Raw genomic sequence first — 67620 nt, forward strand, 5'->3', positions numbered from 1 at the left:
AGGATCCCCAACGCCGCTGCGCTCCGCCAACGCCTTCAGCCACCACCACCGGGCGGCAGAGCAGGGGCGGGCGGCCCCACAGACCCGAGGGGTAGCCCCGCCCCGTGGCCGCCAGGAGGCCCCACGGTGGGGGGGGGGCGGAGTTGTCACCGCCCCCACTCCCGGGGGCGGGGGGACGGGGGCAGTCCGTCCCTTCTTAAGCCCGCGGAGCCTCCAGCCACCCCTCACTCGTCTCTCCCGCCAGGCTCCAACCCGCACGATGGCCTCGGCGCTGAGCTATGTCTCCAAGTTCAAGTCCTTCGTGATCTTGTTCGTCACCCCGATCCTGCTGCTGCCACTCATCATTCTGATGCCCGCCAAGGTCAGTTGTGTCTCCGGGGCAGCCCCGAAGAACTCGGGTGCCCCATGCCCAGGACAGCGAGCCCGCGAGTACCGAACTGGAGCGCACGGACCCCCACCCCGGGCAGGGACAGCTCCCTCGGGGGTGCGCATTCAGGTGCCAGATGGGAGGTGTCCTGCGAAGCATCCTGAGGGACGTAGAGACCCTAGCGTGCACAGACGCTGGGGTTCACAGATCCGGGGTGCAGGAACCGTCTGGGCAAGCACAGAGACCCAGAAGTGAGCACAGGTCCCAGCCACACAGAAGCCCCCAGCTGCAGGCTCGGCCCCTGGCCCCAGGATCCCCCAGCCCTACCCTGACTGCATCACTGCCAGGCTCCCACACAGAGCTCCCCAGGCCGGCAGGGCGCTGGTTCTCCCTTTTTGCCTCTCTGGTCTCTGCCCCCAGCTGGTGGAGACTTCGGCTCCAGGTTAGGCAAAGACCTACAGGAGGGGATCCTCACCTACCTGGATCCCGAGGGCCGCCTTTGCCACTCCCGAGACCCTCTATGGGCCGCAGGCTCTTTCTACAGGAGCTGCAGTTTCTCTCCAGTTCTGCACCACCCAGTGTCTCCTCTGAGCCTAAATGGTGTTCCAGGCTGGAAGGCAGGCTCGCCCGCTGTGGCCGGGAGGCGGGACACGTTCCCAGAGCTCACGCCTTGGGTGGCAGGACCCTGGTTTGCAGGGAAGCTGCATCCCATGGCCTGGCCGCCTAGCTGCTCCTGGGAGGGAGGGGAGAATGAATGGCCTTGGCCACAGGGCGGGGGCGGGGCGGGCACCCTGGCCCAGACTCCACCAGGCTGTGCACAGCCAGTTTGGCAGAGGCCCTAGCCCTCTGGAGCCTTTTGTGGCTGCTCCTTCCTCGTTCCCGCTTCAGCCTTTTCACTCTCAGCCCAGACAGGAAACCTCCAGCTCCCCCTTCCTCCCCTGGCAGGTTCGGGGAACAGAGGCGCTCTTCAGGGGTGCCCTGGGGGGCCATCCTAGAGGAGGGGGGGCGGGGATGCCAGGAAGCCCATCTGCGGGAGAGGCGGACTTGCAGCAGCCACGCATCCCAGTGACTTTAGTCACGTCCTCGCGCTGTCTGGGCCTCGGTGTTCGCATCCGTGTAGTGGAGCAAGGTGGCTCTGTTCTCCAGGAGCCCTTGGGTGGGCCGAGCAGAGGACCCGAGTGGGCCGAGGCCGGCAGATGGAGCCGTGGCAGCTCTTCAGTTGCTGAACCAACTGCAGGCAGCCATGTTTCTCTCTAGAGAGAGCCTGGGGGCTGTCGTCGTCCGTGCTGGTAGAAACCAGGTAGGAGAGCTAGGATCTCAGTGCTGTGGGCAGGGAGCAATGTTCCCTGGGATAATTATAGTAGCGTGGTTGACCTTGCTGTACCTGGACAGTGGCTGAGGCCCCACCCTCACCCTGACACACACACACCCTCACACACACACACACACAGCTGGGGTCCCAGCTTGGGCCCACCTGTGCACGAGACTGTCATTAAGCTACCCTGAGAGACACCTACTGCAGTCCAGTGCCTCCCTCGGACTGGTCAGTTGCCTGGGAGCCAGGACCTCTGTCGTCTTGTTTCCTCCCTCTGTGTCCCGGCTTTGGTCACCTCTGGAGAGCCCTCTGCCCCTGCCCTGCAGCGCCACCCCATTGTGCAAGGAGCCCCAGAGGTCCACAGCAGAGGCAGAGCTACCGGGAAGCTGGTGGGACTGTGGCAGCCTGGGCAGCGCTGTCCCCCAGGGGCAGGGCTCCCAGGGTGTGCTGCCCTCTGCCAGTGCCCCGCCCCTCCCCTCCAGGCTGTCCTCCTCTCCCCTCCACCTTGCTGCCTTCCTGACCTTATCTCTGCTCCACTTCCTCTACCCAGTCTGTGGGTCCTTTCTTTTTTTAAAAAAAGTACTTTTAGTAAAATGAATGATAACTGTATTATATCATTTGTTTTATTAAAATTGTCAAAATGCCTTTTATACAAGACTGCAGAGTACAAAATACAAATGAAAATAACATCAAATCTCATAGTATAATATTCTGATGGACATCTCTGCAAAAGCCAATCAATTTCTTGTCTCTCTCTCTCTCCCTCCCTCTCCCTCCCTCTCTTTCCTTCCCTCTCCCTCCCTCTCTTTCCCTCCCTCTCTCCCTATCTCCCTCTCTCCCTCTCCCCCTGCACACAGTATGTTTCACCTATGTTTTCTCATTAGGCAATGTGTCAGGGCATCCCTACTGGTTAATACAACTGTGCACCAGATAATGACATTTTGGGCAATGCCTGTGCACATACTTGACAGTGACATTGCCAGAAGGTCCCCCGGGTGACATCGTGGCCATCTCAGCTAGGTGAGCACGCTCTGGGATGTCTGCACCGTGTGGACACCTCCTGGTGCATTTTGTAGAACATGTGTCCCTTGTTAAGCAGTGCCTAGGTAATGAGCCACGGTTTTATCGGGCTGGGCGTTCATTCAGTCACCTGGGTATCCAGCTGTGCACATGAATTCACAGAGCGCCCTGACTCACTAGGCTCTGTGCTACACACTGACTTGTAAATCCCACCATCTGCCTGTAACTCGGCCCTCACCGCCTTCCAGCCTCTTTCTCAGCGGCAGGGAGATGCGCTGAAGTCAAGCACCAAGAGCAGGCTCCTCTGTGCAGGTGCAATCCCGCTCTGTCCCCACGGTCACCACCCCTCCCCAGACTTTTCCAGCCTTCCCCTCCTGCCCTCCCCACTGCCCTGGGAACATTCTAGGGGAGGGAGGAGCAACCCCAGGCTTCCTCCTAGTAGAGTGGAGGTGAGGTGGTTGAGTTAGCCTGTGTCTCCTCCTCTGCCCTCTTGGCCGTGTTTGGAGCCTTGAGCTTCGGACTGGCAGTGCAAACCCAGGCCACCTCCTGCTTCCAGGTTCAGACCACAGGGGCTGCCGTTTGGTGCAGTGGTCTTGTTGCTGCTTGGGACACCGCATTCCATTGTGGGGGAGCCTGGTCTGCTACCTATCCGGCTTCCTGCCAGTGCACCCTGGGAGGCAGCAGGTGTTGGCTTAAGTACCTGGGTCCCTGCCACCCCATGGGAGACCCAGATGGACTTGTGGGCTCTTGGCTTCAGCATTTGGGGAGTGAATCAGCAGATAGACAATCTCTGTCTCTTTCTCTCTTTGCCTTTCAAATTAAAAAAAATGAAAAAGTAGTAGTTTAGGCAATAAAAAATTACTGAGGATTTTTTTCTCTGTGCCATCCACTAAGAGTAGGCACTATTAAATTCTCAGTGAACAGATGAGGATGTGAAACAAGGAAGCAGAGGGGTCCCGACTGGGGGCAATACCAATGCAGCAGCTTATCAATGACATTGGAGAAATCTGAATGTATCAGTGACACTGTTTAGAGTGGCTGTCACATGATGATAAGAAGCAGAATGGCGATCAGATAGTATTATTGTTTCAAAATTCTCCACAATGCACCCTCTTATCACCTGCCTTGTCACCACCTGTTTCCATGGGACACTCCCAACACCCAGGTCCAGGGCAGCTGGTGACCGAGGCAGGCCAGGATGGCAGGCAGAGGACACGGCCCAGGTCTGTGGGTGTGCAGGCCTGGCTCCTGACCACTCCGTGGTGCTGAGTCCTGTGGCTCTCAGCCGACATCCCCTGCGCCCTCTGATGACTTGCTGCCCTGAGCTGACACTAGGCAGGTGACAGAGTAGAAACGACGCACAGCTGGTGACGTGTGTGGAGGCACCAGCCCAGCCCCGCACAGTTCGGAAGCTCATGCACCCCTTCTCCACAGGAGAGCTGGAGAGTGGAGAATGGAGCCAGATTTTAGGGGAATCACAGATTTTTCAGGAGAACCATACAATGGCCCCGCGACAAAGTCTGTTGTTCAAAACAGACTAATGGGTTGCAAATGCCTCTCTTTGGAATGTTGCCTGGCACTGCCCGAAGAGAAGATGAGGGTGTGGATGGAGATGCATCTTTCTGCCTGGGGTTTGAGTTTAGTTGGATGAAACCTCAGGCAGGGGAGCTGAGGGCATAGGCCTGGACTGCATCAGCCAAGGAGCTGTCCAAGGAGAGTCTTCCTGCACCTGCCGCTCTCGATGGTCCTATAATTTAAAATAAGCACACGAGGAGGCCACATTCTGGGGTGACAGTCACTGGACTCCTCTAGTTCTCTCCCCTCACCCCGCCAGGCACATTGGCACCACCCGCAGACATTTTTGTCTTTACTTGGGCAGAGGCCAGGGAGGTTGGTAAAGGTCCTACAGGGCACAGAACAGTCCCGCCCCAAGGAATCCCCCGCCCCGAAGTGCCAATGCGCCCAGGTTGGGAAACCCTGCCCGAGACAGGAGGGAGGTGTCCTGGTTGCTGGTGGGCAGCTGGGGGAGACATGCTTCTTAGGGTGGCTGCAAGCCAGCCGGGGCTTTAGGAAGTCTGGCTGACCGCTTTACGGCCAGCAGCAGCGGTAGTGTGTGGATGGCCTCTTTTCTAGTGCTGTTGTTGCAGCCGGATTCGGGGCAAGGCAACCGTTCCTCTACCAAGCGCTCACTGAGCGTGTCCAGGGTGTTAAGATTGTGCCAGAGGCTCAGCCTGGGACAAACGAGCAAACCAGTTGCAGGGGAAGACACACGGCCTGAGCAGAGGCAGCGGCAGCGGCTGTGGACGTAGTGGGACGATCTGGACTGGCTTTGTGCGATTCTAGAATCCAGCACCACCTCCTTCCATAAAATAGTCAGTGTCTTCCCATGCGCTGAGCCAGAGAACTCACCTGAAAAGAAAGGGTGAAAGAGAGCAGGAGCGAGAGAGGAAAAGGCAAGGGGTCGTTTCTGAGCTACTTTCCTTGCAAGGTCGGGGCGGGGACAGAGAGCAATAGAAACTTAGAGGATGGCTCCCACCGGGTTACCGTTTGCAAGGATGAAAGCAGAGAACTCGCCAAGCCCCTTGAAATGGGCCTCAGCGTGTGTGGCTCCGTCTGGACATCTAGTCTGGCCGGGCAGGATCCTGCGCCATCCCAATGGCCTCCTATTGTTTCACCTGGGAGAATGACAGAGTGGGGCAGAAGGCTGAGAACAAGGGGGCAGAAGCCCCAGGTCCTGGTGGCTGATCAGTTGGAGGAGGACGGGATGAGGGAGAAGGCAGAGTCTGGCTCAGTAGTCGCCATCCCAGTAAGAGCGCTGGTGGAGCCCGCAGCAGGGAGGGAGCCAGGGGATAGAAGATGAGACCGAGGGCCGGGGTGGCTGACGGATGTGCACAGATGATCTAATCCAGAGCACCTGTGAATAGCGAAGCTAGCGACCTTGGCAATGAGGGGAATGCCAATGAGCGAACCAGCACTGTGTTCTCCATTGTAATGAACAAAAACCGAAACCATGGAAACGCTCAGTGCCGGCCACGATGAGCAGGTTAAACAGGGATATTTCTGGGAGCAGGGGAAGTGGGAGCAGAACCTTTAAGGACGATAGGAATTAGGAACGGGCGCTGGGAATCTGAGGGCGTGCTTCTGGAAGCCTCTCAAGGGGCCGATGTCAAGGAGCAGTGATTGAAGCTGATGCTTGCAACGTCTTGCCAGGAGCTCAACCTGGGGCTGCCCACGGGTGGCAGGGACCCAGCCGCTTGAGCCGTCGGCCCCTGTAGGGCTGCAGCCTTGACAGCAGACCGGGAGCCCGCCTCTCTGTCCTGAGCCAGGAAAGCTGTACTGACTGGGGGCGGGGTCCAGCGTTGCCTCTGGTGACCCATGGCTGCTGCCGCTCTTGGGTGGGGGCCGTGGGGGCGGCCGCCTGCCGAGGCCTCAGGGCTGTCTCTTCAGTTTGTCAGGTGTGCCTACGTCATCATCCTCATGGCCATTTACTGGTGCACGGAAGTCATCCCGCTGGCTGTCACCTCCCTCATGCCTGTCTTGCTCTTCCCACTCCTGCAGATTCTGGACTCCACGCAGGTGCGTAGCCCCAGGGGTCCCAGCCATGCCCTGGGTCCCCGTGGACTCCTTCCCCAAAGCCCTCTCCAAGCGGCCTAGGCCTGTGGGTGAGCAGATAAGTGCTATTGGTGGCTTCTCTCTGGCGTGGAGACTTACTCCTCGAGCCCACACCACTCCTAAGTGGACATCTGGCCTGCTCTGTCTCTGGGGACATGGGTGGCCCTGGGCCCCAGAGGCGTGTGGCCAGGAGGCAACCCTGACAGGGCCTGCATGCTGCCCTCCAGGTGTGTGTCCAGTACATGAAGGATACCAACATGCTCTTCCTGGGTGGCCTCATCGTGGCCGTGGCCGTGGAGCGCTGGAACCTTCACAAGAGGATCGCCCTGCGCATGCTCCTGTGGGCGGGGGCCAAGCCTGCACAGTAATTACACCTCCTTCCTCTTGCCACACGGCTCTGCGGTGGGCCCAGGGCTGGGGAGGAGACCAGGGCTAGCCGTGGGTTTACCTGGGCTTGGCCGGCTGGCCCCTGGGTGGGGCATGGTGAGTAGCAGTGAGAAAAGGTGCCCTAACTCAGCGGGAGGTTGGGGGTGGGGTGAGGTGTGTGTCACTGGTCAGCACAAGTCCCTGCAGGTTTGGAAGGCTTCCTGGGGGAGGCAGCTAGAGGGTCCCCAGGGAGCAAGTTGGACTGGAGGCTGGATCAAGCCGTGCTGAGTAGGGAGTTGTGGGGAGAGCAAGTCAGAGGTGGCTCAATGGCCCAGCTTGGGGGAAGGAGAAAGGTCACCCATCCAAGGGACACCTGCTGCTCCTGCACAGTAGCTTCCTGGACCTCATCTTCCCCAACATCACTGGGGACCCCAGTGACCCTCTCCCTCCTGGAGACCCCCCAACCAGTCAGCACACGGGCCATTCCCAGCCAACCCCTGGGACGGGGCTGGGGCTCATTTATCACCTGCCACCTGAGCACTACACACAAGGGAGGCCACCACCATTGGAAGGATTGGCTGACAGTGCCGGGGGGTGGGGGTGGTCCCCAGTCCCCTCTCCCCCACCAAAGGCAACTGTTGGTTAGCTCTCAGTAATCAGCTCCTGAGATGTGTGAGGCCCTGGGCACCCGTGACGTGGCTGGGGTGCCTGGGGCTCCCGGGAGCGCAGGCCTCTGTCTGTGACTCTCTGAGCTCTGCTGTGGCTTCGCGGCTTGGCTCCCCTCCGGTGACAGGTTTGCAGGGTCCAATCAGAAGCCACTGCATTCTCCAGAATGGCAGGGGCTTAGGGAAAGAGAGCTCAGGGTTCTGTTTCTAGGAGCTCTGAGGGGTCAGCCGGCCTCCGCCAGTGGCTGCCTGCGCTCTCGCCCTCCCATCCACTCCTCTGGACTCGGCTTCTGGGGCTCCTTGGTGCCCTGCAGCATCAAGTGGCAGCTGCGGCCTTCAAGAACCGCTTGCCTTCACACACCATCTCCCCTCCTCTAGCCGGATTCCAGCCTTTGTCGTTATGGGTCTGTAGGTCAGCCTGCATGAACAGTGGCTGGAACCTCGTGGTGCGTGCACCCCCGGGGTCCATGCTGGAGCCTTGTGGATTAGTGAGCCTGAGGCGAGCCTGGGGACCCAGGTCACTTTTGCTCCATTCAGCTGGCTCTCCACCCTGACCCCAAGTGCTTTCTTCCCCTGGCTGGGATGTGGAGGACCACGGGGAGGAATGGGGCCCTGCCTGGTGTGCAGCGAGAGGGCGGCCACAGAGGGGCACGCTCCATATTGAGTTGGCCTCGTCTGGATGCCTGCCCTTCCCTGGCTAGACCGGGAGACCTTTGGCACCTTAGCTGGGCCCAAGGTCTCCTGTGGCCCCAGCAGCCAGCAGAGAAGACATCAGTGGTGTTTGTGGAGAAGGGTAGGAGGGGAGGAAAGAAGGAAGGAGAACAGGAGGGCGGGAGGCGAAGCACTCAAATTGTCCCAGCCCCCGACTGGAATGCCCAGCTTGGGACCGGCCGCAGCCACTCTGCATGCCCTTGGGGAGGGTGGGGCCGGTGGGGGGATTCCCTGGCTTCCCTCCTGCCCACCCCTGCAGGCTGATGCTGGGCTTCATGGGCGTCACGGCCTTCCTGTCCATGTGGATCAGCAACACGGCCACCACGGCCATGATGGTGCCCATCGTGGAGGCCATACTGCAGCAGATGGAGGCCACGAGCACAGCCACGGAGGCCAGCCTGGGGACCCTGGAGCTGGCGGATAAGGGCAAGCCCGGTGAGCTGCCAGGTGAGCCCGTACCAGCACGCTGCCGCCGTGCCCTGCGTGCCGAGTGCTTTGGCCACCTCCTTCTCCTTCCCTGCTTCCCGAGTGCCTCCGTTAGAGCCGCACAGAGCAATGTAGTTAGGAAATGCTGTTTGCATGAGTTTTCAATTCTTGCATAGAAATTAGATTCTTCAGAGGTGCTTAGAACGCTTTGTTTCCTTTAGAACACCTCACAAGGTCCCACCCTCAGTTCCTACCAATCACAGAGATCAGTAACTGTCCATTGGATGATTCATTTGGGCTTTTTTTTTTTTTTTTTGGACAGGCAGAGTGGATAGTGAGAGAGAGAGAGACAGAAAGGTCTTCCTTTACCATTGGTTCACCCTCCAATGGCCGCTGTGGCTGACGCGCTGCGGCCCGCGCACGGCGCTGATCCGAAGCCAGGAGCCAGGTGCTTCTCTTGGTCTCCCATGCAGGTGCAGGGCCCAAGCACTTGGGCCATCCTCCACTGCCTTCCTGGGCCATAGCAGAAAGCTGGCCTGGAAGAGGAGCAACCGGGACAGAATCCGGCGCCCCGACCAGGACTAAAACCCGGTGTGCTGGCACCATAGGCGGAGGATTAGCCTATTGAGCTGCGGTGTCAGCCATTTGGGCATTTTTTAAAAAGTTTTTTTATTCATTGGAAAGGCAGAGTTACAGAGAGTCAGAGACGGGGGGGGGGGTGTGTGTGGGGGTTGGGGGAGAGGTCTTCCATCCACTGGTTTACTTCTTAATTGGCCAAAACGGCTGGAACTGCGCTAATCCAAAGCCAGGAGCTTCTTCCAGGTCTCCCACATGGGTGCATGGGCCCAAGCACTTGGGCCATCTTCTACTGCTTTTCCAGGCCACAACTGAGAGCTGGATCAGAAGTAGAGCAGCAGGGACTTAAACCGGTGCCCATATGGGATGCCGGCACTGTAGGCGGCAGCTTTACCTGCTACTGTTGTACCTGAGCGAGTATAACAAAGGAGCTCCACACATTGATAAAATTTGATGGTCCTTTATTTGCCCGCGGTGGAGAGTGGGCTCATGCCCTAAAGAACTCTCGACCCTGAAGCCTAAAGCAACAGGGTTTATAAAGGCAAAAACCACAAAATCAGGAGGGGAATTCATGGTTGCTAGGAACAGGGGGGAATACATGGTTACCGGGGTCAAGCTGACCTAAAACCTATGCGAAACTAGTATCAATTATAATCTGGACAATACCAGTTACAATCTTATAATCCTGACATTAATCCAGATATTGGTTTTAATTATATGTAGGACATAGACAAACTACATTTTTATCATTAACCCAGGTGCAACCTTTCTACTTTCAAGCTTGAACAATTATGCTAGGGGTTTCTATGCTCTGCCAAGTGTGATGTAGTGGACTGCTATTGTTCTACTGTTTTAGATCATAGTTTCAGACCAGAGTCTCATGGTGGGGGGGGGGGGTGCTTTCCCAGAATGGAGTCTCAAGTGCTCCAAAATGGAGTCCCTACTGTCAAGGTGCTACTTCACTACGCCACAGCATTGGCCCCCATTTGGGCATCTTTTGAGCACCTGCTGAATGCCCTGGCCCCTTGCTACTCCAATACATCATCAAGTGAGTCTTCTCTGACCTCCTTGGGCAAGAAACCCCCTCCACTCTCTGCTCCCGTTGGCCTTGGCATTGGTGTTTGCTCGCTTGCTAAATGCTGAGCTCAGGGAACACAAGACAGCACCTGCTCTGCTCTTTGCCCGTTCCCTACCCACCCGCAGCCCAGGGACGGTCAGCGCCTATGACTCACGGCCTGATGGTTAGACGCTGGGCGAGCTTTGGCAGCCTCAGAGGCGAACCAGGCCCAGTCCTGCCTGCTGTGGACTCTCGGGAGCCCCGGGGAAGCATGATTAGACCCCTCCAACAAATCGTGTGCCTTGGAGGAAACCTTGGGAGAGCTGTCAGTCTGAGCAGCTCAGAAAAGGGAGACACCTTGCTGGGAGGGGAGGGTGTTTGAGGTGGATTCGGACACCCCTGATGGAGAAAGGAGCCCAAGCAGCAGCGAGAGGTGGAGACGAGGGGGCGGTGGCTTCGGTTGCTGGGTTTGGAAGCAGCAGCCTTAGGGAAGGCGTGGGGGCCCCCACTGTGACTCTGGGTGGAGGCTGAGGCGGGGCTGGGGCTGGGGGCGGCCCCCATGGCTAACTCGGCTGACATCAGCGTCTCCCCGCTGCAGGGAACCAAGTGATCTACGAAGGCCGTGCTGTGGGGCAGAAGCAGGACCAGGAGAGGAAGAGCATGTGCAAGGCCATGACCCTGTGTGTGTGCTACGCGGCTAGCATCGGGGGCACAGCCACGCTGACCGGGACCGGCCCCAACGTGGTGCTGGCAGGACAGATGCGCGAGTGAGTCCCTGGCCCTGGGGCTGGGGGCACCTGCCCACGTCTTCCTCCTCTTCAGATGGGTCCTGGGAGCCTGGTGTGTGTGGGGGGAGGACAAGATGTGCCCCACTCAACCTCTGTGTCCCAGAATCCCTGCACCCACTCGAGGCATGTCCAAGGCTGCTCTGTCCTGGGACCACACCCACCTTTCTTCCCTGGGCACAGGGGTCTGGCTGTGAGCGGAGCTGTGGGCTGAACTCCGCACTGAAGCCACAGTGGGCGGGGGGGGGGGGGGGGCAGTGTAGTCTGCGGTGCCTTGTTTAGAACCTGCAGCAAACGGTGCCTCCCGTGGTCCCTGTCCATGGTTGTCAGTGGCCAGTGATGTTGGAGGCTGCTCACTCAGTGCCTGGTGCCTCGCTCTCTGTGGCCATGTGTCCCTCTGTGAGCCCCAGGTGGACCATAGAGAGAGCTGGGAATCTCTCAGCTTGACCAGTGTCTGTGGCCCCCTCAAAGTAAGAGGAACCTGGGCCCTGCCCATGGGGTCCTCGGGTTTGCTCAGGGATGTGTGAAGTGAGCTGTGCACAACAGGTGCCAGCAGCAGGAACACAGGGGGTGCACCATCGGTGGAGACCCGAGCTGTGGTCAGGGGTGCCAGCGGCGGCTGGTCCAGGAGCTGGGGGGTGGACAGGATGGGCCCAGAGCCTGGCTGGGCAGACTTGAGGATCAACAACCAGGTTTCCACCCTGAGAGTGTTTTCTGTAATGATATCCTTGAGGCTCTCCCCCAGCTCCTCTGGGGGAGGCAGCCTGTCCGGGCTGGCTCTAGGTCGCTTTGACAGCCTCGAATCAAAGGGTGTGGCCCTGAGGTTGGAAGGCGGGAGCAGAGCCTGGGGAGGAAGTGACTCTTCCAGCAGCCTCTTCCGGTCCCATCCAGGGAAGACTTAGAGGTAGAGTGAGGGTTCTGAGACATCCCTGGCCCCCCAAAGACCCGGGCAGAAGGATGGGGTGGGCTGTCTCTCCTCAGCCTCTTGTTGTGCAGGGTGATGGGTGTGGGCAGCTGGCCCACTGGGGAGGACATGGGCACCCAGTCAGCGGCCCCTGCGGCCCAGCCTCCGCCCACAAGGCTCGGTGTGGGCATCGAGGGGTGCCGGTTTGTCCTTTCAGACTGTTTCCTGACAGTAAGGACCTCGTGAACTTTGCGTCGTGGTTTGGGTTCGCTTTCCCCAACATGCTGATCATGCTGCTGTTCGCCTGGCTTTGGCTCCAGTGTATCTACATGAAGTTCAAGTAAGTGCCAGCGAGTCTGCAGGCGGCTTGGGGTGTGGTGAGCCCGCAACTCCCATCGCCCCCCACCCCACCCCCATGCCAGGCTACTCCCTGGGCCTTTGCACGCATGGTTCCTGCTTCCTGGAATGCCCTTTCCTGCCTTCCCAGCTCCAACAGGTGGCAGCGGCAGGAACAGTGTCTTCCAGGCCAGTTCCAGGCCAGTTCCCGCACTGCGCCTGCCGGGCCCTCCCCACTTCCGTTGCATCCTGGAGGAATTCCTCGCTGACCCCTCCGAGCTGCCCCTGGCCATGCCATAGTTCCCTCCCTTGGGTCCTGCATTCATGCTCCAGCGCTGCCCCCGCCCCCTGACCATGAGCCGCTCCGGGGCCTCTCTGACCCCTGTTCCCACCTAGAGAGGACAGGGGCACTGTCCAAGTGGGTTAAAGAGGAGCAGTTTCTCTGCCAAGTCAACACCGTAGGGTCCATGAGGCCAGGTCCCAGCTAACCTCCTGCTAGAGTCCAGATCAATTCAAACCCGGCCCTTTGCCAAATCCCTGCAGCGTGCCCAGCACCGGGTCCCGGGAAGTTCACCTTCCGATTCCCAGCACTCTGGCAGGTTCCCCAGAGTCACCTGTGACAGCAGCCGGACTTTGCACAGAAGCCATGACGTGTGACTGACTTGAAAAGGACACAAATATGTCTCTGTCGCAAGGGTTGTTGTGTGCCCGAGATAGAAAGGACTCAGCCGCGAGCTGATCCCAGGTGCTCTGTGTCTCCGTCTGCGGTAAAAACAGGAGGACAAGGCACTTCGAGAAGTTGGCAGAAAGTGGAATTGAAAGGGGACTTTATTTTGGTGCCAAATATCTTTGAAATCCATGCATACCACAGGATCTTCGAGAAGTTCATGGAAAACACACACGGTTTAAAAACTACGCGTGGATCAGCGAGAGCAGCAGTGGCTTCCTGGGACATTCGCCTAGGTTTTATCCTGGAGGAGGAGTTCTGCTGGAAACTGCTGCCGAAACATTGCTGTTCATGCTCACAACAGCCAAGATTATGGCCGTGATGGCCGTAGGCATCACTCACCCCCGCCCACCCCGAGTCCAGGCCCCACGGGGAAGGGGGGGTTCACGTTGCTTGTGTGCACAGCACGCCTCTGACAGCGGCTCCCTTGGCCCTGCTCCTTGAACCTGTGCCAGCACCAACGTCCTGTCTGTTGGCTGCCGGCCGTCCAGCAGGCCTATCGGGAGATAGCCCCCTGCACCTGCTACAGGTGGGCATCCGTGTCTCCTCACGGAGCAATAGAAGTCACCATGGCCAGCACTGGCTGGGTGATGGTTACGCTAGTCTAAGCAGGCTGCATAAGTGAACTGAATTAATCCTCACAATAACTCCTGAGGTGTAGGTACTTTGTTTCACCCCAGTCCACAGGGAAAAAAAACAAAAACAAAAAAAAAACATGCCGCTGAGACCTGCATAGGTTAATTGGCCCACACAGGGTTATTTAGCAGGAAAGTAGTGCGGCTGCCATCGGAGCCCAGGTATCTTGGCACTGCATCCCATCTTGGGAAGGCCACAGGTTGCTGCTCTGGACTGCTTCAAAGCCTGGGTGTGCCTAGGTGTCAGGAGCACTCACTGTGGCCTGGGGCTTCCCGAAATCCCTAAGGCCCACTGAGCAAGAAGAAGGCGCCGGCCTGGCCCCAGGACCGCAGGGGCATCGTCAGCCTCCTGTCTGCAGCACGGCGGACACCAGGCCCCTAGGAACTCACGCCCTTTGCCCAGGCTGAATGGCCTCCATCAGCTGTGTGCGCCTGGCGGGGCGCCTGGAGAGCGAGTGCTGCACTGGGGCTTATGCAGCCTGCGTGTGGAGGGAGGCAGTGCAGGGCTTCCCTCCCATCCCAGACACACCGTTCTAGCTGGACGTGCAGCGTGTTTCAGTGCTAGGTCTGGAAGGCAGAGGACAGCTTTGTACGCTCACTTTGAATGCTGGGAACAGGGCTGTGGCCTGGGCCTCATCCTGCCACACACCGGGGCCTGGGAGTCGCCCCCTGCCTCCATCACCTGCTGGACCATCTCATCCGAGGCCAGGAACACGTCTTTTAGCCTCCGCGTCCAGCCCCTCGTGCTGTCATTGGAGTTCCTCTTCTGGATGATCGTGGAGTCCTGCTGAGTATGCCACCAGCCACGGAAGCTCCAGGGCCCCCAGGACCCCCAAGAACCACAGAAGACATCACTCCTGGCTTGTACTCGGCAGTCCCAGCCAGCCTCACCCCTGTTCTTCCAACCCCGCCATCACAAGGGGACTTGAGGATCCCTTCCCGCTCCTTGGCTGTGTGTCATTGTCAGTCCAAGTTCACCAGGGTGGGTCCCGGTGAAGGCCACTCTGTTGCTGAAAGACACTGGGGCACACACAGGCCACCTGGACCCATTCACCTGCCCCACATGGCAGCCCAGCGGTTGTCAGAGGAAGTGACCCCAGAGATGAGCGTGAGCCGGCTTAGTGCGAGAAGGCAGGAGGGCTTGGCTGTACACTAGACAGGGGAGGGGCACTGAATGACTGCACATTCGATGCGCCCCTGGAGTCAGCAGCCACTGTGGAGCTGGGGACGTGTGGCCAGCACCAGACAGGAGCTTGGGCTCGTTGTTGCCTGTCCCCTCCCCTGCCGGACAACTCCTGGAAACCTGAAGTCCCTGGCCCAGGCTCCAGGGCAACAGGTGACAGTAATCAGTGCTTGGAAGATCCAGTGAGGGCAGAGAGACATCCTTTGTGCCCCCAGAGTCATCCACACACCCCATCATCTGGGGGATATCACCGGAGGGGGGCCCTCGGGGCACATGGCCTTGCCCTTGGCCCAGCAGGGAGACCCACCCAACTGTGAAGACCCGAGACCCCCTCAGTGCCTCCTCCTTTCCTGGCCCCTGAGCATCCCAAGAGGCTGTGTCTGGATACCTCCCCATGCCCTGGGCCAGGCCTAGCCATAGGCAAGGCAGAACATGCCAGCACAGGCTTTAGGATTCAGCAGCTATCCCATCAACCCCTGCTTCCCGTCGTCTTGTGTTAGAGACCCCTGCAGACTGACGGCGGCAGGAACATGTGAATGGAATCTCAGGTCTGCTTCCCCAGCTGTGGTCCTTGTTACCCCCTTCCCACAGCTGAGTTACTCTCCTCCCCTCCTCTAAGGAGCCCCCTCCTTCCTGCCCCCATGCCCACGCTGTTCTGGGGGGCGGTTTGTAGGACACCCTGGTGGGCCCTGCTGCCCCAGCTGTGCTTACTGCTAATCCCAAGATCTCCTGGATCCCTAATCCTAAATCTCAGGAACACAGGATCCGTCCAGCCCCTGCCTAGCCCAGTCTTCTGCCCAGCACCAGCTAAGGCAGCTCCAGGCCGTGAGGGGAAGGGGGAGGCTCATAGAGTGCATGGGAAGCCCTGGTCTCACCTCAGGCAGGCTCTAGGAGTTCTCCTGGCCTTCCCCCAGGTGACCCTGGAGCTACCAGTCTGCAGGTGACGATGGCCTTGATCCCGCCTGCTTGCTTCTGCATCCTGTCCTCCTGCCCCTCCCCTGTCCCATTCAGCCTCCCAGCCTCCTGGCTGGGCTCTCTTTCCTGCCGTCACTGGCCCGAGGACCCGACAGAGACCAGCCACTCATCTCACCGGCACGTCTCGGGCTTCCCCTGGGAGCAACCCCGGGTCCCAGGGCGTGCACTGGGCTCACAGAGCTGCACCCCTCAGCAGGCTTCTCCACACTGGCCCAGGGAGGCGGGGAGGCAGGAGACAGAGGGGAGGAAGGGACTTGCTGCAGGTCCTGCCGCAGGCGGGAGGCAGTGCCCTGTGCTGTGTGCAGACGCCACTGAAGCCCGTCCCACCAGCGCCAGAGCCCAGCAGCCTGGCCTGCCCTTCTCTCACCTGTGCATTTTCTAGTTTCAGAGACTCCTGGGGCTGCGGGCTGGAGAGGAGGAGCAACGAGAAGGCGGCCTATGAGGTGCTGCAGGCGGAGTACAGGAAGCTGGGCCCCTTCTCCTTCGCCGAGGTCAACGTGCTCCTCTGCTTCCTCCTGCTCGTTGTCCTGTGGTTCTCCCGCGACCCCGGCTTCATGCCCGGCTGGCTGTCGCTTGCCTGGGTGGAAGGGGAGACCAAGTAAGTGGTTCCTTCCGCACAGCCCCCAGCCCCTGGCTTAGGAGGCTGCCCAAGAGGGGTGGGCGGGGCTTGGTGCCCAGGCTTGGCCCCTCTGTCCTGGAGCTGGGTGTCAGAGGTGCTCTGCTGGCCTCGTGGTCCACTTTCTTCCTGACAGGACCCCAGATGTGTCCTCACAGCAGCCCCGTAGGCCAAGGGGAAAACGCTGGGGCAGGCAGGTGGCCAAAACCATGAGCAAACCGTGTTGGGCTAGGAGGAGGGATCCCGGAGCCTGGTTTCCAAAACTCTGTCATCTTCCCTTTCTTATATTCCTTGTTAAAAATACTTATTTTATGTTTTTTTTAAAGATTTTATTTATTTGAAAGACAGAGTTACAGAGAGGCAGAGGCAAAGAGAGAGAGAGGTCTTCCATCTGCTGGTTCACTCCCCAAATGGCTGCAACAGCCAGAGCTAGGCCGATCTGAAGCCAGGAGCCAGGAGCAGCTTCTGGGTCTCCCACGCAGGTACAGGGGCCCAAAGACTTGGGCCATCTTCTGCTACTTTCCCAGGCCATAGCAGAGAGCTGGATCGGAAGTGGAGCAGCCAGGACTAGAACCGGTGCCCATATGGAATACCAGCACTGAAGGCAGCGGCTTAGTGCACTATCCTACAGCACCGGCCCCAAAAATATTTATGTGAAACACAGTTACAGAGAGAGGGAGAGATCTTTCATCCACTGGTTCACTCCCCAAACGGCCACAACAGCCAGGACTGGGCCAGGCCCAAGCCAGGACACTGGAACTCCATCCAGGTCTGCCACGTGGATGGCAGGGACTCAAGTACTTGGGCCATCTTCCACTACTTTCCCAAGAGCATTAGCAGGGAGCTGGATCAGAAGTGGAGCAGCCATTCATCAAAGCAGTGCCCATATGGGATGCCAGCACTGCAGGCAGTGGCTAAACTTTTTGCTCCACAGTGTTGGCCTCTTTATCTTTCTTCAGATCTGGGCAAGTCCCTCACAAGACACAGATCTAAGGGTCCAAAGCTTCTTAGATAGATTCGTCAAAAAGAGCATCTATGTAGTTTCTCTCCTGACTTTGAAGTTGTACGTCCTGGAAAAGGCAGGAGCAGGTTTGGGTGTTGTGGCACAGCAGGTCCCCTGTAACACTGGCAGCCCGTATGAGTGCCAGTTCCAGTCCTAGTTACCCCACTTCCAGTCCAGTTCCCTGCCCATGTGCCTGGGGAGGCAGCAGGTGGCCCAAGGGCTTAGATCCCTGCCACTCATGTGGGAGACCCAGATGGAAGGCTAGGCTCCTGGCTTTAGCCTAGCCCAGCCTCAGCTGTTGCAGCCATTTGGAGAGTGAACCAGTGGGTGGAGGACCTCTCTCTCTCTCTCTCTCTCTTTCCTCCTCTCCCTCTCCCTCTCCCTCTCTCTCTGTCATTCTGCTTTTTAAATCAATCATTTGAAAAACCCAAAAAGTCAGGAGCAGTGGTGGAGAGAGGGCTGCTGTCGCTGGCTGTTTGCTGTTAAAGGTCTGCTTGGGCCACACCAGAGTCCTTGTGGTCACCCCAGTGAGCCCAGAATCCCAGAAAACCTGGTTGAAAGGTGGTCACCATGGAACAGTGCAGGTTCAGAGACGGAGGCGGGCTGCCCGGAGTCACCCAAGGCGGTGGCCAAGCACGTGGGCGCCTTGGTTTCCAGCCAGAGCTCTGCCTCCCACACTGTCCTGCTCTAGGCTCGGGGGGCTCCAGTTTTCCCGGGTCTGCACTAGAGGCGTTCAGAGAGAACTACCCAGGGCAGGTGACCACAGCAGCTGAGCCGGGGTAAACTGCCTGCTCTTCCCCTCCCAGGTACGCCTCTGACGCCACCGTGGCCATCTTTGTGGCCCTCCTGCTGTTCGTTGTGCCTTCACAGAAGCCCAAGTTCAACTTCTGCAGCCAGACTGAGGAAGGTAAGGGCTCCCGTTCTGGCCGCCCGGTTGCTGGGGTTGGGGCCCTGGCAGAGCAGAGGTCTCCTTGGGCCCAGGAAGGAGGAAATCCCACGGCCTTGGAGAGGACTGGCTGCCTTGCAAAACCCTGGGGAGCAGTGATTTTCCAGGCGACAGCCGTACTGCTTAGTGCAAATCTCCTCTCTTTCCTTCTTCAACTCTCGAAATCTTGTTCCTGTTATAACAGCAGCAGGAAGTGTTTCTGATTCCCCATAATGCCGCCGGTGCTTCTGTGTTCTCCCTCTTCCTCCCTCCCTCTGCTAATGTGCACGTGTATACGGCTGTGATCAACACACACCCACAGGTGGAATCCTGTTTCTTAGGTTTTGGTGTTTGCTTGGAATTACACTGTAAACACTTCCCAGTATCCCCAGTCTTCAGATTTCTTTCCTCTAAAAATGGCGTTATATTACAAGAAAGGACTGTTGAATTTTCATTACTAGAAGTTTACATTTTTTATAAAGATTTATTTTATTTATTCGAGAGGCAGAGTTACAGATAGAGAGAGGGACAGACAGAGAAAGGTCTTCCATCCACTGGTTCACTCCCCGAATGGCTGCAACAGGCAGAGCTGGGCCAATCTGAAGCCAGGAGCCAGGAGCTTATTCTGGGTCTCCCACATGGGTGGCAGGGGCCCAAGGACTTGGGCCATTTTCCCCTGCTTTTCCCAGGCCATTAGCAGGGAGCTTGTTCAGAAGTGGAGCAGCCAGGTCTCGAACCAGGGCCTATGCGGGATGCTGGCACTGCAGGCGGAAGCTTAGCCTACTGCACCACGGCGCTGGCCCCAGTTCACGCTTTCTCACGCAGAACTTTCTTTTGAGATACTTTGGCTTCAGGATAGATTTCTAGGAATCATGGTGCTGGGTAAAAGAATACAAATACTTAATGACTCTTTGTGTGGCCAAATGGCTTTTCCAAAAGGTTGTCTGGGTTCCTTGTGCTGTCAGCAGTGTGTGCGGTGGGTTAACAGTCACTGCACACGGTGGCTGGTTTACAAGCAGTAGCTGCTTCACCATGGTCCCCGTGGGTTTTATGGTCCCTTGATGCCCCCTCGCTTGTTCTCTACCACTGCCTTTGGCTGTGCACGTGAGTGGGAGTGTTTATTTTTTTCTTCTCAGAAAGGAAAACTCCATTTTATCCACCTGCGTTGCTGAACTGGAAGGTGGCCCAGGAGAAAGTGCCCTGGGGGATCGTGCTGCTGCTGGGGGGTGGCTTTGCCGTGGCCAAAGGATGCGAGGTAACCTGCTGAGCCCTGGCTGCCTGCGACCCTCCCTGCACCCCGGCCCTGTGTGTCTGCGTCTGTCTCCCCGACTTCGCGCAGTCTTTGAGCCCCAGGACCGACTCGTGCCCTGGAAGGGGGAGAGGACTCTGAGGGATTACAGATATGAGCGCTGGGTGGCCCTGCTCTGCTGTCAGGCTCCCTCTGGGCTTGGTCACAGGATCTCTGCTGTGATTTATCCACGGCGGTCTCTGTTCTCAAGTCCTCATGAATATTTTCACTGTTTTCTTTGGTTTCTTCCACTTGTAGAACTCTTCTTTGACATGGTTTCAAAATGCCTTTTCCCCTTCCCCCCTCCAGCTAACTGTGTAATGGCACAAGATTAGAGGAAGAGATTTTGGGTGAAAATATTCCCAAATGTAACCTTCTCTACTTTCCTTCTTTCCCCTCGGGAAAGCCAGAGGGAGGGATGACCTAGTTTAGTGCTTCTGGCCTTCATCTATCATCCATCCCTCATCCACCCTTCCATCCACCAATCCAGCCAACCATCCATCCATCCCTCATCCATCCATTCATCTATCCATTATTCATCCATCATCCATCTATCATCTGCCCATCATCCACCCACCCATCTACCAATACAGCCATCCATCCATCCATCACCCATCATCCATCTATCCACCTAACCATCCACCCATCCTTCCATCCACCAATCCAGCCAACCATCCATCCATCTGTCCATTTTCCATCTGTCTATCTACCCATCCATCTGAAAAACTGTTGTCTATCCAGGATTAGAATGTAATAATTTTTCCATCTCCTTGTTGCTGTTTCCTCAATATCTAAGACAGAGCCTGGTGTGTGGTGGGTGCGTGAATACCTTTTGGATTAACAAAGCCATCCATGTAGTCACCGTCTTTCAACCCTTCCATCCCTCCTTCCACTTACTCATCTCTCCATCTATCATTTATCCATTCATCAAACGTTCCCATTATGTCTCTAGTGTTAGTCTCTGAGGCACAGAGAGTACAGAGGAGATTGAGGTACGGTCCCTGTTCTTGAGGACTTCACAGCCTAGGAAGGGGGCATTTTGGGAAGAAGTGACCCATGAGCACTAGGAGAGCAGGTGAGCCTAGCAGAAGCCATTTCTCTGAGGGCCTTGGCTTCAGGGTAGGGGATGTGACCTCAGTTCTGAAGGCAGTGGAGAGCCACTGAAGGGCCGAGGTCAGCACTGAGGTGGTCAGACCTGCACTGGAGACAAATCACTCTGGTGTCTGGAGGGGAGGCCTCGCCAGGCAGGGCTTGGAGGAGAACAAGTAGACACCGGTCGCCTGCCCCTACGCAGCCACAGACCTTGGGACTGCGTGGCCCATCTCTCCTTGATGTTCCTTCCCCGTCCGACCCCCAAGGCACCGTTTTCTCCAGCTTTGCCCCTGACCTTGACTGTTCCTGCTCAGCTCCTGCTGGCTTTTCCTCTGTTCTCCCTGAAGTGTGAGAGTTCTTTAAAGGTCTGCCCTTGGCCTCTCATTCCCTTCCCTGGGCCAGCTCTTCTCGGCCCAGAGTCCCAGATCTGAGGCCCCAGCACTGTGGAGCGCTGGGTGGAGATGGCTGTGAGATTTTTGGGGGTGACTGGGTACAAGGGGTGAAGGAGACAGACTCCCCAGGAGGACTCCCAGCTGTCTGGGTTGGACAGCAGGTGATGGTGAGTCTACTCCCTAGACCGGGGAGCCATGAGGGAGAGGCAGGTTGGAGGCTAAAGAGGGATTCAGGTTGGGGTATGTGGAGTCTGACTTGCTCACGGGACATCTGGGCAGAAGTTTCTAGAAGGCAACCTGTGGTTAAATCCAGGGAGTGAGCCAGCTGGACTGGAAATACGGACTTAGGAGGCGGGAGAGTGGAGATAGGGGCTGGATGAGAGCATCTGTGAAGAGGAGGAAGGGGCCCCGGGTGACTGCCCTTCCTGTGCGTCCCAGGTCTCGGGGCTGTCCGAGTGGATGGGGAAGCAGATGGAGCCCCTGCACACTGTGCCCCCCGCGGCCATCACCTTGATCCTGTCCTTGCTCGTCGCTGTGTTCACGGAGTGCACGAGCAATGTGGCGACCACCACCTTGTTTCTGCCCATCTTTGCCTCCATGGTAAGCGACCCTGCTGCTGGGGTGAGGGTTTGGGGACCGTTTCACAGGAAGGTGTCAGTCTGTGACTCCATCCTGGGTGTTCAGAGAGGTGGTGGGATCAGAGACCAGACCCTAACTGAACCTCGGAGCGCTGGGTCTGGCCTCGGCTCCCACGTGGACCCGCGTGTCCTGAGGGAGCCTGGTCCTGTGGCCCGCACTGCTTTGCCGGCTCTTCTTTGTATCCTCCCCCGTGCTGACCAAAGCATCAGACTTGGACTGGGGGCTCCACATTTGTTTTATAAATCGGATTGTTTTTGAAGCTGGGGACTTGCACCAGGAGGAGGGTCTGGGCCGTGGTCAGTGAGTGTGCTATACAAGTGAGTGGGGGGGCAGCAGAGCAGGGAGACACCACTGGCCGGGGCCCACCTGGGAGAGGCCTTGGGAAAAGCCAGGCTTGGGGATGGGTGGGAGACAAGAGGCCATTCAGAAGGTGGAGCAGCCTGGGTCAAGGAGATGGAAGCCTTGCTGAGGCCAGAGAGGTCACTGCGGTGGGGGCCCGTGTGTCTGGCTCTGTGGACGAGCACGTGTCTGGGTGGGGAAGGGGAAGCCAGCAGAGCTTACAGGAGCGTCGTCCGCCGCACAGGGTGCCGGGAGAAGCTGGGGGTCGGGAGGCTGAGCTCCCTGACTGTGTCACCTCACTGCTTTCCTCCCAGGAGCGGGTGACAGGAGGGCTGTGCAAAGCCCCCGTGGGCTGCTGGGCGAGCGTGGGTGAGGCCGTTGTTATTCTGGAGCTGGGAGAGGCTTACAAAGAACCTTGAACATGGAGTTGAAGTTGGTGAATTTCCATTCGGCTCCCTGGGCGTCCACGTGTATAAAAAGCAAACCTAAGTGGTTTTTCCTTCCATTCCAAGCAAAGATGAAAGCGTTAAAAATAGCAGGGCAGCCCAGACAGGTGCCAAGGAGGACAGAGAGGAGGGGGAGGGGTGCCTCGGTGCCGGACAGCCGTGGTGACGCGTCCTCTCCCCTAACAGAGGCCCTGGCTTGGTGATCGCCAGCCCCAGTCCTGGGCACCCAGGGCCCCCGTGAGACAAATGTAGGCCTGAGCCCGAGGGGGTGGCCAGGCTCTTGGAAAACCAGCGTCCCTGAAGCCAGCAGCCCCGAGGGAGAGTCCCCAGACCTGCCTCCAAGGCACCTGTGCGAAAGGGAAAGGCGGTGGTCATCCAGCTGGGTCGCCAGCCGTGTGGACTGCACACAGTGTGTGGTACCCAAAGCTAGGGGAACTGAGATGGGAGGGGAGCCAGGAAAGAGCCTGGCGCCCAGAGGGGGACTTTGGTGAAGCCTTGCCAGGACTCTGTTTACCAAGGAGCCATAGCCCTCGACCTGTTCCCACCCCGGGACCTGGGACTCAGTGGTGTCCCATCTCAGGAAAATGGTCAGAGGAGCCTGCAAGTGTATCTCACTGTGCTTCCAGAAGGTCCTGGAGCATCACAACTGTTGACTTAGCATGGACAGTGTCTCCTGTATTGTGGAGGTGGTTGAGGGCGCATGCAAGGGTCGCTGGGCTATGTGCAGATGCTGCACTGTTTCATGTAGGAGACTTGAGCACCTGCACAGTTTGCTATCCACCTGAGTCCCTGCACCAGTTCCCTGTAGGGTACCAAGGGACAGCTGCCCCTGGCCAAAAATGTGTGGCCATACAAAAACATTAGAAAGACTGCAAGCCTCTGGCCTCCTTCTTAGAACTTCTGTTATTTTTTTTAGGTATCTTTCTGAATATACATTCTTTTGAAACAAATACATCCATCCTACAGTCCTCTGACATTCCTTAATTAAAAATATATAAGCACAAGTCTTGGAGATCTTTCTGTATTGGTGCATAAAACCTACAGGATTCCTCACAGCCACATACTTGTCCGTGGTTTTTTTACACATGGTCAACCACCCTGCTATTCATGGCCATTGTCTCGCTTTCCCGTGTTTTGCTGTGAGCTTGTTGCAGGGAGCATCTCAGCGTGTGTGTCTGCTCCCCTACGTGCATGTAAATCTGCACGATAAAGATGAATCTGATAGATACCACACGTTTTTCACTCATCGACAAATATTTAATGAATGCCTGCTCTGTGCCAGGTGCTGTTAGATGTGGCTCCATTTTAAAATGTAGAATTATAAAAGATATCGCACACACAAAATGATCCCAAACAGGCATAAAAATGAATGCATCTGTAAATGCGTGTGTAGGTAAGTGGGCGTGGTCCCCGCCTCCTGGGCTCTCTGTGTGTGGCACAGCAAGGGTCAGTGCTGTTGGAGCTTCCAGTGTGGTCTCTGGCACACGGTAGGGGCCAGAGTGAATGGAGGGGGTCTGCTGCCTAGGGAGCATGGCCTCTGACCTCAGCCTTGACCTCAGGTCAAGGGGCTGGTCAGACGGAGGCAGAGGAGGGACTCAGCTGGCGCGTCAGGGCCTGCGTCTCCCCACGTGGCCCCACGAGTCACCGCCCTGTGTGTGTTTCCCCAGTCTCGTTCCATCGGCCTCAACCCGCTCTACGTCATGCTCCCCTGCACTCTGAGCGCCTCCTTCGCCTTCATGCTGCCCGTGGCCACCCCACCCAACGCCATCGTGTTTGCTTACGGACACCTCAAGGTTTCTGACATGGTAACCGAGCCGCGATGCCACGATCGGGGGTGCCCTGTGTCCGGAGGGGGCGGGCGTTTCCACAGGGTGTCCTACGCTGTGGGAGTGAGATGGAGCGCGCAGACCCGTGCTCATCATTGGCGTTGATAGTGCAGCTCTCGTTCCTTCTGGAATCGATCTGCAGCATGCTGGACTGTTGTGTGTCAGAGCGAGGTCGTGGCATGTCCCCTCGGACAAGCCCTGCACCATGGGAGCCCTCACAGAGCACTCGCCAGGGGTGGGGGCAGGGACCGGCATGGCCAAGGATAGACTGCACAGGCAAGCAGGAACCCATGAGGCTTAGACTGGGGGCAGTGCTGACAGTCAGACCTGGAGGGATGCCTCAAGAGGTAGAAGCCGCGAGAGGAGAGACTGTGGCGGGGGAGTGGATGATGCCTTGGCGACAAATGCAGGCAGAGGAAGAACTCTTGATGCCGGTTTGGTTTGATGGCCTCTGTGGGATGGGGGAGGGGCACGCGTGTGCGCCAGGAGCTCAGGAAGCAGTCGGGTGTTGGTTACCCCAGAGCCCCTGCTCGGTATCTGTGTGACTCCAAGGGGGATTTTCACAAGCAGAGGGTGAGTCCCTGATACTGCGGGCTGCACAGCTGACCGCAGTCCCAGAAACGAACGTGCAGGGAGGTCTTGAGCGTTAGGAGGACTCGCAGCCCCGGCGCTGCCACTGTTTCCCTGTGCTCCCCTCAGCCCTGGCCCCACGTCACCTCCCTGGGGTCACTTTTCTGCTGCACCAATGGGCGTTGAGAACCCCTGCATCCCGCCTCCTTCCCTCCTTGGAGCATCCGGGATACTTAGTGGTCTTGTTGCCTTATCTGGGGATGGGGGCGTGGGGCGGAACGCAGAGCTTGGGCCCAGGACCGGGAAGCCCAGCAAAGCACCGACTCCCATGCCCAGGAGGGTGCTGACTCTGCCCCTGTTTTTCTCATTCCAGGTGAAAACAGGACTGATGATGAACATAATTGGAGTCTTGTGTGTGTTTTTGGCGGTCAACACCTGGGGACGGGTCCTGTTTGATTTGGACCGGTTCCCTGACTGGGCTAATGTGACCCACGTGGAGACTTAGGGAGAGGGGCGGGACCACAGCCACGGCCACGCCCTCCAAGGACTAGCGAACCTTCCGGCATGCCTTGCACAGACTTTTGGGGTTCCCACCCCAAAGTGACCCAATGATGTCCACACCCCACCAAGACCCCGCCAGCGGGCCGCCTCTTCCTCCAGGCCTGGGTTCAGAGCCAGGGATGAGTGGCTGGAGAGCAGGTTTGGAGAGATTGGAGCCCCTCACAAGGCCAGGGGCCCCATCTTCTCCAGGCCCTGCCACCGTCTCTAGAACAGGCAGGCAGCAGAGGGACCGGGACACGGGCTCCTGTGCCCCCTCAGCCTTGAGCAGCCACCACACTGGCCCACACTGGGCTCCGGTTTCTACTCGCTTAGTCCCAGGCGGTGTGAACAGGGAGCCGATGCCCAGGTTGGGGGCTGAGAAAATCCACGGGTGCCTGCGCCTCCCCTGCTCACCTTGGGCTGCCTCAGGTCACCTCCGTCGCCGTGCCGGAGACAACCCAGCCAGGGACAGGCTGCGAGAGTGGGGGTCTGCCCTTCCTGGAGACTCGGAGAACCCTGTCTGGTGCCACCAACAAAAGGATGAGGAATCTGTACGTGAGGCTTGTCTTCCCGCAGCCCGAGGCTGGCCCACTGCTCCCTGCCTAACCTCACTGTATCTCGCTTGACCATTTGGATCCTTGCCCAGCTCCCCAGCCTCCTTCAACTCCTAGGTCCCCTCGTTGGGAGGGCAGCATTGCCTGAAAACCCTGGCTGGGGGTCCCCGGGGTCCCGCTGCTCTCCCAGGCAGGTCGCTGTGGCTCTTCTGGGAGGTGCTTTTCTACCACCCCTCCGGAGCCGGCCTCACACTCCGAGGATGGGCAGGGATGGCCTTTTGGAGGCCGTGGGGGGTCTCGGTGCCCCCTCACCTGCACGCAGAGTAGACACAGCTGTTGGTGCATCTGTCTTAGAGTTTGAGCTCCACTCAGCAAAGCCTGCCCTCTGTTGCCTGGCGGTGGCAATGGAGCTTGGCCGAAATGAACAGACAGCCCTGCCTGGGAGCGAACCCCCCCAAAGTGGCTGGGGGAACAGCCTCAGGGCGGAACGCAGAAGACCTGGGAGACAAGTGACCTCCTGCCCCTCGAGCCCATTATCGCTCCTCTGGGAGCAAGGCGGTGACGTGTCCGGCAGGTCCACAGCTGGAATTTTCAGGGCAGGAGAACACCCGGGAACCTGAGCTAACCCCAAGTGTGGACCTGGTTCCTGACCACACCGCTGAGGTCTCCCTCTCGTTAAACATTCTGTCTCCCATGGAAAATTCCGCTGTGCAGACTCGTCTCTAGTTTTCTGCCGTGTGGGGGTGGGGGTGGGGCGAGGTAGGTGAAGGAATGCTTTGGTGCTTTGGTCTGTGTCCTGGGTCCCAGGCCTTCCTGGTTATCTCACTGGATTGTTGCACTTGATTGTTGCAACCTAGTGGGCTAGGCAGGGGTTACTGTTGCCCTTTGTCTTACAAGAACGCGAGGCTCAGGGAGGCCGGACCATATGCCTAACTCACAGTGAAGGTTCCAGCAGAGCTCTTCCGACCCCCTGCCTACTGTGCCTTCCTCTGGCCTTCCAGGGCTTGTAGGAACCGGGAAAGGCCAAGGACAAGGCCACTGCTAAGCCCTGTCTGCTTGGTGAAGGTCTCCATCCACAGGTGCCTCCATAGCTCTGCTCTGCGATGGGCTCAAGACAGTGTTGAATTAGATGGCAGAGGTCCCAGCTCTCAGAAACAAAGTATTTGGGAGAAGGTTCTGGAAATGGATGCCCGCTCACCCCCACCAAGGCAACCCCATGGCTTCCTGGTTACCTATCCTCTGTCTCTGCTCCCCACACCGCTGCTATTGGTTGGTCTGTCCCGCCACGCTGAGGGTTCTGACCACCCACTGGGCTTAGAGGCAGCAGTGTGGCTGACCCAGAACACAGCATAAGTATGACCGATAAAGGAAGAATTGACCGGTGCGATCAATGAGACACACACTTGCAGATAGCAGGCAAGGTCAGTGAAGGTCAACCAAGGTAGGCGTTGAAGGATCAGGAGGATGGGCAGGGTGACGGGGAGGGTTTGGCGGGACAGGTGGAATTCCAGCTTGGGGGAGGAGGGCAGAACTCCCAGCCCAAGGTGCTGAGCAAAGGCTGTTCTGAACAACTTCTCTGGCACTTGGCTGGAGTCGGCGCCGTTTATGGCGTTTGCCAATTCAGAACGTCTTTGCAGATACAGAACTCCCAGCAGACGGTGGCTCCAAGCATAAAGCTGTTGCATGTTTACTTAAGAGAAGTCTGGAGGTAGATGGTCTGGCAGCTCTGGCTGCCAAGGACTTGGGCTCCACGTTCTGCTCTCATCTGGAGGGGACCACACGGTGCCCCTCAGGCTCCATGTGCTCCTTGGAGGCAGGCAGAGGTCAGGGCGCATCTCTGTCTTATCACACAGTAAGAGCTCATTCGGAAGCCCCAGACTTCTCTTTGTGTCTTATCGGCCAGAGGCGGGTCACGTCCCCACCCCTAGACCCATCATTGACAGAGGGGAGTTGGACTGCCTTAAGACCTTGAAGGCTCATTCATCTCTTCGGTTAGGGAATTGGCCCAAGTTTCCTGAATGCAAGAGATTTCTATGACTACAGACTCTAGGGTTCTGGCAGGGAAAAGCACGGGAGTTGTGGGGTAGGGGATGAGCAGGTCTGGGATGGTCTCTCCGGGGGATCCCAGAGACTCCCTTTTCCGATTTCAGAACGTGTTTCCAGGTGGGAAGAGAGCAGGTGGTTGTCCAGTCAGGAGCTTTAGCAGTGCCTCCTGGGGTCTCTGTCCTGGGAGGCTAGAGTCGGGCCTAGGAGCAAACTCAGCCCTGCCCTCTGGGCTCAGTTCCATCACGCAGGGCCTGGACTAGAGGGTGTCTTAGGGTCTCCCCCAGAGTCACGGAGCCCCTTCCCCTCCGCGTGGGCCAGGTGCAGCCCTCCATCCCCACCCCCTGTGCTGTCTCAGCTCAGAGCCTGTTCTTGGGGCCTGTTCCCTGCTCCCAGCTGGGGCTTAGCCACTTGCTGAAGTCCATCCAAGCCTCTGGCCCACCTGTGATTGGCCTCTTACACTTGGCAAAGAGGTTCCACCCTGCCCCTGAGTTCTCGCTGTCTCCATCAGACATTTGGGCTGGAGGATGGCCGAACACAGAATTCTGATGAGGACTGCTCTCAGGTTTTCTACCTTGGACTTGTGACTCCAAGAACCCTGTGCATTCCTAAGGTCAAATTGCTGGGCAGCGTTGCCCTCAGATCCCTGAATCAAGAGCTCCTGGGGGCAAGGCCACAGGTCTCCCGAGCTGAGAGCTTCCTTGGGGAAGGCCCTGGACCTCCCTCTCTGGCAGAGCCAGTGAGCTGGACGTCCACCTGGGGCAGGTGCAGTCTTTTTCCCTCCTCCCCATCTCTTAGAGCCCAACAACAGGCTTTTGTCTGGACTCCAACCGGCGTATCAGCTCACTTGCATAGAGTCCAGTCCTGGAGTTGAGTAAGATCCTCGATGGCATGTTCTTGTTTATGAAAGTAAGGACCAAGTATTGGACCATCTGGCTAAAGACTACATCTGGCTCTCCTCGTCAGCTCAGATTCCTTCTTCTAGGTACTCCCATGACCTCTTAAAAGCCTTGTCTCCCAACCTACCAGGGAAACATTTTATTTATTTACACTCAAAAAAATAAATGTTTTACTCAGATAACTCCTCCAGGCCACCGAGTGAGCTTTGACATTATTCAACCAGCAGCTTGTTTTGGGGGGCTGAAGTCTTTGCAATTGGATATTCAGTTTATTTTCCCTGGTGTCCTGAGCCAGGACTCGGGTACTCAATTTTGTGCCCCAGGAACATGCTCCCGGCTTCTTTCCTGATCTGCTTGTCCACATGCCCGCTTCCACTGGCAAGAGCCAAGGCCTCCTGCTGTGGCAGTGCCATCCCTGCCTCCAGCTCTCAAGATTGGAGAAATGGGAAAACCCAACCCCATGACACCCTGCTGCCCAGTGGAGAAACCTTTACTAGGTTTTAAAGTCATCCAATACGAAAACAAAGAAGTTCCAACAGTGCACAGAGGCACTGAAATGCCCTCCCGCAGCTTCCTCGAGTCCTCCAGTTTCCTCCACAGCCTATAAATGTCACGCACACAGATTCTGTGCTGGCTGTGTGGGTCTGTCCCCTTGGCTGCACATGGAACACACCAACCACAGTCTCTGTCCCTGTCTCTGCCTCCACCCTGCTGCACAGTTTATTTGGAGGTCAATCTATTTCAAGGTGTGTTAAGTTTGGCTGGTTTTTTTGGTCCATTCAGTAGTTAATTTGAGGTCAAAGTCAGCCTCTTGCACAGATCTCGAGTGTACAATCCGATGATTTCGAAGACTGCATGAGTGATGCCCCAGTTCTGTCTCTGTCCCCAGGACAGTGCGTCCTGTCTCCTCTGGTAAGCTGCACCTCTTATTGGCAGCCACGACCTGTTGTCACCCTCGGTTGCTTTTTGTCTGTTGAACCTCACATAATTGGAATTTGTGTCCGATTCATGTTGCCTATGAGAAAACGTGTGAAAGCCGTTCCTGCCATGCCTTCATTCCTTGTATTGTTGCTAAGTAGCGCTCATAATTTATGTTTTCCTGTTGGTGGACATTGGGGCTGCTCCGGTTAGGGGCGCTTTTAAATAAAACTGTTGTAAACCCCTGTGTAAGTCTGTCTGTGGACATGTTTTCGAGTCTCTTGGGTGTGTGTGTTTTCAAGCTTGCATTGGTGCGCCCTGAGCAGGCACTGCAGAACAGAGAGGTCCCCAGTGTGAGGCTAACGCCGCCCGGCGCGTGTCTGTGCATACCTCTTTGTGCACCGTGTGGGGAGCTCAGTTCCCTAGCCAGACTTGCTAGTCAAGGTCGTGCGTTTAAATCTGGGTCCCTTTCCCGAAGGCGGGGCCCAGGGGCATCCTCAGGCACTGGAGTGAGACTTGGCTTTGGCCCACACTCAGCGGCTCTGGGAAGAATCACGTGTTCACGCGTGGCTCAGCCGACAGTGGGAAGTGCCATCTCATCACTTTCACGTGCGTTTCTTTAAATTGTGAGCGATTGTATCAGATTTTTGGGTTACTGCAGTGGAAGACAAGGCTGCTTATTTCAGCTCAGGGGTTTGGAGGTTCACAGCGCAAGACCGGGCAGACTCTGATGAGGGCGTTCTGGCCCCAGAGCTCTCTCTTTGTAAAGATTTCATCATAAACCGCTTCCCAAAGGTCTTGCCTATGAACACCATTATTAGATTTAGTTTCGCCCTCTTAGAACCATGAAATTGTGACTTTGGGGTTCAAACGCCTGTGTGCTGGGGAGCCAAATCATGTCCAAGCTACAGTGGTAGTGTCGCACATTTTTCCTATGTGTTGCTAATCCACCTGTCTGTCTGTTTTTGTGAACTCCCTATCTTTTGCCTAATTTTCCAAGAGCTTTTTGAAAAGACCTTTGCTGGGAGCTGGCATGTGGTGCAGTGGGTTAAGCCATCATCCCGTATCTTAGCACTAGGGAGGACCCCTTTGGTGGGGTGGTTTGAGTCCCAGAAACTCTGCTTCCAACCAGCTCCCTGCTTACGAGCCCAGGAAAGGGGAGAAAGATGGCCCAAGTGCTTGGGCACCTGCCACCCACATGGGAGACCCGAATGGAGTTCGGTCTGTCCCTGCCTTAGGCAGTGTGGTCATTTAGGAAGTGAACCAGTGAATGGAATCTCTCTCTCTCTCACCCTCTCTCTGTCTCTCTCTCTCCACCCCACTGTCACTCTGCCTTTCAAATAAATAAATCTTTTAACAACTTTTTTAAAAGGTCTTTTCTTATTAGTTTGTAAAAACTCTTTATATATTAAGAAAATACCCATTTATATATATGATATATCTGTCACAGGATTATATATAAAAATATATCCATTATAATAAAATAAATGTATTTGTATAACACGTGGTAAGAACCGGGGAGGCTACTCTTTCTTCATTGTCATTCTCCACCCCAGCTGTTCTCATGGATTTTTCCATAAGAATTTCTGAATCAGCTTCTCCGGTTCCAGCTGGCATTCACCCCTCTGGCTACATCTCCTGCTTCTCTGCCCCTCACTCCCCGCAGGGGTTCTTGACCTCAGCGTGATTGACATCTTTCCACCGAATAATCCTCTGTTGTAAGGGGCTCCTCTCTGTGCTGCGGGACACCAAGCTGCCTCCTGGCTCCCACTCACTCCACGCCAAGAGCAGCCTTCCCCTGCCTCCCTCCCCAGGCACCGCTGAACGTCCCGTGGATGGCAGAACTGCCCACCGTTGAGATCCAGCGCCGCCGTCTGGCCAAGCCACACAGGCCTCCTTGCTGTCTAGGTATGCGATGTCCTGCCTGGCCTTAACCTTGGCTCACAGGGACTCGCCAGGCGGTTTTCAATGGCCCCTGCCCGCGTGCCCCCATTCCCCGTGGCTTTTTTCTTCTTCCAACATGCTCCGTTGTTCAGGTCCCAGCCGGGTCCATCTCTGCCCTGTCTCTGGGGCTGTTTTCCCCATGAGGGCAGCAGTTTCTGTCTTATTTCCTCCTGTGTGTCCTGTGCCCAGAACACAGTAGGTACACAAGAGCGGGATGGATGAATACATCAGAAGAGATTTGTAGGTTAGGTTAGGTGAGAAATGTTATCTTCACAATATTGTTTCATCACACACACGCTGTTTTTCCTTATATTAAAATTCTTGCCCGTCTTCCTGTGAAGTTTCAAAGTCCCTTACAGATCAGAAATGTGAATGGCTTTCTGTCATAGATGTGTGACCGGCATGGGCTTTATCCTCTCTCCTGCCTGCTTTAAGGGCCCAGGACGGGCTGTCTCCCGGGGCCAGGCCCCGGGGACTTCTGCAGCCAGGGTGACCTGCAGGCCTCAGCCCCCTGCCCCTTCCCCATCACCCAGCCCAGCGGGAGGGTCTCAGCCTTGGCTGCTGGGGCTCCCCAGTTGTCCCCCCGACTTTCTCCCTGAGGACCTCCAGCGGAGGGACCTGGTCCACAGGACCACCCCACCAAAGGGGTCCTCCCGAGACCCCCAGTACAGGCCCCTGCAAGCTGTCCTCTGGCTTCTCCTGAGCTCGCCTTACCTGTGAGAGGGGCCATGACCCCCCACCCCTTCCCCGTCTCCTCAGAGTATCCGAGGGCAGAGGACATGCGTGGCCAGCAGGCTCTTCCAGATGGGCCAGTCCCATCCAGACCGCCAGGGCAGGTGCGGTGGAGAGACCCGGAGGCACGGCCAGGCTCTGGACTCTGCTGTTTGGGTGTGCTTGGGGTCTGAGAAACTAGCACAACCCTGCCAAGGTCTCAGTGTTATCTCCCGGCAGCCCCTGCCCTGCGGTGCCGTATGGCCCCAGGCCCACTCCTGCGTGACCCCGACTGCACGCAGGGCGCCCTTTGGGCCACGTGGCCACTCCTCATGGGTGAAGTGCACATGGGGCAAGGTTCCACCCGGGAGGTGAGACCAGCCTCTGACTGATGGTGCAGCCCAGCCAGGGCCACGCTCCGAGCGGATCGAACGTCGTCTGCGGGCAGGTCCCGGCTGCCTGGGAGGTGGCGGGGAACAGGCCTCTGCCCACTGCGGGGCTGCGGTGGTGTCCTGTGGTTTGCCACTTGACATTTATAGCTACAGGCTTCTCAGCTGACTGTCCCTGCGGTGGGAGGCCTGGCTCTCTCAGGAAACCGCGGCTGAGAGCGCACGAGATTCTCAGGACGGCGAGCCCAGCCCCCAGCCCTCAGTCTCTTCCCAGAAGGTGGCAGAGCTGGAGGGAGCTGCCAGGACACTGAGGGGCCCCAGGCTCCCCGGCCCCAAGGCTGGTGGCCCTGGGGAGCAGGGGCCTTGCTGGAGAGCCAGGCGTTCCTTAGGGTTCAGGTGACTCCTGAAACACGGGAGCAGGTGGAGGTGGCGAGGGTGCCTTGTGAGGCTGGGAAAGGGGCAGACGCCACAAACACAGGGCCTCGTGGACCCCGGGAGCCTCTCTCAGAGCCTGCAGCTTCTCTCCTGCTGCCCAGGGCCGAGGCAGGCCCATCTGGCCGCTTGCAGGAGCACGGCCATATCACCTGGACCTGAGTGGGGCACAGGCGGGAGCTGCCAAAGCTGCCGCTGCTCCCACACCCAGGTGTCTTTCCCTGCTGGGTTGCCCAAGGCTGGTCCTTCGCCCTCTCAGCAGGTGACGCTGCCTTTGGTGGGGTTTAGGGATGGAGGTGAGTCGTCTGAGCGCCGGCAGCCTCGGGGGAGCCAGGCCCAGAACCAATCCCTGAGTCCACAGCCCCTGCTCTTTCTGCTGCACCCCTGGGAGCCCCGTGAGGTGTCCGAATCAGGGAGTGGGGCCCTGGGGTCCCGACCCTGAGCTGGGAGAAGCAGGGGTTGGCTCCTGGGCACCCACATGTCCACCTGCTGTGCCCCGGGCATCCCTGGGGGCAGAACCTGAACACATGGGCTCCCTGCCCGCACCTCTTCCCTGTGTTCCCCAGGCCCCTCTGCCTGCAGAGTCTGGGAAGGGGGAAGGTGGGATTCCAGGGCCAGGTCCTGGCCTTCTGGAAGCTCACACCCTGAGCCCAGGGAAGCCAGGGGAGCAAACTGGGGAGGGGTGAGAGGAGGGGGGAGGGAGTCATGGTGTCCGGGTCGGGTGTGCAAGGGGCCCACCTTGAGGAGGTGAGGCTGGAGGGCAGCTGCCTAAAAATGGAGCTGAGTGTCGTATAAATAGAACACCTATTGGGTGTGTTTCCTTTTTAGAGTCGGGATTTATTTCAGCGTTCCCTGCTTCAGCAAACACGCCCAGCATGCCAGCCCTCGGCGGTTTCAGCCCGTGACACGGGCAGGCGGCTGGCTCGGTCATGGTGTCCTCGGTTTGGGTCTGCAGCCGTGGGGTGTATGTGTATGTGTGTGGTGGATGTGGCTGCAAAGAGCCACTCAGTTCTGCATTCCCTGACCTCTGCCAGATGCCTGGTCCGTGCTGACAAACAGGGCCACAGGGACACAACCACCACCCCCCCAGGAGGGTATAGGAAAGGAAGGGGTTAACCCAGCCTGCAGAAGTCAGGAAAGGCTTCACAGGTTGGAAGCAGGGTTTTGAAGACAAACTGGAGGTTTTCAGACTGTTCCTTTTTTTCACTTGTTACTGAGCACCTGCTATGTGGAGGACACGCGCGGCCTGGCAGAGTCTAGGGGGAGAGTCCCGAGGGCAGTGGCAGTGCGGTGCCTCACTGTGGACATGGACGAGATGCATCAGGGCTGGAGGAGCCCCACTGTGGGGAGTTGGCTCATCTGTCCCGTGCTTGGCTGGGGCAGGGGAGTGCTGTACACAGGGGAGACACACACTAGCACACAGGGACTGGGATTGGGCTTCCTCATGCTCGTGTGCTTAGCAGGTTGCCCAAGGGCCTAGGACCCTGTGAGGCCATCAGGGCTAGGACTGTGGATGGGCATGGGCTTCGGCGGTGTCCGGGCAGCCTGGTACCAGCTCTCACTCCTTCACTTAGGGGCCGGCTGGCCCCTGAGGTCCAGGCCCTCATGTGTCACGTGGAAACCGTGCTGACACACACCACACCGGCCTGGCAAGGTGAAGTGGGGATGGTGTGAAGGCCCTGGGACAGAGCTGGGCCCTGTGGTCACCAAGGAAGGGGAGCTGTTGTGCCTCCCGGCTGGGCCGCAGGAAAGATGGACAGGGCCTGGGAGAGCTCCGCCCTCCTGACCCCACTGGTGCTGCAGGTGCACGAGCAGGGATCTCATCCCCCCACCCTTGCTCTGGCTTTGATGTCATCGCGGGGCTGAGAGGCGGTGGCCTCTGGTGCAGCAGCTCTGGGGAGACCTTAGTCACAGGGCTGTGTGCATGAGCCCGGCTCTTCTGATTAGTTTTCCCTTCCTTCATTCCTTCCCTCCTCTCCTCCCCCTCCCCCTCCTTCCCCTCTCTCCAGTGCCCGACTGTCAGTGACAACTGCACCGGAAGATCAGGGCTGGGGGACAGCCCTGTTGAGACACATTCCGGAGAGCGGGGGCTGCTCCCAGGACAGGGCTCGTCTCTGCTCTCCAAGGCCCGGGGCTCAGGCCGGGCAAAGCTGTAGCATCCTGGGCCCGTACAAGCCACCGGTGGGTTTCTCAGAATCCTGCTGCTGACTTGGCCTCGGTGCAGGCTGCCCGGGGAGGAGCTCCGGCAAGACGGGCCTTGTGAAAGCCGCTACCTGCCAGTGCTCAGCATCCAAAATAGAATCCTGCAGAGCAGCGCAGCCTTTAATTCAATGTGTCCCAACAGCAGGTCGGTGAGGGGATAACTATGATCTGCCTGCTCTGGGGCTGTAATTACGGAGTCAGAATAAAAAATTACAGGCATTGTGTGGGCTTGTTTTAAATATAACGTAATCCACACCGTCCTCTCTCTTATTTGCTGGATTTGAAGTGGAGTCTTCGGCAGCTGGCACAAGTTTTGCCTGACGTGTAACAGACAAAAATGGCCCTGGCCCAGCGGGGAGGGCCCGGTGGGAGGCCTCCCCAGACCCCGTGTGCTCCCCACTGCCCACAGCCACACACGTGTATATGCATCTCTACAAGTTCTCTCTGTTTGTCTCATTCGAAGCTGCACCTCCCCCCGCTGGCCTCTCTGGGTCCTGTTCTCCCGGAAGCCAGTGAGTCCTGTAAGCGGTGGCCCCTATGGGTAAGAACCCATGGACGGCACTCTTGTGTCTACGGGGTAAACCCAGCTCCGGGTTCCTTCATGACTTACAGCAGCTATGGGGTCGGGGTGAAGTTCAAGGGCTCAGAGTCTGCGCAGGTTCGAGCTGGGGCCCCTGCCTCTCCTCGCTGGGGATGAGCCTGGGCAGGTTCCTTAGTCTGTAGTTTGGCCCCTCTACCCTCTCTGCTCCAGAGATGACGCGCTCCCTAGGGCCCTCTGCTCCCCCAGCCGCCTCTGACCTGTCATTAACGGGAGCTGATTCACTTAGTGACGTTCAAATCAGTAACTGCTGTTTTTTAAAATGATATTTCTTGGTTTAGTTGACGGTGTGTAGTGAGGTGCGCATGTGTTAGTTCCACCTTTCTGGGAAGCAAAATTGAAATATAATTGCAGAGTCTTAAAAAACACATTTAGGGGCAGGCGTTGTAGCATAGCAGCTGAAGACGCCAGTTCTTGCCGGTTCTTGTCCCAGCTGCTCCACTTCCGATCCAGCTCCCTGCTAAAGGCCTGAGAAAAGCAGAGGAGGGTGGTGCAAGTGCTTGGGCCCCTGCACCCTTGTGAGAGACCCAAAAGAAGTTCCTCGTTCCTGGCTTTGGCATTTGCAGGGAGCTGGATCCAACGTGGAGCAGCCAGGACTCTAACCCGCACCCATAAGGGATACCAGCACAGCGCTGGCCCCCAGGACTGGTTTTTGTGGGCATTTGGAGAGTGAATGAGCTGATAGATGATACTTTTTTTTTTTCTTTTCTCTTTTTTCCTTCTTGCCTTCCTTTCTTCTCTCTCCCTCCTTCTCCTTGCTTTTAAAATAAATACTTAAAAATATACTTATGCAAAAAAAGTCATGTTTATACCTGAAGAGTAGAAATAAATGCTCCAATGGGAGTACCCTAACCTAGGGGGAAAATAAAACTGCAGACAAAGACGTATGTGTGAAGATGTTTACTTTAGTGTGTATTTATATTCTTAAAAACCTGAAGACATAAATGCTTACACATTTGGGTAACAGTGAGTAATGGGGACACTCACGGGACTGCTATGCAGTCACCAAAAGTGTGCATGAGGGTATTTCCGTGGGTTGCAAATGCTCACAACCTAAAGAAAGTGGACACCAGTTCACGTACAATGTCCGATCTCAGCCACAGGTCTGCACGCCACCTGTGAGCAGAGAACATGGTGTGCAGGCAGAGCAGCCGCTGTCACTAATGATCTACAGGAGGGCCCATGCTTTCTAGTTTTCCAAACACCCTAGAAAGGGGCGTGCATTACTTGTACAACAATTTTGTTTTAAAAAGTTGAATGTGAGAGGCTAGTGCTGTGGCATCACAGGTTAAGTATCCTTCTGGTGCCGGCATCCCATATGGGTGCTGGTTTGAGTCCCAGCTGCTCCACTTCCAATCCAGTTCCCTGCTATGGCCTGGGAAAGCAGTAGAAGATGGCCCAAGTCCTTGGGCCCCTGCACCCATGTGGGAGACCCGGAAGAAGCTCCTGGCTTTGGCTCAACACAGCTCTGGTTGTTGCAGCCATTTGGGGAGTGAACCAGTGGATGGATGACCTTGCTCTCTGTCTCTTCCTCTTTCTCTCTGTAACTCTGCCTCTCAAGTAGGTGAATAAGTCTTTAAAAGAAAAAAAAAAGCTGAATATGAAATGAGAGGGTGGCTTTTAGCAATCTTCTGCCTTTTAGCCATCTGTGGGTCTGATGCAGTGGAGCTACCCAGCACAGGGTCTGGGAGGTGACCAGCAGGGATGGGGCAGGTCCTTGCCCAGTGTCCATGGTTTGCTTGGTGGTCCCAAGTTAGCTGATGCCCGCTGGGTCTTCTGCCTGAGAGCTGAGCTCTTCCGGGCTCTCCAGGTAAGGGGCTTGTTGGAGCAGGCAGTCAAGCCGAGCCGCCGTCGCTGACGTGGGCCCCTCTGCAAATGAACTTTCGAGACCCCTCTTCTTGGCGTTTCTGCACCACCCGTCCCCAGCTGCGGGTTCAGGCAGACCCAGAGGTGAGTTGTCCCGAGTGTGGGGCGCCTGGAACATCTCATGGAGCTGCAGTGGCCGTCACTGAAGGCTGGCCGTGTCACTCCCAGCTGCTGGCTGGACCTCAGGACCCCTGGATATGACCTGGCAAGTCAGCCCTGGGGACAGAAAAGGGCCCTCGATGAGGCCCAGGCAGAAGCAAGGGCTCCATCGGGTGTGCAGGAGGCCTGTTAGGACGTGGCAGGGGCCTCCAACCACCAGCCGCCAGCCACGTGCCTGGCCCGCCTCTTTGCAGCCAGACAGAGAGGATCCCACGGCCGAGAGACAGCAGGAACCGACAGACAGTGTGTTGAGACCCAGACTAGGAGACAGACGATGCCCGAGACCCCCCAGGGAGCTCAAGGCCAAGGGCGCACCATGCACAGCAGCACCTGGAATGGGTTCATCCTGGCTCTTATCACAGGCATGCAAATTAGAGAAATGCTGAAGAGAGGTGCCACTTTGCACCTACTGAATTAGCAAACATTAACGAAATTATAGCATCTCCTCAGTGCCGTTGAGGGTGCGGTAAAACCAACTTCAACACATTGCCGGTGGCTGTGTAAATTAGCACAGCCTTTTAGGGAAGAAATTTGGCATTATAGATCCAGAACTATTAAAATGTGCATGCCTTTTCCCGTGGGAATGTGTGGCACAGCAATGAAAGGTCAGTGCATCCAAAGGGGCTGAATGTGATGTGGCCACTACGAATATTTTTAAAAGTCAGGACTATGAAGCTTCCATAACACGTAAAGATTCTTAACACATAAAGATTCTTATTACACGCTTTATACAAGCAGCAAAGCACAAACTATGCTAACTCTGAGCAACTACAAAAGTCAACAGCTACACAACCCGGCCCTGTGCCTGCTGGTGACTGGTCCCAGCTAGCCCTACAGACTCCTGCTGCTCCCGTCTCCATCGCCCAAGGGCCGGCCTGCTGCGCCCCCTCTAGAGCTGCCCCAACCACAAAGCCTCAGGCGCAGACCTCAGGTTGGCGGGGAGACGGCCCCTGCAGAGGTCATGAGGGTATGACCCTGACATCACACCTGGGCAGGTTAAACCAGAAAAGAAATGGGGGAGCTGAGTGTTCCTTTAAGAACAGGGATGAAGCGGTTTTGTGGGTTCGGGAGTGTCTAGCTGCTTGCAAGCACAGTCATCTGTTTAAGTGGGGGCCGGGCTCCCATGGCAGCGCCTCCACCTTGCGAAAGGGCAGGTGGAGGGAGGAGGGGAGCCGGGCTCACAGCTCCTGGCCTGGCCCACAGTAGGCACAGCCTGCCTCTGAACATAAATCCCCAGTTCTGTGTCTTCCCCCAGCACCCTGGTGCCCATCACAGAAGCTGGGAGCTCAGCAAATCAGAGGTGAATGAAATGGCACGAGGTGTGCGGAATGAGCATGTGGTACCCACCCAGCAGTCCCCTCCGGGCCACCTTCCCATAGGTGCTCCTTGCACCTGCCCTGCCCCACAGAGGGCAAGAGCATTCAGCAGCTGTGCGGCGTCCAGACGAGCCTCACCATGTCCGTCTGTCCCCACGGGTAGCCCTGCCCTCGGTGAGCTTTCCCCCATGGGAGAGGCAGGAGCAGACGACCAAGGCGAATTCAGGGAGAAGCCACATGCGTGCTGTAAGAAGAGGCCACAGCAGTGCGGAAGGGCACACAGCAAGCAAGTGGACTCAGGTCAGGGCGGAGGACTGGGCTCTTGGTGGAGGTGTGGTCAGCAAGGCCTCGGCGACAGGCAGGAGTCAGGCTGGCAGATGGAACGTCGGAGGTCCCAGGGCCAGTGAGCACCACCTTGGCTCCCCCGCTTCTCTAGGGAACAGCCGATGGCCTTGGCCCTGCTCAAACTGCAGCAGGGGGTGCAGTGGTGATCTGTGTCCAGACCGCTGGCGCCCCTCAGATTTGTCTCCCCAGTCATTCATTCATGCGAGCCTTCATTTGTTCCTCAGACACTCCTCGCACACCTGCTCTGTGCTGGGGACTTCCTAAGTTGGGGAATATAGTGGAAAACAAGTCCAAATTCTTGGCTTCTAGTGAGGAACACACAAAATAAGCAATAAGCAATGGACAAATAATACAACTTCATATTGTGATAAGTCCAATGGAGAGAGAGACCCTTTTATCTGCTGGTTTACTCCCCAAATGCCCACCATACCCAGGGCTAGACCAGGCTAAAACCAGGGGCGAGGAACCCAGAACTCCATCCAGGTCTCCCATGTGGATATCAGGAACCCAAGTATGTGGGCCATCATCCACTGCCTCCCGGCATTAGCAAAAAGTGGACAGGAGGCATGGAGTAGCTAAGACTCAAACTGGGCTTCCAATATAGGATGCAGGCATCTCAAGGGTAGATGAACCTGCTGCACCACAGCAAAACGCATTTTGGCTAGAGCACAGGGCGAGTGCAGAGGCCCTGAGGCAGGAATCATCCTGGCATGTTTAAGGACCAGCACAAAGGCCAGCAGGTTGGGGAAGGAGCAAGGAGAGGAGATCAGAGAGGTAGTCGGAGCTGGGCCTGGCTGTGGTGCTGGCTCCCAGGCTCCAGGGAATCCCAGCGTCTCCTGTCCCACAGCCAGGGTCCCGCCTTGCATACAAGGTCTCTTGTGGGACCGGATCCAGGTCCTGCAGCTTAGCATGCTTGTTGGGGTACTGGTCTATGTTGCACCTTCATCCCAAAGTGCCTGGAAACACTGGACCTCCGGTCCTGTGGTCTCCCCAGCTCCTACCTCTGGGCCCTCCTCTCCTTGTTCCTCCAGGAAGGGGTGCTCAAGACTTCAAACCAGGGGACCTGGAGTGCGCTCCCCAGGAGTGCACGAGCACTGGTGACAGGTCAAATGCTAAAGGCAGGAGGACAGGTGGCCAGGACGGGACTGAGAAGGGACCCTTGCATTTGCCGCTGGGGCCAGCAGGAGGAAGTGTGAGCGGTGAGTGTGTGCAGACAGCTCAGTGACCACGTCTGGGAGAGAACAGGAGATGAACCCCGCGGGGGGTGGGGGTGGAGTGCACCAGAGGCAGGGAGAGGCGAGTCCAGCTTGCGCAGGGGCCAGTGGAGCACTGCTGTGGGGCCAGGTGAGGAAGAGCAGAGGGCAAGGCCAGCGTGAGCCTGGGCCTCCCGCAGCTCCATCACGGCCTCCAGCCGCAGCTCCTCCTGGCCTTGTTGCTGAAGGCGGTGGGCAGCGGCCTGGCCCACCCTGGGACGGGTGCAGCTTCTGGGACCTAGATGGGGCTCAGTGCTGGGGTTTCCATGGGGCCAGTTGATGGGTACTGCTTTCTGTGATTGTAGGTTTTAGATTTTCTAACAAATATGTTTTGAAGATTCTTCCACCCTCCAAGCCCAAACACATGTCCTTGGTGTGTCTCGCTCCGGGATTCTGGCTCTGCTCTTGAGGCTGCCTCGGAGAAAGACCTTGGGACAGCAGCAGGGGGCGGCGCCCACCTGGGCCTCCTCCCTCAGGCTGGAACACCCCTGCCCTGCCCAGGGTCCCCAGGATTTCTCCAGAACGCGCCGTACCCTCGCTGTTTTTAGAAGGAGCTGCAAAGGCGCAGGACCGGCAATCTAGTCCCCTTACACCAGCAGAAGCTGTGATTAAGAGCACATGCTGTGGAGCCAGCCGGCCTGGCTTTGGATCCTGGCTCTGCTTCCCCCTGGCTGGGAGCTCAGAGCGAGTCGCTTACCCTCTCCATCCCCAGAGTCCGGAGCCACCTCATCGGTGGTGGGGGCCTTGCGGGAGTGGGCAGAGGGCTCCCCGCAGCGCCTGCAGGCAGTGCGTGCTTGCCATAGCCGCCAGAGCTCCCCGCAGACGGGCACGCGTCCCTTCAGGGCCGGGGGAGAACTGCAGAGCCCACCTTCCATCGGAGCCCGCCCCATCTTGAATCACAGACCTTGGTTTGGGAAACGCAGAGGGTTTAGAAGAATCCCGCTTGGGGATGGAGCCTGGGCAGGGACCAGGGACACCGTGCAGCCTGGGGGCGGGGATAGCGTTTGCTTCCGTGCGGGGAGAGCCTGACCCCTGCTGTCCACTGCCGGTTATGGCACAGACGGACAGCCCAGCAGGCGGCGTTGGGGGTGGGCCGCAGCCCTGGTGGGGTGAGAACCCATGGGAGATCTTCTTGATGGTGACTCCCAGAAGCTTCCCGAAGCAATTCTTACACCTGTATTGTTCTCTATAGTTTTTAAGAAGAAAAACGCTGGCTGTCACCTACTACACTGACGTCAAACCCCAGGTTTCCTAGAACGAGAACACGCTAATTTAGAGTACTCAATACGCTAGTTTCCCAAACTCCTTCTGAACCTCTGGCTGCAGCCAAGCCCAGTGGTTTAGGGGATTCTTTTACCTATCCTTTAAATCAGTTCACTGAAATGCCCACCGTAGCCTGAGTGAAATGGTGGTGGAGGTGCTAACATCCACAGTTAAATATCAAAATAAAAATGCCAGTCTCCGTCCCTCCTACAGGCACCTTGCACACCAGCAGTGATCTGAGCGCCTCATTTAGGGTATCGCAGACCTGGGGTTTTTCCTCATTTTGGGGTGGTGGAGGCGAGGCCCCCCAGGCTCTCGGAGGATGGGGAGAAACGTGGTCTTGGGCCAGCCCTGCTGTGGCAGAGGCCTCCGTCTTTTCATTAGACTTGTTTCTAATCGACATGATGAAAGTCATGGGGATGCAGTGTGGCTGCTGTCTGCTCTCTGCAGCTGCAGTCCCTGTCTGCTTTTATGTAACCCTCTTGGGTTCTGCTTAGCACAGAGCAAAGCTGTTAACTCTTGCCAGACAGCAGATGGCTCAGTATGTCGATACAAAATACATATCTTCAGTTAACTGTGTTCCCAGGCCCAGCATTGTATCAATCCTGTGGCCGCTGTGTCACGTTAGAATATCCAACCAATTGTATGCAGGTAACAGTACAAGGGAGACAAAGAGCTAAAACCAAATATAAAGGAAAACCCCTCTTTGTTCGGGGCTCAGGATTTGGGATAAGAAGTCCCACCTGGGCCCTATGCTGGCATAATAGAAGAGTGCTTCCTGTTAGGAGGCTTTGGCATCTCACTACACGAATCCTGCTACAGTGGACAGATGCTGTGCCAAGTCTATCGGGCTTCGTGCCTTGGGAGATGGGCTGGACCCGGGACTCTGATCAGGGCCCAGGAATGTCCTGATCCATATCTTTAAAAAATATTTGCTTCTGCCTGTAACTGCCTCTTAAATAGAGAGAGAGAGGTCTTCCATTTGCTGGTTCACTCACCAAATGGACATAACGGCCGGAGCTGGGCTGATCCAAAGCTAAGAGCCAGGAGCTTCTTCTTGGTCTCCCACATAGGTGCAGGGGCCCAAGCACTTGGGCCGTCTTCCACTGCTTTCCCAGGCCATAGCAGAGAGCTGGATTGGAAATGGAGCAGCTGGGACTTGAACCGAGGCTCATATGGGATACCAGTGCCATGGGCGGAGGCTTAGCCTCCTGACCCATATCTTATGATGTAAGGGTAGCATCTGTGTAGTTTTTGTCCCAATGCATCATCAGGCCTCAGCCATTTTGAAGGCCCCTGCAAAGCCCTCCAGCTGGTAGACTACCAGCCTGTGATGATTGATGAGTGAAGACAGCTGGGGCCTGGGGAAGGCACCTCACGGGTGCACACACGATGAGGAGCACGGTCATCACTGAGCCCTTGTCTCGTGGCCTCTGTAAAGGGCCACGCACACAAACCACGGGAGCTGCTGCTTAGGTGGACTGCTGGGGGCGGTGGTGCTTCAGAGCAACCGAGGGCCCTGAGACTGGCAAGATGCTTTCACTCTGAGCCTCGATTCCCTCCTAGCGAAACTTGGGATTAGGCGAGCTCCATGGTTAGCCAGTCTTTTGCTTTCCACACCGGGCCCCTTTTGCAAATGAAATCTTGGGTGGCAGAGAGCGGAGCTGGGGAGGATAGACCTCTGAGCTCCCAGGTCTGGAGGTAAGTTTGAGAGGCATCCAGGAGAGCCTCCTCCATGGTGGGGGTGGCCGGGGGGGGGGGGGGTGCTGCAAAGACCCAGAGGGCTCCTAGAACTGGGAGGGCTCAGGAATCCGTGGAATTCCTGAGGCCTGGCTCGGACCTCAGCTCCCGAGAGTGGCAAAGTGTCCTCCACACCTGACAGTGATGCACAGCACCACGGTGTGTTTACAACACACACCCTTCCATTGTTAAAAGAAAAAAATGCCCCACACCTGGGCTGCATTGGGACTGATTTGGAAATATCAGCTACCTCTCTCGGGAATCAATCGTATTTCTGATAAAGTGCTGAAGTGATTATCTGATGGATTTCACGGAATCAATGCCTCTGCAGTCACTCAACAATACCGTGTCACCCAGTAATCCTTAACCAGCACTCTCTTCCTTACATCCAGCCTGACGATGCTGTAATGATTGTCTTCTGTTAACTGTCCTTATCAACCGGCACTGGCTGCACTGCCTAGCAGAAGCCTATCCCCTCCCACACACATTGTAGTAAGATGTTCCACCAAATTGCTTGCATGTTGTCTATCTTTTCCTCCTTTCTCTCTCTGACATTTGATGCACTCTGATATATGTGTTTCATATCTCAGTTTTTGAGAATGCTGATTGTGATGCTAAATTGACTTCACCAGGCTTCACTGGTACTGGAGATGGGTGGAACGGGTTCTTGTCTTCGTGCAAGAAAGAATTTAGACTTGAGACGGAGAGGAATGATAAGCAAGGTAGTGAGGACACTTGTCAGAATGGATGGGACAGAATCCGAGAGAGAGTGCCCTGTCACTCAGACTGGGGAGAGCAAGGTCACATGGTTAAATGGAGAGGATACACCTGACTGGCCAGGCGGGCGGCTCGGCAGAGCTGAGAGCCGAGCAGGCAGTCTGTGCTCAGATGGGGGCTTGTAAAGGCACGGGGTCCAGTTCTTCCCACTGTTTCTCCTTCCTCTCTTCCTCCTCCTCCTCCTCCTCCTCCTCCTCCTCCTCCTCCTCCTCCTCCTCCTCCTCCTCCTCCTCCTCCTGGACCAAGGGTGTGGATTAGGTGAAATTCCTCCCGAGGTTTCACTACTCAGGGTTATCAGACTGGGGACCCACCTTGCACCAGGCAGAGGAGCCTCCCCCTAGGGTGCTCGCCTTGGAGGAAGGACATTATCAGGCCAGGTAGCCCATTTAGTGCGGAGCATAGAGGATTCTCCCGGGGAGTTTTCCTTGAGGGGAAGGCTCAGACCACCTGGGAAGTTATCAGGGTCAGGGCAGGACTTCATAGTGTAAAATCCTGGGCTGCTTTGTTTCCTTAGGCTAATTTCTAACTTCCTACCTAACTTTACTAGTTTGGATTAGCAGTTTATAAACCATTTGGAAAGTACTTCTGGAAGGTGATTTTATTAACCCAGAGACACATTCTTTCTAGTATAAAATGAAACTAGAGAGGAAATCAAGTGAGATAAAGGCACAGGGTGGGGGGCAAGAAACTTTTTTGAAAATTTAAAATAGGAAATAAAAATTGTAAGGCCGCCACAAAATACACCAAACACCGGAGTAAGGGGAAGAGTTTATTGGGGGAAACCTGACAGACCGGAGGGAAGGGGCGAAGAAGGAAAAGAGAGACAGAGAGAGAGAGAGAGAGAGAGAGAGAGAGAGAGAGAGATCTTCCATCCTATGGTTCACTCCCCAATTGGCCGCAACGGCTGGAGCTGCGTTGATCCAAAGCCAAGAGCCAGGAGCCTCCCCTGGGTCTCCCACACGGGTGCAGGAGCCCAGGGACTTGGGCCATCTTCTACTGCTATCCCAGGCCACAGCAGAGAGATGGATAAGAAGTGGAGCAGCCGGAACTAGAACGGGCGCCCATATGGGATGCTGGCGCTTCAGGCTAGGGCGTTAACCCACTTCGCCACAGCGCCAGCCCCCTGAGTTTCTAGTTTTATCATAGAATAGAAAGAAGTTATCAGTCCCACCCTTCCAGAGGTGAATATTACAAATCGGGCCTATTCAAGGGTTTTGTCCCCACTTTCTAATTGTTAGCCGATTGTCAAATCTTTCCCCTAATTGTGCTCTCTTGGAAGCCCCCTCCAGGCCGCTTTGGCAGGAGGCTTCTGACTTAATCTTGCTTTTCTCTCTGCCGTGTCCGCGTGGAAATTCTTCTTTCATGGGAGACAGAGAACGGAGGTCGTTTTCCCTCCACCGCCGTTTCAGTCGTAACACTGGCCTTGGCCACAAACTTGAGTCCAGGAGGGAGATTTGGAGCCAATGGATAATATCAGCGCTGTCATAAATTGGCGAATCATTATTTATATTGGAACTTCCAATATCATCTCTGTCCGTCAGTCCAGTTGGCGGATCAGTATTTATCTTGAAACTTCCATACCCCCGGCCCAGTGCTTCCCCTAACACAATGCAGCTATTCACAGAAATGAAGACGCTATTGTTCTCATCTCAGAAAGAGAGACAAAGCAGCAATGGTCGTTATATCCATCTCTGAGCTATAATTACCCCATGAACTTAGTCTCAGGCCTGTCTGAACGCTCTGTTAAAAGTTGCAATTCTAAAATGTAAAGCCAGGGAAATTTCCATTAAGAATGAGGAGGCGGCTTCCAGCTGGGGTGTAGAAACAGTGACAGAGAGAAGAGAAAGCACAAGGAAAGCCCTGTGACACCCCAGCTTGCTGCCTGTAGCGAGCCTTCAGATGGCAACACAGGGAGCAGAGGCCTTGGCCGGAGCCCTGTTGTCTTCCTGAGATGGGGGGATAGAGTAGCTAGAACGCACCGGGCGACACACTGAAATCCAGAAAGCATGAACAGAAAGAGAACACCGGAGATGAGCGAAGCGCCCATGGAGCCGCCGCTGAGTACTGTATGACCACATAAACAGTTCATGGAAGAACTTCTTCATATATGGAACACACATGGGTCCACTTGCACCACTAGAGATGAAAACTACCATTAATAAATACACGAATGGCATTTATGACAGATTAGACACTGTGGGAAAAGAAATTTAAAAAAACATAGCCTCAATCTAACAACTTCAAGTGGGACATTTAATACACCTATAATTGACATCCATGGGAAAGCGAAATAAAGAAATTTTTGAATAATAACTCCCAGCTTTCTGAATTTTATTAAAATTATAAAATCAAAGATCCAAAGAGTACAATGAGCTCAAAACATGAACAGTACACCAAGGCACATCATAATCAAATTGATGAAAACCAGTGCTAAAGGGAAAAATCTTAACGAAAGGCATAGAGGAGGCTTTGCACAGAGCAGACCTTTCTGTTGGAAATAATGCATGTCCGAAGACAGTGACATAATACCTTAACCATTCTGAAAGGAAAAACAGCTGTTCCGGAGCCAGCACTCCATCCCACAGGAGGGGTGGGGGCCCAGGCACTTGGCCATCCTGCACTGCCCTCCCAGGCACAGTAGCAGGGAGCTGGGCCAGAAGTGGAGCAGTCAGGACTCCAGTGGGCATGCCGGTATTGGATGCCAGCATCTCAAGCAGGGACATAACCTGCTGTACCACAGCACTGGCCCCTCCATTAACCTGGTGAAGTCCCAGCACGCAGCCTCTAGAAATGAATTCAGCGAAGGTGCAGAATTCCTCTAAAGTGATCAGCAGGTGTTGCTAAGATCAAACTGGAAATAGAACTATTCCACTTGACAGTGCCTCCTGGCCCAGCCGTCAGGGACTTACTCCAACTTTTCTGGTCAATACTTCGCTGAGGATGAGAACACGGTTCCCATCTAGGGGACCGGGAGAACTCGTGAAGGCCACCGGATATAAAGGTTGTCCTTGGAAGGAAGGTGTAGAAAGCGGGACAGGCTGGCTTACTTAACCCCGATTTCTAACCGCCTTCTCCCAGACAGGCTGAACGCTGCATACGCTGCATTTCCCAGCCTCCCTTGCAGCTCAGGATAACAATCGTGATTAAGTTTTGGCCAACAGGAGTCCTCAGGAAAAGTCTCCCTTCGCAACTAATCAGGCAAACTCTTGCTTGGCAAACACCCTGCTGCTTCCCCAGTCCCCTCTGTCCGCCTGGATTGCAGGTGTGAGGACTGGAGGTTCAAAGGTATCACGTAAGGATCAGGCAGTGAGCAAGAAGGCAAAGCTGGAGTACTTAGGAAGATAAAGGCGGGAAAGAGAAACAGGTGACGTCCCATCAGCCTCTTAGCTGTGGGAGACAAACCTCCTCTGGTTTGTCACCATGGGGAAAGTGTTCTGTTCTTTGTAGCCCTGTAATTCTAACCATACATGCTACTCAGGACGGGAAGGGTTTAGACTGCTGGGAGGAAAAGTGGGGGTGAAGCCTGGGCCAAGTGTATAAGGCGTGAGTACCTGTATTAGTCATCCTGGTATAGGAACAACAAAAAGTACAGAGATCCAGGAATTCCAGAAATTCTAAATAAGAATTTGAACCAGACACTCTGCTGGCTGGGTTCTTGGTGCTTCCTCCTGCTTGTGTGGTCTGCAGAAAGAGAACTCTGCCAATGGTTTCTGCCAAGTATGTTCGAAACGACCTTCAGTAAATACATACCACAGATACTGTGGGTGCTCTCCGCCCACATACACACGAGAGGGTTTTCAGACTGACTGTTACCCCCCCTTGGCCTTTTGGCTAAGATCAAGTGCGGAGAAAGAGTGTCGACTTCTTTCTCAGAAGGATTTTTACTTCTTTAGCTTTTCAAACTCACCTGGTTGACAGTACCTGGAGGCAAGTCACACTGCTACCTAGCACAATACATGCAAGGGTTATCAGACTGCGCCGCTGGCGGCTTGGCTGGGAGCAGGGGGCTACCGCTGCTCCTCGCTCATCACTGTGCACACATTGTGCGCAGCACAACACAGCAGGAGTGAGCATCTGGTCTTGTGGGTAAGATACCGGCCGGGACACTCACACTCCTCTGCAGAATGCCTGCGTTCGAGTCCCGGCTCTGTTCCCGATGGCAGCTTCTCGTTAATGTGCGCCCTGGGAGGCAGCAGGTGATGGCTCCAGTCCCTGGACACTTTCCACTCACATGAGACCTGGACTGAGTTTCTGGCTTCGCACTTTGGCCTGGCCCAGCCTGGGCCATTGCGGACATATGGGCTTGAACTAGGGAACTGGAGCTATCTCTGTTTCTCAAACACCAATTATCCATAGGATTTAATAAATTGTTTAAATTTTAATAAATATTTTAAATATAAATTTAAAAAATTATTTGAGAGGCAGAGTGACACAGAGAGAGGAGAGACAAAGAGAGAAACAGATCTTCTGTCTACTGGTTCATTCCCCAAATGGCCCCAACAATGAGGTCTGGGCTAGGCTGAATCTAGGAGCTTGGAACTCCATCCTGGTCTCCTCTGTGGGTGGCAAGGGCCCAATAACTTGAGCCACCTTCCACTGCCTTCCCAGGCATGTTAGCAGGGAGCTGGATTGGAAGTGCTGACCAGCAGTCCAATATGGGGTGCCTGTGTTGCAAGAGGCAGCTTAACCTGCTGTGCCACAGTACTGGCTCCAACTATATATATGATTTATTTGAAAGGCAGAGTTACTGAGAGAGAGAGAGAGAGAGAGAGATTTTCTATCCACTGCTTCATTCCTCAAATGGCCACAATGGCCAGGGCTGGGCCAGCAGCTTCTTCTGGGTTTCCCACATGGATGCAGGGGCACAAGTACTCGAACCATCTTCCACTGCTTTCCCAGGCGCATTAGCAGGGAGCTGGATTGGAAGTGGAGCCGCTGGGACTGGAATTGGGCTGGTGTGGCAGGCGGCAGCTTAACCTGCTGCGCCACAGTGCTGCCCCCCTAACTGTACTTTTTAAAAGTGTTACATAACACATCACAGAAACAACAGCACCATGTCCCTTTGGGGCTTCCAAGAGAGCACAATGTGAGACAGATGCCGCAGAGTACAGGTGACACAAACTGATGCAGCAGGTAATTGATAACTATGACAAACAGGGCTTCTTTAACGTACAGCGTAATTTTAGAGCTGTGGAATCTGATGTGCAAAAGCAGCATGCATGACAAATATCGTCACATCACTTTTCTTCATGGCTCTTGCCTTTTTGACACCTTCTTGTTCTGTGCATATCTCCCTGGCTTTCAGCTTTGAAAAATGAATAAATGAAATTGGGAGGAAGAAATCTATGCAACATACCTCTTATGAAACAGGGAAAAGAAAAAGAAGCTACCAGGATTCCGTCTCCTTCCTAGGGAAAGAATCATCCAGAAACTAGGTGTTTGGCTTTTTCAGAGTAGTGTTAGAACCAGTCTTCCAGGTACTATTAAGAAGTTGGGGGGTGGGGGCTGGCGCTGTGGCATAGCGGGTAAAGTCACTGCCTGCAGTGCCAGCATCCCATGTCGACGCTGGTTCGAGTCCTGGCTGCTCCACTTCCCATTCAGCTCTCTGCTATGGCTTGGGAAAGCAGTAGAAGATGGCCCAAGTTCTTGGGCTCCTGCAACCACATGGGAGACCTAGAAGAAGCTCCTGGCTCCTGGCTTTGGATCAGCACAGCTCCAGCCATTGCAGCCATTTGGGGAGTGAACCAACTGATTGAAGAGCTCTCGTGCGTGCGCACTCTCTCTCTCTCTGCCTCTCTGTAACTCTGCCTTTCAAATAAATAAGTAAAAAAATTTTTTTAAAAAATGAAGAACGGAGAGTGGCCTGGAAGGACTTAAGTCACTTACATCAGCTATTTCTAGAGGATTGGAATGGAAAGGAGTGATAATAATTATAATTGTTGATTTGTCTTTACATATCTTTGACTTCATTTGTGACATTAAGTACGTATCATTTTTATAATAAAAACCTTAATAAGGAACCCTGTTAAAGTAACTCTTGTTACTTTATTTGTACATAATGCATACAGTTTGTAACATTAAAAAGAATCAGTGAGCTCACCACAGACTGCAACTCCCAAGTCTAAGGACTGGGCTGCAGCAGCAGTTTTGCGGTAGCCTCTGGGGGTTTATGACTTCTCTTGGCCTGAGCCCCTATTCCAGGGGATGGCCTGGTTCACTGCCCTGCCTTTACATGTAGGAGCCCAAGGATGGACTGGAAATGGCAGGTGTTCTACTCCCAGGAGCGCCCACACAATCCGGCTGTCCTTGGCCTGCTGGGGTAAATCACTGACTGCAAGGCTCCCCCACCAGCTCCTGCCCCACCGTCCAGGGGAGGGCACGGCCTCCCACCCTCCTCTGGAGCCTCTCCCGGGCCTCTCCTCTCCCGGCTGCAGCACGTCTCCAACTGGGCACCACTGACATGTTGGGTCCGGTGACTCTGTGGTGTTGGTGCTGGGATCCCTGGCCTCTACCCACGACTTGCCAGCAGCACTCCTTGTGCCTAACACAAACGTCTCTAAACATTGCCAAGTATCCCCTGGGGGACAAAATCCTTCTCCCCCCACACCCCTCCCAGGATGAGAGCCCACACGGAAGCCAGAAGGTATTTTAAAAATGCGATTGCATCATGTCAGTCCTGCACCGATAACCATGCACCATGTTCCTGTTAGACTAGAACCTGAGCTCCCGTGGTGACTCAAAGGCCCTCTAGGAACTGGCCCTGCCTGTTTCCGTCCCCTCTCTGCCTCTCACACACGAAGCTCCAAGCTCTCCCGTCTTCTCTCGGGGACGTTCCAAGCTTGCTCTCACGCACCCTTCGCACTTCTCTTCCTCCAGCCTAGGGCGCACCCCGCTGAGACCCCTGCGGTGACCACACAGGTCTCAGCTCCACTGTGGCCTAACCAGCAAGGCCTTCCCTGTCCATCCCTCTGTACCACCACTCTCTGCCTCTTTGCCCGTCAGCCTCGCGTGCGGGCTTTGTCCCGCGTGGGGAGGCCCAGGGCGCGGCTCGTGCAGGAACCCAGGAACCGCGGCTGGGCTGTTTCTCACACCGACGCGCGGGCTGCCTCCAGGAAGCCAAAGGCCACTGGGGCACCCGGCTGGACACAGGAGGCAGCCTCGCCTCCTTTGACGCGGGAGGGCACGAGGGAGCCGCTTCCTGGAAGGCGAGGTGTCCACACTGGGGTGAGGACGGCTTTCCCCCAAGGGCCGAGGCCATTCTATAGGTGTTGAGGGGACCGCTCAGCACACCTCTGCGCTACGTCACATGTTGAGAAATGACGTCACAGCAGCGAGCTGCCGCCTAGGCGGCAATGCCACTACACGCTGACGTGAAACACCTCCAAACACGGCGCTCCCCGGGCCGCAGCGCCCGGCTCGGGAGCCCGAGGGGGCGGAGCCAGCAGCGATGGGCGGGACCGCTGTCCTCCCAGCGCGGCTGGGCCCGCCCCCGTATCCCACAGTGCCCCGGGGCCGGAAGCGGGCGGCCGAGGCTTCCGGAACTTCCCCAGCCAGACTGGGCAGAGTCTCTGCCGAGCCGGTGAGGAGTTCGCGTCTTTCCTAGTTATGGCCGCCGCCGTCGCCATGGAGACAGGTGAGTCGCGCTCTGAGCCGGGCGGCTCCGCGGGTAGAGCAGTCCTCCGCCCGGACCCCTTCTCCTGCCTGCCCGGGCCCCCTTCAGGCCTAAGGGAAGGGGCTTGGAGTGGGACCCGGGAGGCGAGAGAGCTGTTGGAGCATCTGGGAAGGTGCGGCAGCTTTGCCTTTTTCAGAGTTTGGTGGCTTCGCACATGTTTTCTCCCCGCTTGCTGTTCACTGAGCGACCCCACCTTCGTCCCAGCGTGGGTGGGACTGAGGGACAGCACTGGTATCTTTTCTTAAAAAAAAAAAAAACAAACTAGTATAAAGAGAACATATTGCATAGGTACAGTTCCAGGAGACCCATACTTCCCTCCCTCCTCCTCCCCCCACTCGCCTTCCCTCCCCTGCTTTTCATTTGTTGTTGCCAAGGCATACATTTGATACAGTCTATAGTCTCGGCTGATGTCGCCACGAACCGTAATACCGAGCCAGTCAAAAGTAGGAAGACCACCAGGAGCATAAATGGGCTAAAAATGACAGTCGTGTCACGAGACAGCACGTGGGTCTGCTTCCGCGGGAGCTTGCATGAGTTTGGGGCGCCCTGGACCGACTTGCGTTATCCTGTCGCTGATGCTGCCACTCGGGGTCTTCCCACGCTCCGCAGTCTCCTAGCTCGCACTCGGAGCTCCTCACCGCCATCCACAGTAGTTACAGTGTATTAATAAAGTACAGGGCGGCAGACTGTCACCCCCACCCTATCACTCACTGCTGAGATGGCTCCAGTGACCCACCCGAGGGAGGTCTCCTGCCCAACTGTGTTCCCCTTGTCTCTGATGACTTCTCTTCAACGTTAGAGGAGATTCTCACGGCCTTAATCAGCGTTCCCCTTTTCTTAGGTTCCTAAGGAATTATGCCTTCTGGCTCAGTGTTAACTCGGGGTTCCTCGCTGCTGTTTCCTTTCGACACATCAATGTTGTATTTAGTCACCTTTATTTTGCATGATTTTTGCTGTCTTCTCTCCTAGATGATGCTGGAAATCGACTTCGGTTTCAGTTAGAGTTGGAATTTGTGCAGTGTTTAGCCAACCCAAATTACCTTAATTGTAAGTTGTTCACCTAATTAAATTGAATAGCTATTAACAAGAGTTGCAGTTCCTAATAGTATCTACTTTTATATATTCTCAATTGAATGGAATTGCACTTAAAGCAATTCTGTAGCTGTAACTGAGCAAACTAGGACTTGTGTGCTGGTGGTAGTCCAAGCATCCATCTGACCTAGGTGTTTTTTTTTTTTTTTTTTTTTTTTTTTTTATGCCTTTCAGTTCTTGCCCAAAGAGGTTACTTCAAAGACAAAGCTTTTGTTAATTATCTTAAGTACTTGCTGTACTGGAAAGAACCAGAATATGCCAAGTATCTAAAGTAAGTTTAATTTTTTGTAATCCTCGGTGTATGTATGTTTTACTAAAACCCAAAACGTGGATACGTAAATACTTCTTAGTTTCACACTGATAAAAATGTGTGTTGAAATGCTCGTTCGGTTGTCACTGCCTACCTCTAGCTTGGATTCCTGCAAAAATCACTCACTGTTGACTCTGTTCTGCTCTTTCCTTCCTCCTCACTACCTCACACAAACCCAATAAAGCAACACGATTCTCTACCCAGAAGCCGACTTGGTCCCTGGGAACTGTAACTCAGAAAATGCTGTATGTTACTTAGACCTGGGTGGCCCTCCCTGACAGATGAAGTCTGCGGCCCGGCCGAATCTGGCCCAGTCTTCTTGACCTCCTCTCTTACCAGTCTCCCCATTTCTCTGGGTTTCTGGTCCTCAAATGCAGCGACATAGCCATTGACTGAGAATAAAAGATCACACAGAAGTACGTGTGAGGAAGATGCATGTAGGGTTTTCTGGAGGATGTCACTGTGTCTTATAGCAGCCATCTTTGTGACCAAATGCTTCGCATTCAGTAACTAAAAAACACCGCACACTCACAACTGTTTCCGTACACATGCCAGTCCTTCAAAAAGTAATTGGAAAATGGGTCCAAAAGACGAGTTTGTATTGGTGCAAACAACTTTTGGAGTCCATGTGTAAGGGATTTCCAGAAGTTCTTGAAAAGATATGTAATATAAAAAAACCAAGTATAGACTACAAGCTTTTTATATCCAAATAAGCTTTTAATTCAGGTTTTTCCACAAACTTTTTGAACTATGGGTGTGTGTGTTTGCCATTCAAGTTGTTCCAGAGACACTTTGACTTGAAGGCCAATTAAATTTGCAAGGAGCATATTATGACCAGAAACCTATTCCCTTTCAATGCGGAAGGCTGCACTTACTACTTTGCTTTGTATTAGCCAGGTGGTTGGAAAGCAGTGGTGAAGCTTTTCAAATTTTTTTAAAAATTATGTTATTTGGAAGGCAGACAGAGGGAGAGAAAGAAGTCGCCCATCTGCTGGTTCACTCCCCAAATACCCACAGTAGCCATGGCTGTGCCAGGCCAGAAGCTGGGAATCAGGAATTCAGCTTGCATCTCTCATATGGTGGCAGGGGCTCAAATACTTGAGCCATCGTCTGCTGCCTGCCAGGGTGTGCATTAGTAGAATGCTGGAATCAGGGCATAGTGGGGACTTGAACCCAGGCACTTCTATATGGGGAGCAGGCATCTTCATCCAGACCAAAAAAAATAAATAAACCTTTGCTTAGACAAAGGTTTGAGAGAAAAATGTTATGAACTTGCTCTCTATCCAAGTCACTTTTCTTTGTTAAATAACATTTTATTAGCACTCCCATCCACCAGTTCGCTGCCCAGATGCTCACAACGGCCCAAGCTGGGCTGCGTTGAAGTCGGAAGCCTGGAACCCCCATGTCCAGGTCTCCCGTGTGGGTGAAAGGGACTCCGGTGCTTGAACCATCCCCTGTTGTCTCTAGGGCGCGTGTTAACAGGACGCTGGAATTGGGAGTAGAGTGAGACTGGAGCCTCGGCACTCCAGTGTAGAGAAGAACCCAGATTCCCAGCTACTCTTAAACATCAGATCTGGGGTTCCAGGTCTTTAGCCTCCCCACTCAGGCTCTTGCAGGAGCTGGAAGCAGCTGGCTCTCGTAGGCACTTTCCATTGCTTGGCGGGCCTCCCTCAGCGAGGACAGGCAGCTGTCGTGTGTCACTCAGGTGTAGTTTTCTTGACCCGTTTCTCGAGTGCCATGGCTTCCAGACATCTTGTGAATGCACTGAGGATATCGGCAATTGTGTGGTAACGCAGTTGAGCCATCCGCTAAACACGGGTCTTCAGCAGTGGGCAGGGCACTTCTCCCACGTGGACGTGGCACTTCTATTAACTGAACTTAGGGTGACATCACTTTTCAGGGTGGGGTAGGGCATTACACTGTGGCATGCTGGGTGCTTTCTGCCAACTAAAATCCTTCCGGTCTTTTCATCAGTGATGCTGACTTCTCTTGTCATATCTTACATTTTTTAAATTGATGCAGAACTTTTGTGCCGCTTCTGTTTCCTCATATTGACTTGTAGCCTGTCAGAATATTCACAGTCTATCCTGTCGTCTGTACTGTGAACACTGTTTTCTGTTTCATACAGCAGACGCTCATTGCGTGTCCAAGTTCCAGTTGTAGACTCAGTGCTACCTGAGGCCATTCTCTTGGTCATCACTTTCATTTATTTTACAGTGAGAAACTGAACCTTAGAGAGGTTAAGTACCTGTTCAAGGCCCAGATCTTTTTTTTTTTTTAAAGATTTATTTATTTATTTGAAAGAGTTACACAGAGAGAGAAGGAGAGGCAGAAAGAGAGAGAGGTCTTCCATGCGCTGGTTCACTCCCCAGATGGGTGCAACAGCCGGAGCTGCGCTGAGCCGAAGCCAGGAGCCAGGAGCTTCTTCTGGGTCTCCCACGTGGGTGCAGGGGCCCAAAGACCTGGGCCATCTTCCACTGCTTTCCCAAGCCATAGCAGAGAGCTGGATCAGAAGTGGAGCGGGCGGGACTTGAACCGGCACCCATATGGGATGTTGGCACTGCAGCTGGCAGCTTTACCCGCTATGCCACAGCACTGGCCCCCCAGATCATTTTAACTGCCTTGTTGCCATGAAAAGGAATTAGCCAGGGCGGCTGTGAATGGAGCTGCTCCCAGTGGTTACAGCAGTGTGTGTGTGGAGTGTAGTCCGCAGACCTTCAGTATCTTGGAGGGGCAGCATGTTACCAGGCCCTATTTCATGTCTTCACACCAGCGAGTTTCATTCAGGAGCTCAGGCTTTGCTCCAAACATACCGAGTCAGAATCTCATCTGGAGACCTCACTCATGTGTATGTCACGTGTGCAATTCTGGCTCTGCATACTCCCTACCCAATTGAATTATTTCAATTTTACATCAACCTGAAATAATTTCGCTTAACAAAATAGCTGGGAGAACAAAGAGAATTCCTGTGTATTCTTCATCCAGGTGTTGTACATAGCCGCAGTACGGTGGTCGGAATCAGAACATTGTCATTCAGGTCTGACCAGTTGTCCCTCGGGGGCCTGTGTGCAGTGCAGTGTCCACACTGGGCTCACGTGCTGCATTTTGCCGTCAAGTCGTCTTAGTCTTCTGTAACCTGAGTTCCTCGCTCTTTATGTTGCTGATTTTTCATGGCCGTGACACAGAAGTGACACTCTATCCTGGGCATATCAGGAGTCGCATGACATGGTTGTGCCACCACTGCTGGTGCCACTTTTGATTGGTTGAGGTGGTGCCTTCCAGGTTTCTCCACGCAGAGTTACTATTTTTTCTTGTGTGTTCAGTATCTTATGGGGAAATACCTTGAGACTATGTCAATATCTTGTTAAATAAACTCTGGCCTACTAATTTTAGCATCTGTTGAAGAAACTTGTTGGAAAGGATTTTTACTGTGATAATTTTCTAACTCCATCATTCTACCTTTGTTTACTAACTGGAACTACTCTAAGGAAGGACATTCCCCTTTACTCCATCCATTCATTTAAACATTATATCAGTATAGACTCCTGGGTTTTTTTAATTCTGTGGATTAAAATAGTGTATTTTATTGCTCTATAATTATCCCAATTTGGCCACTGAGAGCACTCCCAAGGTAACAGGGTACTTTGCCATAGCCTCATCGGTGTTGACCGCCTCCTTTCTTCCTGGCTCTCCATGATCTCCAGGCGTGGCTTGCCCTTGCCCTGTCCCAGCCATGGGCTCCGCCATTTCTCCCATGTCATTGCTTCTGGGACCCGTGTCTGTGTGCTGTGCCTTTGGTACACACAGGCACGTGTGTTTCTGTATCTGTATATATTAAGAGCCACGAGTGCAGGTTTGAAGTAAAAACACAGGGTTTATTCTAACCTGCTCCCTTTCCTTATCTGTAACTCCTCTTCTGATAGCTACAAATTCGGTTCTCATTAACCATGGTATATATGCTTGGAGTATATATAAACTAACCTCAGAATTGCTAGGTCCCAGGAAAACTTGAGTACCGTATCTGTGTATAGTTCTTTTTGCCTGACTCACTTTTAAATAAAAAGCTATCTTTTGATCACTGTTGATGGAAAACCAATAAACAGCTGCCAATTAAACACAAATTACCAAACATGTGCTAGAACAGCACGATTTGTCCCCAAATTCTGACTCAGCTTACTGTCCCTGTGTTGTGTGGTCTTGGGCAAGTTATTTAATCTTACTAAACTTAAATGTTCTCAGTTTGGACAATTTTACGTAATATTGACTCTTGATGACTAGTGGAGAATCCTACGCTATCAAAACACAGGTTATTTTTAAGTTATGTTACTAGAACTCATAGGCTACACAGTCGTGTTGAGTAACTGAACTGTAAGTTGGTATTGACTTCAACCATGTGGCTCATTAACGTATGAACTTAAACCCAGGTACCCTCAGTGTTTACACATGCTCGAACTGCTTCAGTACGAACACTTCCGGAAGGAGCTCGTGAACGCGCAGTGTGCGAAATTTATCGACGAGCAGCAGATCCTGCACTGGCAGCACTATTCCCGGAAGCGGATGCGCCTTCAGCAAGCCTTGGCAGAGCAGCAACAGCAGAATAATACGTCAGGAAAATGAGGAGCTGGAAGTGGACCAGGCTCAGAGGACATGTATATAATGTATGTTTGTACAGTGAGAACAGACTTCCCTGCCTCCTTCACTGTGGACACACCTAGCACCTTCAGTGTGCTTTCTAACCCAACTAACTTTTTACTGTAACAGAGTATTTCTGTTAAACCAGATTCTTCTACATTGGTTTCCTGAGTATGTTTTTATTAGCATTTGATGTAATCAGCTGAATTCAGATGGGAGAATTAGGTGCTTTAGAACAGCTTAAGGAAGTAGTGGGGCATGGAGCGGGGTAGGGCCAAATGTCCTGACTGTTCGGGACACAGAGTGGTACCTTGGCGAGTCCCTCTGCTGGAACCTGTCTGTCTCAAGGAGAGGACTGGGATCAGGGACCTCCTTAAGTAACGGAGCGGGAGTGCGCGAAGATTCTTGGGTCCTGCAGCAGAGCAGATACCGTACCAGCACCTGCTTTGCAAGGCAGCTTTAAGAATCAGTGGTCTATCGGTGACCCAGAACGGGCAGGGAGAAGTTCGGTTAACTAGAGTGGACTCTTGACCTTCAACTACAGCAGCGACAAGGAACGGGAACTACTCATACTTGCGCTCCTTTGGGAAAGCTAACAGTTACTTGGCAGGTACCACAAGTTGGGCACTGTGTGAAGTGCTTCCCTGCGTTCTCATTTCATCCTTGCTTCTAAAGGAAGAAACAGGTTCAGACAGGTACTGCCCGGCTTCAGAGCCCAAGAACAACGCTGCCTGCGGCAGGCAGACGGACAAGGCCCTGGTCTGCTTACGGTCGACATTCCACAGCCAGAGGAGGAGGTTTGGGGGGAGCAGCTGCTTTGCGCTCAGGGGATCTAAGGTACAAAGATCTGTGCCCCTTCAGTAGAGCTTGGAACTGTTTACTACACTCTGCTAATAATATGTTCCTATCATTGTCACTCCAGATAAAAAAAAAAAAAGACTTAACTGAAATAAGTTTTTTTTTTTTTTTTTTTTTTTTATTTGACAGAGTCAGAGAGAGAGAGAGAGAGAGAAAGGTCTTCCTTCCGTTGGTTCACTCCCCAAATGGCTGCTACGGTCGGTGCTGTGCCGATCCAAAGCCAGGAGCCAGGAGCTTCTCCTGGTCTCCCACGCGGGTGCAGGGCCCAAGCACTTGGGCCATCCTCTGCTGCCCTCCCGGGCCACAGCAGAGAGCTGGACTGGAAGAGGAGCAACCAGGACAGAACCAGTGCCCATATGTGATGCTGGCACCACAGGTGGAGGATTAACCCAGTGAGCCACGGCGCTGGCCCCTCAGTTAAATCTTTAAAGATTTTCATGTTACAAGCAAACAAAAAGTTCATGAGTATTTAATAGCACTGATTAAGACGTACACTGATTTTTTAATATTTGTTTACTGCTAACAATGAATCCAAAGCAAACATGCATTTTTTTTTCATACTACAGCAAATCAGGAGATCAAGACACAACTGCCATCATCAAATATTAATCTTCAGACAACAACATCTCCACGAGGTTGGCCTGGAGACACTCAGATTCTACCAGCTTCTGAGGCTGTAAGAGAAGTCAAACCTTTGTTAGAAAGTGTCACTAGGAGTGGAGATCTGCCCTGAATGACAGGGATCTCAGAACACAGAAACTAACGAGTTCTAACAAGGTTCATGAAACAGGACATTTTCCTGATGATGAGTCATTAAAATACCTGGCTCCCGGGGAGTAAAACAGGCAAGCTGAATGCCCTGCGCTTCCTCCCAGACCTTTAATTTAGACTCCTTTGGGGCATGACTGAACTAGAGGAGATGCCCTTTGCTTTAAACTGGAGTTGTGGATTAAACAGGAAACCACTGGTGCAGGTGTTTCAAGAATTATGAGTCAAGGAGTTAAAACCATGAAAAAGGCCTAGTAAATACTTGGCATTAAGTCGTTTCTCGGGGGATGCACAGCCATGTTGTATGTTTGTACTGCACTCCATAAACGATGTGGCGTTTTGAGATGAGATGTCAAGATCTTTTTCAAATGCGGCAGGACAGGATAAAGAGCTGAGTGACAGCCCGCCCCATTAGAGGTGCACTCACCGTTCCGTATTTAAGTAGTGTAGGCACTGCCGTTACTTTCAGCTTTTTTCTGAAGTCATTATTTGGATCTTTCCAACTATTCCAAAAAGAAAAAGTGACACGAGAAATTCCACTTAGGTTAACAGTTGATGGGTTCTACACTTCAGTCTGTCCATAATCCTTGTTCTCGTAAACATGTAATAAAACACCCTGAGGCCCACAATTTATCTAGTGCCCTGTGCACGCAGCAGAGGGAAAGTGTGCTTTCGCGGAGGTATGGCGAAGACACACTCCGTGGGAAGAGTGAGGCTCTGAACTTGCGCCAGGCCAGATGCGCTCAAGTGCCCTGTCAGTCACGTGGCCGGGGGCGGGTGCGGGTGCGGGTCTGGGGGCGCGGCACAGGCCGCCACTTACGAAGATCTGTCCCCCACTTGGCAGTAGATGAACACGCATCCCTTCGTGGCATGCTTCAGCGCCTCCTGAACGACCGGCTCAGCTTTTTGAAAAGAATGCAAAGGACAGGATGACCCCCAGCTCCACACCCCGTCCCCGCCCCCGCCCCCAGCTTGGGAAGTACTCGGACTTCAACCCGACGGTGGTCAGGCGACCGAGGAGGTCAGCGCACGGCGAGTCCCAGTACCGACCGCCCCTCGCCCGCCCCTCGCCCGGAGCGGGGAGACCCTGGGGGCAGGGGAAAAGCGATCTCAAGGGAACTGGGGCCCCAGGCCATCTGTGTAGGGTGTGCACGCCTCGCGGGCCTCCAGGACCGGGATTCCTCTATGATCCCTGCCCTCCGGCGGCCCCGGGGTCCCGTCCCGGCCTCACCCTTCACGCAGTCAGGGCACCAGCTTTTCCCTTCGTCGTCCTTAGAACCGGAGAAGTAGGCGAAAATGGTTTTGTCCTTGTGCTCCTCCACAGCCTGGTTGAACTCCTCGAAGCCAGAAACGCGCACCTCCTCGTAGCCAGCCATCAGGTTAGCGCTCGGCCGGACGTCGCCCAAGTGCTCTGGTCCCGCGGCCGCGGGGCGGGACCCACGTGGGGCGGGGCGACACCGCTTCCGGGTGGGCGGGGCGGGCGGGGCATGCGGAAGCCGGCGTCGCTCTGACGTGCTACGGGGGCCTCCGAAGGCCATAACTCCCCGCACCGCCCTCCTTTTCTCGTTTCTCAGATGTTTCTGACCTAACTCCACTCTCAAACCCAGGTTTATGCCTTATTTTGGTGCAGGTCCGGACCGCATGGACACAGGCTACAAAACCTATCTCCACGCTGCACCTGGACCCTTAAGTGTTCAGGAGCCTCAACGGCTCCCAGGCAGCCCCGCGCCTGTTGCTATGGCGACTGGGCGAGCGGCCGGAAACGAGGCCTAGTTGGCTCCCCTAGCCCCCCCGCGCCTGCCTCCGAGTAGCCGCGCCTCGCCCCAGGCCAGGTGGGCTGGGGTCGGAGCTGGGGGAATTCTGGGAAGCTGCGGTAGAAGTCTTGAACCTCGGGGGGCAGGAGACCTCGACCCGGGCAGACCCCGCTTAGCTCCTTTCAAGGCTTTAGGGCGACACGGGGCTGGGGGGCGGGCGTCTGAGACTGGGCGGGGGCGGGCTGGGTGGGAGGCTGTGAGGGAGAAAGGCTGCGAGGGCGGGAGCCGAGCGTGGGAGTGCGCGTGTGGAGAAAGTGCCCCGGGGGCTGTGTCGGGGAGGACGGCAGTGGTCCTGGGGCTCGGTGAACCGGGCGATTGGCCGGGCGGCCTGGCCCTGGCTGCCTGCGCGCGGCCGAGCTGGCGGCAGAGATGCCGGGTCGCTGCGTGGGGCCCAGCAGGTCCGGGCGGGCGGCTCGGCGGCCGTGGGGGAAGAGAAGGGTTGCAGGGACGTCTCGAGGATGTGGAGCCCGGCGCCAGGCGAGGTCCTCGGTGGGCGAGACGCGCTGTGCGGGTGCAGAGAGGTTGCAGGACCGTCGGCGGCCTAGGGGAAGGAGACGAGCTGTGCAGACAGCCGGCCCCGCGCGCGCGGACGAGGCTTCGGGGACGCCTGGGGTCGTGGGCTCGAGCGAGGCTGCAAGCGACCCAGGGGCTGTGTGGGTGAACGGAGCTGTGAGGCAGCCCGAGGTGGTGGGGCCGGCCGGGTCCGTGTGGGTGACCAGGTCTGGGGAGGACGAGTCGGACGACAGGAGTCCCCGGGTGTGCGAGAGGAAAGGCCGTCCGGGCTCGGTGGGGCACGAGAGCATCCTGGAGCTGTGGCTGAAGGTGCAGGCCATGAGGGCAGCGTCAGGATGCGGGCAAGGAAGCCGGGTGGAGCTGCATCCCATGCCTGCAGGAGAGGGGCCGGTGGAGAGGGGTGTCCCTGGCCGGGCGTCCTGGGTGGAGACGAGCCGCTGCGGGCTCACGGGGCCCTGGGTGAAAAGCCAGGCCAGGGCCTTCCCGCGGGCCGCCGTGCCGTCCACGGCGGACCGGTTAGGAGGTGGCCAGAGAGCCTCCTGCGGCTGTGGGCAGGGCCAAGCCGGGAGAGTGCCTTCTTTTGTGGGTGCTGCTGGGGCTACAGAGACGCGTTCTGGGGTTGCCCCACACCTGTTGGAGAGGGGACAAGCTGCAGGCGTGCCTAAGGCTGGGGGGGTCCCAGGCCCCTGGGGAAAAGGGCAGCCCGAGGGAGTGCCTGAGGCTGCGGTGTGGGGGAGAGGCTGTGGGGGGACCCCGGGTCTGTGGGGGAGGGGGCCGCTAGGGCAGGTTCCTGGGGCCCTGGCCCAAGAGGCCACCTGTGGGGATACTCCAGGTTTGTGGGGAAGGGAACAGGCCATGGGCGTGCCTGATACTGTGGGGGTCCCCAGAGTTGGGGAAGAGGAAGCAGCCTCTGTGGGGGTCCCAGGCATGTGGCCTGGGAGGCAAGATGAGGCCGTGGGCTCTGGGGGAATCCCTGGCTGGTGGGGCACGGGACAGCCCACTGGGATGCCTTGTGTTGTGGAAGAGGAGGCTTGCTGCGGGAGTGACCCTGAGCTCAGGGGAAGGGGGCGGGCCATGTGGGTAGAGACAGGCTCTGGGGGCGGCCCGGAGCCCTGGGGAGCTCTACGGACCGGGGAGCCGTCTAGTCCCGGTGGACAGGAGGCTGGTTCTGGGGGTGCCCCGGGCCTGTGGAACATGGAACAGGCCACGGCAATCCCCAGGGCTTTGGGGAGGGACACAGGGCTGTGGGGAGCAGAGCAGCCAGTGGAGGTGTCGCAGGCTGCAGTGGTATCAGGAGCCATGGGAGAAGAGACCAGCTCTGGTGGTGTGGCGGGGCTGTGGGAGAGGGAGCAGGCTCTGGGGGTGCCTCCAGAGGTGCCGGGGCTTGTCGGGGGGGAGGTGTACAGTGGGGATGTGTGGGAACGGGGGCAGGCCACCGGGGAGCAGGAGGCTAGCTGCGGGGACGGCTCCTGTCCGTGCGGGGGGAGGCGGGCCAGAGAGGGGTCTGAGACAGCTGTGGGTGTGCCCAGGCACAGGGGTGCCACCACGGGGGGCTGCGCAGCACTGGGGGTGCCTGCCACAGTGCCTGCCGCCGTGTGGGCAGCTGACCCCATGTGGCAGGAGGGCAGCTCCAGACGCGCGCCGAGCCTATGGAGGATGGCTCAGGCTGCCACAAGACCCCCAGTGTCGGGGGGCCCTGTGGAGCGGGAGCCTGGCTCCGGGGCTTTCCTGGGCTCCTGGGGGAGGAGACAGGCTGTTGGGGTCCCTCTGGTTCCTGAGGTGCTTGGACTTGTGGGGGAGACCGGCTCTGAGGATGTCCCAAGGTGCTGGAGAAGGCGGCAGAGTGACAGGGTTCCCATGGCCACTGAGGGGCCCGCAGCTCCCGGGACACCTGCTGCTCTGGAGGCGGAGACTGAGTCTGGGGGTCTCTCAGACCTCCTGGGAAGGAGGCCGACCACTGGAATACCTGCGACGGCAGGGTTAGCCCCAGCCGGGGGGGTGCCCGTGGCTCCCAGGACCCCTGGGCCCGTGCAGGAGGAAGCTGGCTGTGGAGGCTTCTTCGGTTTGTCAGGGAGGAGGGACAATGTGGAGGGCCGAGCGGATGCCAAGGGCCCCATGAGGGTAGGGCTGCCCACCCCTGCGAGGTTGCCTGGGCCCGAGGGGGCGAAGAGCGGCTCAGGAGGCATCTCGTGCTTACTGGGAGGGAGGCCGGCTGCAGGGGTGCCCGTGGCTGTGGGGGCCGAGGGACTCTCAGGGTGTGTCCTGGACCCATTAGGGAGAAGAGAGACTGCCGAGGTGCCTGCGGTTGCCCTGGGGGTGCCCGTGGCTTCTGGGGTCCCCGGGTCGACAGTGGGGTGTGCTAGCTCTGAGGGGAGCTTGGGCATGTGGAGAAGGGGGCCAGCCACTGAGATGCCCACTGCTGCTGGGGTTCCTGGGCCTGTAGGGGGGGAGATGGCCTCCGGAGGCGTCTCCAGCCTGTGGGGGAGGAGACACAGTGGGGCAGCCCCTGGGGCTGTGAGGGGGTCTCTGCCTGTGGGGGTGCTCGCGGCTGTAGGTGTGCCCACGGCGGGGCGTGCGCCTGCTGCAGTGTGGGTGACCGCGTCCACAGCGGAAGAGGCAGGTGTGGATGTCTCAGACTTGATCGTGGGGCGGACTCAGGCCACAGAGGGAGCGGGGCCTTCACAAGAGGGTGCTCAGGGACGGGCAGGGAGGGGCCGGGCCGTGGAGGTATCTCCCAGCTGTGGGCATGGGGCCAGGCTGTGGAGCTTCCCTCGGCCTGTGGGGGAGGCATTGGCCTCGGAGAGCATGCCGGGAGCGTCAGGGACAAGTACAGCTGTGGGCGGACCCCTAGCTTCCAGGGACGAAACGGGCCCGAGCCGTTTCAGAGATGGTCTCCAGCAGAATGGGGGGAGGCAGGTTGGAGGAGTGTGTGGCCTCAGAGTGAGGGGGCGTGGTTTGGGAGAGACTTACGTCGGGGAGGACAGGTTGAGGGGGCCAGTGCAGTAGTGTGTGTAGAGAGAGCGTTGGGGGGGTGTCCTGGGGCTCTGGGAAGGACCAGGTTGGGGGAGTAGGTGAAGACACAGGCTGTAGGGGTGTGTCTGGATGCGGGGAGAGACGCCTTTGTGGAGATGCTTCAGGCTGTGCAGGGATGGAACGGGAGGAAATGGACAGATCTTTGAGGATAGGGTACCAGGACTTTACATTCAGGGGAGCAGTGTTGGGGGTGTCCCTGGACTTCCTGTGTGTGTGTGTGTGTGTCTATGTTTGTGTGTAGGTGTAGGTATAGTGTCACCTGAGGTATCCTGGAACCGTGGGGATCCCTCGCTTTCTCCTAGTGGAATGGACCATTGGGTGTTTGGCACGTGGTGGAAGGAGTCGGGGGAAAGGACTGAGCACGTGGAAGTTCCTGAGGCCGTGGCCCCGACTCTGCAGACCACATGTTGCTGCTTCCGCCCCCACCTGTGCTGGTGGCAGGCTGGCTGGGACCGCCTCACTCATGTGCCTCCCATCTACTTTTCTGATCACCTCTACAGCCTCAGAATAAGCGATCGTGGACGGCTGCCTTCACACGTCTGTCTAAGGAAATCCTGTCTCTAAACCTTGCATTTATTCAAACGCTTGCATTAGGGAGTTTTTTTTTTTTGTTTTTTTTTTCCTTTCTAACCTGGAATTTCCCAATTGATTTACTATAGGTTTCTTTGAGACAGATTCCCCCAGGGCATTTAAAACTAGACAGTTCACAGAATATCAACTTAGAACACATTAAAATTGTCCGCTGTGCTCAGATCATTGAGTTGTGAAAAATAGAAGAGCAAGACAAAGCCCTTGTCTTCAAGGGACCCTGTCTAGCCGGGACGATGAGACGTAACCCTGTGCAGTAGGTAAATGGCGGGAGAGCACGCGGCGTGTGGTCAGCTCTGAGGGAGGGGATCATAAAGTGTCCCGTGTAGCAAGGCCTTCAGAATTGGCAGAGGCAGTGACAAGGGTGTTTTTCGGCTTCTGGGGAGATGGGGAGGTTGCAGATCGAGAGACCTTTCAGCCAGTGAAAGGCAGATCCTGGGTTACACCTAGGAGTTCTGAGCCTGAGAGTCTGCAGCCGTCCGGAGTTCTGTGCACGTAGGCCCCCGTGGGAGGGAAGCAGTGCGCTGGTAGTTAGTATGTCTGTAAAAGCCACCCTGTGGGAAACTGCTAGTTCTCTGTAGCCGAGCTCTGGTGTTCTGCGTTTTCCTGGAGACCCTTGAGATTTGAAAGAGTGTCTCCCTATTGTTTTGAAAACAAGAATTTCAGGGGCCGGCGCTGTGGCTCACTTGGCTAATCCTCCGCCAGCAGCGCCAGCATGCCATATGGGCGCCGGGTTCTAGTCCCAGCTGCTCCTCTTCCAGGCCAGCTCTCTGCTGTGGCCTAGGAAGGCAGTGGAAGATGGCCCAAGTGATTGGGCGCCTGCACCCGCATGGGAGACCAGGAGGAAGCACCTGGCTCCTGGCTTCGGATCGGCACAGCGCGCCGGCTGTAGTAGCCATTTGGGGGGGATAACCAATGGAAGGAAGACCTTTCTCTCTGTCTCTCTCTCTCACTGTCTAACTCTACCTGTCAAATAAGTTAAAAAAAAAGATTTTCAAAAGTGTGCTTGTTTTTATCATGAAACTATTATATACTTATCCTTAAGCAGTCCTCAGCATGAGGTTGCATGGGCTAATTGTGGAATCTTGCTGAATGAGCATGGCCGTGGGTTTGAGCTGTGCCTTTCTCATGTTTTCAACACTGAAGGGCTGAAAACAGTCTTGTTTCTTTTAGGAACAGTTTCAGGGAAGCCTGCTGCCCTATGACAAGGCTGTCAGTGTTGTTCTGCGCTCTGACATGATGGGACCGAGCCAGCCAGCCTCAGCCTATGTTCATCTAGCATCTGGTACCCAGCTCGATGGGAGCGGTGACCCCAGGAAACCTCCAACCCAGGTAGTTCTGTGTTTTTATTATGAAACATTTCAAACATAAGGGTTGGAAGACAGGGCAGTGAAACCACTGTCAAGATTTTCTATCTACGTAGCCATGTGTCTCTAGAATGTTTGTAGAGCCATTTCAGAGTAAGCCTCAGACGATGTGGCACTGGCTCTTACAGACTTGTGTTTGAGAATACTTCCCCTAAAAATCGGCTCTCCTGTTTGGCGAACAGAAACGTGTTTCCCTGACAGGATGTAGTGAGCGGCCCTCACCAGCTT

At 55.6% G+C, this 67620-nt stretch overlaps 5 protein-coding genes across 9 annotated transcripts in view; 4 read left to right on the top strand and 1 right to left on the bottom strand.

The window, feature by feature from the left end:
* The first annotated feature begins 239 nt into the window (after positions 1 to 239).
* SLC13A5 (solute carrier family 13 member 5) lies at positions 240 to 26287 on the top strand. Of its 2 annotated transcripts, none has more exons than XM_062174770.1 (12): positions 240 to 361; positions 6150 to 6278; positions 6542 to 6678; positions 8316 to 8503; positions 10714 to 10882; positions 12022 to 12144; positions 16043 to 16258; positions 18086 to 18186; positions 19341 to 19459; positions 21415 to 21576; positions 24068 to 24205; positions 25170 to 26287. In XM_062174770.1, exons 1-12 carry the CDS (start codon positions 260 to 262, stop codon positions 25299 to 25301), a joined length of 1716 nt encoding a protein of 571 aa, XP_062030754.1. In that variant the 5' UTR covers positions 240 to 259; the 3' UTR covers positions 25302 to 26287. The 2 variants fall into 2 exon arrangements, with proteins under 2 accessions (XP_062030754.1, XP_062030755.1); XM_062174771.1 differs by having other exon boundaries at positions 8316 to 8491.
* A 25981-nt stretch (positions 26288 to 52268) lies between these two features.
* On the top strand, positions 52269 to 59658 carry MED31 (mediator complex subunit 31). Of its 2 annotated transcripts, XM_062216948.1 has the most exons (5): positions 52269 to 52378; positions 53387 to 53464; positions 53684 to 53780; positions 58244 to 58477; positions 59439 to 59658. In XM_062216948.1, the coding sequence occupies exons 1-4, from the start codon at positions 52351 to 52353 to the stop codon at positions 58434 to 58436; spliced, it is 396 nt and encodes a 131-aa protein (XP_062072932.1). In that variant the 5' UTR covers positions 52269 to 52350; the 3' UTR covers positions 58437 to 58477; positions 59439 to 59658. The 2 variants fall into 2 exon arrangements, with proteins under 2 accessions (XP_062072932.1, XP_062072931.1); XM_062216947.1 differs by lacking the exon at positions 59439 to 59658 and having other exon boundaries at positions 52270 to 52378; positions 58244 to 58608.
* A 146-nt stretch (positions 59659 to 59804) lies between these two features.
* Positions 59805 to 61523, bottom strand: TXNDC17 (thioredoxin domain containing 17). Its single transcript, XM_062216949.1, has 4 exons — positions 61309 to 61523; positions 60898 to 60979; positions 60505 to 60580; positions 59805 to 59983 (listed from the first exon to the last, which is right to left on the bottom strand). Exons 1-4 carry the CDS (start codon positions 61451 to 61453, stop codon positions 59915 to 59917), a joined length of 372 nt encoding a protein of 123 aa, XP_062072933.1. The 5' UTR covers positions 61454 to 61523; the 3' UTR covers positions 59805 to 59914.
* A 291-nt stretch (positions 61524 to 61814) lies between these two features.
* LOC133746868 (collagen alpha-2(I) chain) lies at positions 61815 to 65421 on the top strand. Its single transcript, XM_062175107.1, has 2 exons — positions 61815 to 61832; positions 62249 to 65421. The coding sequence occupies exons 1-2, from the start codon at positions 61815 to 61817 to the stop codon at positions 65408 to 65410; spliced, it is 3180 nt and encodes a 1059-aa protein (XP_062031091.1). The 3' UTR covers positions 65411 to 65421.
* Positions 61827 to 67620, top strand: part of KIAA0753 (KIAA0753 ortholog) — a 64835-nt gene continuing 59041 nt past the window's right edge. For 2 of the 3 annotated variants that reach the window (XM_062216940.1, XM_062216942.1), the window contains exons 1-2: positions 61827 to 61909; positions 67199 to 67357. In XM_062216940.1, the coding sequence (XP_062072924.1) occupies positions 67262 to 67357 (96 nt within the window). In that variant the 5' untranslated portion in view covers positions 61827 to 61909; positions 67199 to 67261. Of the gene's footprint in view, positions 61910 to 65483; positions 66286 to 67198; positions 67358 to 67620 lie in introns of those variants that run through there. The other variant, XM_062216941.1, reaches the window with a different exon arrangement.

Source organism: Lepus europaeus, chromosome 18, assembly GCF_033115175.1.
Source record: "Lepus europaeus isolate LE1 chromosome 18, mLepTim1.pri, whole genome shotgun sequence".
NCBI classification, from domain to species: domain Eukaryota; kingdom Metazoa; phylum Chordata; class Mammalia; order Lagomorpha; family Leporidae; genus Lepus; species Lepus europaeus.

What these genes read in the sequence shown, in the direction of transcription:
- MED31 (XM_062216948.1), top strand. Translation starts at nt 52,351, where the DNA reads ATGGCCGCCGCCGTCGCCATGGAGACAG. An exon ending in CGCCGTCGCCATGGAGACAG is followed by an intron (nt 52,379 to 53,386) that starts GTGAGTCGCGCT and finishes CTTCTCTCCTAG; the next exon opens with ATGATGCTGGAAATCGACTT. An exon ending in CAACCCAAATTACCTTAATT is followed by an intron (nt 53,465 to 53,683) that starts GTAAGTTGTTCA and finishes TATGCCTTTCAG; the next exon opens with TTCTTGCCCAAAGAGGTTAC.
- SLC13A5 (XM_062174770.1), top strand. Translation starts at nt 260, where the DNA reads ATGGCCTCGGCGCTGAGCTATGTCTCCAAGTTCAAGTCCTTCGTGATC. An exon ending in AGATTCTGGACTCCACGCAG is followed by an intron (nt 6,279 to 6,541) that starts GTGCGTAGCCCC and finishes GCTGCCCTCCAG; the next exon opens with GTGTGTGTCCAGTACATGAA. An exon ending in CTGCAGCCAGACTGAGGAAG is followed by an intron (nt 18,187 to 19,340) that starts GTAAGGGCTCCC and finishes TTTTCTTCTCAG; the next exon opens with AAAGGAAAACTCCATTTTAT.
- TXNDC17 (XM_062216949.1), bottom strand. Translation starts at nt 61,453, where the DNA reads ATGGCTGGCTACGAGGAGGTGCGCGTTTCTGGCTTCGAGGAGTTCAAC. An exon ending in GTGCCCTGACTGCGTGAAGG is followed by an intron (nt 60,980 to 61,308) that starts GTGAGGCCGGGA and finishes CTTTTCAAAAAG; the next exon opens with CTGAGCCGGTCGTTCAGGAG. An exon ending in CAAGTGGGGGACAGATCTTC is followed by an intron (nt 60,581 to 60,897) that starts GTAAGTGGCGGC and finishes TTTTTGGAATAG; the next exon opens with TTGGAAAGATCCAAATAATG.